At 37.5% G+C, this 72089-nt stretch overlaps 3 protein-coding genes across 6 annotated transcripts; 2 read left to right on the top strand and 1 right to left on the bottom strand.

Annotated features, from left to right (window-relative positions):
• Positions 1 to 33045: 33045 nt before the first annotated feature.
• Positions 33046 to 37923, top strand: LOC113348714 (NAP1-related protein 2-like). Of its 2 annotated transcripts, none has more exons than XM_026592561.1 (10): positions 33046 to 34414; positions 34559 to 34650; positions 34802 to 34966; positions 35107 to 35157; positions 35379 to 35450; positions 35614 to 35727; positions 35814 to 35893; positions 36603 to 36651; positions 37032 to 37088; positions 37607 to 37923. In XM_026592561.1, exons 1-10 carry the CDS (start codon positions 34270 to 34272, stop codon positions 37673 to 37675), a joined length of 894 nt encoding a protein of 297 aa, XP_026448346.1. In that variant the 5' UTR covers positions 33046 to 34269; the 3' UTR covers positions 37676 to 37923. The 2 variants fall into 2 exon arrangements, with proteins under 2 accessions (XP_026448346.1, XP_026448347.1); XM_026592562.1 differs by having other exon boundaries at positions 33052 to 34414; positions 35814 to 35875.
• Positions 37924 to 44960: 7037 nt separating this feature from the next.
• LOC113348713 (mRNA cap guanine-N7 methyltransferase 1-like) lies at positions 44961 to 49855 on the top strand. Its single transcript, XM_026592560.1, has 13 exons — positions 44961 to 45273; positions 45394 to 45536; positions 46091 to 46159; positions 46256 to 46327; positions 46512 to 46613; positions 46737 to 46793; positions 47130 to 47268; positions 47344 to 47408; positions 47503 to 47553; positions 48359 to 48421; positions 48655 to 48778; positions 49051 to 49112; positions 49394 to 49855. The coding sequence occupies exons 1-13, from the start codon at positions 45201 to 45203 to the stop codon at positions 49490 to 49492; spliced, it is 1119 nt and encodes a 372-aa protein (XP_026448345.1). The 5' UTR covers positions 44961 to 45200; the 3' UTR covers positions 49493 to 49855.
• A 117-nt stretch (positions 49856 to 49972) lies between these two features.
• On the bottom strand, positions 49973 to 54817 carry LOC113348712 (BTB/POZ domain-containing protein At3g22104-like). Of its 3 annotated transcripts, none has more exons than XM_026592558.1 (4): positions 54344 to 54817; positions 52339 to 53442; positions 51833 to 52153; positions 49973 to 50654 (listed from the first exon to the last, which is right to left on the bottom strand). In XM_026592558.1, exons 1-4 carry the CDS (start codon positions 54407 to 54409, stop codon positions 50643 to 50645), a joined length of 1503 nt encoding a protein of 500 aa, XP_026448343.1. In that variant the 5' UTR covers positions 54410 to 54817; the 3' UTR covers positions 49973 to 50642. The 3 variants fall into 3 exon arrangements, with proteins under 3 accessions (XP_026448343.1, XP_026448344.1, XP_026448342.1); XM_026592559.1 differs by having other exon boundaries at positions 49973 to 50606; positions 54344 to 54816; XM_026592557.1 differs by lacking the exon at positions 49973 to 50654 and having other exon boundaries at positions 51461 to 52153; positions 54344 to 54816.
• Between the last annotated feature and the right edge of the window lie 17272 nt (positions 54818 to 72089).

Raw genomic sequence — 72089 nt, 5'->3', positions numbered from 1 at the left:
CTGAGTTTGAAAACCAAACCAAACTCAAATCCGGTTACTTAAGTACGCATACCTGTACGTATACTTAAGTATGTTACTTTATAAAATAGGTTTTACGTGAACCTAAACATATATATTAAGGAATGCAATCTTTGCAAACCGTGGCTATAACGTTCATGTACTGATTCGAGTGAATCAAACCGATTTTGCTTCAATTGTTTTCTTATATACTTCTATGAGAATATAGCAATTGAAAAACTCTTTAACTAGTTTCATTTGAGTCATTTGAACTAGTTATAGTTAAGATGAATATGGCTAAATACCACGTGTATGTTTCTTAATTACCTAACCTGATTTGTGATTAAAATTCTTAAATATAATAGGTTAGAAGCAATAATCAAAGCCATTGGATGTTGGTTTTTATTGTCAAAGAAACCTTTTCATATACTTATGGTAACCATTCTTGGTGTAAATCCTTGTGAAAAAGTTATTCTTCCTTCTAAGCATATCAATTCTTGTTTATACAAGTTTGTATCTTAGAAAAGATGATCACAATACTTGATCTTCATGATTACATATTGTGTACTGTTACCATGGGATAGTTTTATTTTTTTAGTAACACGATCTCATGAGAGACATTCAATGATTGGTCCTTAGCTCGCATCTCCTTGTGGGATTTCTAAAATCCAATTTATAAATCCTTCTCCCTGGAGAAAGGTCACTCTTGTTGTTCTTTCGGGAATGACATATTATGAGGGATAGTTCTTAAATGAACTTGTGCTTAATAGATATATCTTTTATGGGAGAAGCGGTTGTGGAACATGTAGGAGTTTTCTTGTATCTTCATTAACTCCTTGATGAATGCATTTAGTTTCGGCTATATGATTGCATCTAAACAAAGTTGATATGTTGTTCTCTTTTGGTCATGAAGTATCTCCATGAGAATTTCATTAGGATCCCACTAGTTTGTGTACCTTTGCCAATTTATATTGACAAAAAGGGGGAGAATTATTTTGTAGTTCACACTACATATACATATGTGTTAAAGCATTGCTCGATCGAACTCGCATGCGTTGCTATCTCAAGCATGTTTGTCAATGTTAGTGATCAAAACTATAAGTATTGATTTCTAGTCTATTATAGCTAAGTCTCGGACTAGGATAGAAAGTGTAGTTGAGCTCAAGGACTTCATGGCGATTCATCATACAAGTAGAAGAACTACTCAGGGAACCGGTTGAACTTCTCGACAAAAAGGCATGTGAAGACTTGAACTTATCTATCACTTAAAAGTCTATCTACTCTATCTCCTACTCTTTGAGACAAGAAGTCGTATGCTATATATATAGACTTGGATTATACACATTTGGTATTTCGAGCCGAGTATACCTCACCTATCTATATCTCGAAATATGTGTTGGTAAGCTTTTCGCTTCGATCAAGTTTATCTTTACCTAGTGACGAAAGTCATGATATGTTTCAATCATCTTGAAAATTGCTTTGACGAGAAATGGTGTAACTATATAACGTCCTCTAAGAATGTTTCAATGAGAGTTTATATTACATAACCAATGGTGGATATAAGCATTGTTGTGGAAACACATTTATGTATAAGTCCTATTCCTTGAACTAAAGTTTGCAAACTTTGTTGATCAAGAGAACCGGAAGAATGGCGTGAGCCAAGTCCGCGAACTCAGTCTGCGAACTGCCGAAGTTCTCAAACCCGAGAATTTCTGCTGGAGTTGACAAACTATTTTCGTGAAGCTAAGTCCGCGAACTCAGTCCGCGAACCCAGTCCGCGGACCGGCGAAGTTCTCATTCCCGAGAATTTCTGCTGGAGTTTGTAAACTCTGCCCGGTAACTTAATTCTGCGAACCTAGTCTGCGAACTTGAGAAGGTTATATATCTGAAGATGATTTATGAACTTAAACTTAAAAAGACTAAGGAATGCAGTTTGCAAACCGTGGCTATAAAAGTTCATGAACCGAGTTCACAGGTTGTGCGTAAGTTCAATCAATTGGGAATCCAACCTTTGGTTATTGATTAAATTGATTGACACTTGGATATTGGTTTTTAATACCGTCCAAGCTATATTCAATCGATCTCGCAAATTCCTATTTGTTTGATTGCAGATTGAATTGAGAAATAGAGATATAACTCCTTGATATACTTTTCTTAAGATTGAGTATGACTGTCTAGTTGATTCTCTATAAAGTATATTCGAGTAAGTCCTCTCAGATTTCCAAACGAATTGTTGGGTGTGGTTGTTGTACCCCCGCATTTTCAATTGGTATCAGAGCAGGCAAACACGCTAAGACCTCATAAGTCTGTGTTTCTAGTTGCATAAACTAGAGTGGATTATCCTTTAACCTTAGGTTTTTCACGAAACCCTGTAGGTTAATGACTTGAAGACTTCATTAGGATTGTGAAGCCAGATTCAACTATTTTCTCTGTAGTTGCGTGATCTGATCTTGCTGTTTCTATCGTGATTGAGTGCATTCGTAAGATTGGATTGAGATTTATATCTCCGATAGGCAAGATAAAAAAGTAGTCTCAAACACCTTCGTCTCATCGTTTGTGATTCCACAATATCTTGTTTCGCTAGTCGATTAACATTATTGTGAGTTGATTGATATTACTAGGATGTTCTTCGGGAATATAAGTCTGGTATATCAATTGGTTCATGTTCACCTTGATTTATCAAAAGACGGAATCAAACTCGTAGGTATTTCTGTGGGAGACAGATTTATCTATTCTTGTAGACTTTTCTGTGTGAGACAAATTTGTTTATTAAATTCTTCGAATTTGGGTAGTAGAAACTCTTAGTTGTGGGTGAGATCAGCTAAGGGAATCAAGTGCTTATTATCCTACTGGGATCAGAGACGTAAGGAGCGCAACTGTACCTTGAACTAGTGTGAGATTGATTGGGGTTCAACTACCGTCCAAACCGAAGTTAGTTAGTAGTAGGCTAGTGTCTGTAGCGACTTAATACAGTGTGGTGTTCAAATCTGGACTAGGTCCCGTGGTTTTTCTGCATTTGCGGTTTCCTCGTTAACAAAACTTCTGGCGTCTGTGTTATTTGTTTTCAGCATTATATTTTGTTATATAATTGAGATATCACAGGTTGTACGTTGAATCGATCAATTGGTAAATCCAACCTTTGGTCGTTGATTGAAATTGATTGATCCTTGAACATTGATCTTTGGTACCCTTCAAGTTATTTCTCTTGTATTCAATCAGGCTCGCAAATTTTTATTTGTTTGAGTGAGTTAAGATCGTGATACTATTTTAATAGTAAGTTCAACTTTCCATAACAACCACAGTCCATTACTTCTCTCCACAAATGCAACTATACAATGATTTTGAAAACCAAACTGAGAAACACGTTGTAATCCCACTGGCTCAGACATTTTTGTTTTTTAAAGGAATAATATCGAAGGATTAGTACCCCTGAGGAATGTTTTCAATGCACTAATTGTTGGGGGATTCCCCAAACCCCATCAATTCCATGCCATCATTAACATTTATCATGCGGCTGTTTAGGGTTTGCCGCCTTAGCATTTGATGAACTAGAGAAGTTCTTCTTAGCATATTTTGATCTTGGAGAATTATTAATAATGTAAGATTCTTCTTGCACTTTTTTTTATGATCTATTATCATAATTTAGATCAAAATCAATAGTCTGCAAGCCTTCTGAAGTTCGAGCCATATTGTTTCATTCATGAGATTCATACCTAAGGGTAATGGCTTTACAACAACCTTTTTGGGTGGGTACTGAGACACTGATGAAATTTGTTTAACCTTTTCAGAAATCATACGATTGGAGTTTTCCCGATGAAGACACAATTCAGAATTCCAAGTACTCCTTTCAGAAACTGCAATGTCTGCCACGTGAATTTCAGATCTAAGAATTTTGTTCATGGCATAATCTGATCTGGTATTCTGAGTAGAACCGTCGCCTAAACCTGAAGAAAATTGAGGACAAATCTGCACACTCCTATAATCATCCACCTTTGCTTTTCCCCTCGAGTTATGGATATTAGAAACAAAAGCAATGTTATTTTGGTTGTTGCTTGTTTGGCCATTTCTTGACTCTGGATTCTTATAATGGGGATCATCCACTACAAAAATATATTTAAATACAGATTTTTCGTGCTCAGCAAGTCTGCCAGAAATACAAATAGTAGGCTTATATGTTGGCTTCAGTCACTCTATTGATTTTTCATGTAGATGTATTGGGAAATTATTGTAGACATGATTTTTGAAATAACTCACTTTCGGGCACATCTTCATCCAGTGGCCAATTAAACCACAGAATAAACAGTATCTAGGAAGTTGTTCATACCTTAGTTCGAGAGCATGGTTAGGTTTTCCCGGGAGTGGAAAAGGAATGGCTTTTGGAAGAGGATGATCAATGGAAATATGTGTTTTGGTTCTAGCAAATTTTCCGCAGGAAGTACATTCATATGTTTCAATCGGCCGAGTAGCCCCAATCTAAGAGGTCAAATCATATATATATAGAGAGAGCGTAGATTTTCAACTGGTAAACCATGAATCTGGATTCCCAACTCGGCAGTTTTGAATTTTTGTTCTTCAGGTAATTTATTTGGAATGCATATCTCTAGAGCATATAAATAATCTTTGGTTATCCATGGGATTCCTCCAAGAATCATAGAAGCATCAGCTTGAGATTCAAATTTGATGATGTACGTATCATCAATAAAGACTATACATAGAAGATTTGATTGGTTTTCCAAATTTTTTGTAAAGTTTCTCGTACCATATTGATAGAAAAAGCTTTGGATTAGAAGATTTTCAATATTATACAATTTTGATGTGTCAGTTTGGTTCCTGGGAAATTGGTTTTGATATTGATGGTAGCGTTGGAAGATTCATGAGAAAGAAGGTTCACAAATTAGTTGAGAAGATCAGAAGAGGATGGGTTTGAAGGCAAGTAGTATTCAGGGTAATCTTTGTTTGACATGATGAAAGTTTCCTTGTAAACGAGAGAAGAGAAAACTTGATGGCTATTAAAAGGTTAACGAAGTAACCAATAAAAAAGGTAGTTATGGGCATTTCAAGAAATTGCTTTTTGAAGAAAAAAACTGAAAACAGACAGTTGATGAATAAAAACAGACGGTTGATGAATAACGAGGGTAGAAATAATATTATAAACAAAATATCTTCATTCAGATTGACTAAAAAAGATTCACATGCTGATTCGATATTGAATCAGGAATGAATCTGGAGGCCAAACGAAGAAGAACTTTAGAAAGTAAAAACTAATTTATGACAATTAAAAGCAAGTAAATGATGCTAGAGGAAATTTTCGGATGAATATAAAATTTGGAGATGATTACATTGAATAATTAAGTAATGATTAGACCATGAGAAGAAAACAAAATGATTGGGCAATGATTGTTAATGATTTTTTTTTTATACGTGAAAGCCGAACCCATGCCCTACCCGAACCCAGTCAGTTGGACTAGCCCCACTGCCAGACCCAACCGCTCAACCCACTATACAACTAATTAATCTACTACAAACCTTTACGACGGCGGGGATTGAACCCTTGACTTCCTCCTTACTGGAGTTGATGGGATACCACTGAGATATGTTCTTGGACCCAAGGAAACAATTGTTAATGATTAAACCATTTAGAATTTGACGAAAAACAAAGGAAACGATGAAGAAATTTTGGAACACTCAAAACTGAGTTGTAGCGGTCATGTAAAATCATTTTGAGGAAGGATAAACATTTTCCATTTTTATCTATGTTGAGCAGGGGGATTGTCTCACCCTAAAATTGGTTGGGAGATATTCCATTTTTATCTCTGTTGAGTGGGTGGGGATTGTCTCACCCTAAAATTGGTTGGATAAACATTTTTCATTTTTATCTCTGTTCAGTTTGGTTCGTGAAAAATTGGTATTGATATTGATGGTAGCATTGGAAGATTCACGAGAAAGAAGGTTCGGAAATTGGTTGAGAAGATCAGAAGAGGATGGGTTTGAAGGCAAGTATTACTCAGGGTAATCTTTGTTTGACATGATGAAAGTTTCCTTGTAAATGAGAGAAGAGAAACCTTGATGGCTATTAAAAGGGTTAACGAAGTAACCAATAAAAGACGTAGTTATGGGCAGTTCAAGAAATTGCTTTTTGAAAAAAAAAAAAAACAAACTCAAAACGGACAATTGATAAATAAAAACAGACGGTTGACGAATAACGAGGATAGAAATAATATTATAAACAAAATATCTTCATTCAGATTGACTAAAACAGATTCACATGCTGATTCGATATTGAATCAGGAGGCCAAACGAAGAAGAACTTTAGAAAGTAAAAACTATTTTCTGAGAATTAAAAGCAAGTAAATGATGCTAGAGGAAATTTTCGGATGAATATAAAATTTGGAGATGATTAAGTAATAATTGAGTAATGATTAGACCATGAGAAGAAAACAAAATGATTGGGCAATGATTGTTAATGATTAAACCATTTAGAATTTGATGAAAAACAAAGGAAACGATGAAGAAATTTTGGAACTCAAAACTTTCAGTGAGTTGTAGCGGTCATGTAAAATCATTTTGAGGAAGGATGAACATTTTTCATTTTTATCTCTGTTGAGTGGGTGGGGATAATCTCACCCTAAAACTCACCTGCAGAAAAATTCATTGACGCAACCATTTATAAGAAGAAATCAGATTTATCCATATTTTTCGAAATTATTTTTTCTTAAGGAGACATGAAATTTAAGGAAACTGCGGAAAAAAAGAAAAACAGGCGATAAAAAGTTGTGGATTTTCTTTATAAACCTTAAAATTTGATATTGTTGTTTGGCTTCTCTTAAATGTAACGCACACATTTATTAACCATAACCCATTTAAAATAAGTGCTTAAGTTAATCAAACATACATTTATAATCATTCGACATAACCCACGAAATTATGTATAATTATTATACATATCCCATAATAACAAGATAATCATTAAATCGTTGATAAACATCAACAACAACAACAACAACAAAAAAGAGTTGATTATCTACAAGTTTATGTAAGATATTTGACATAGTTAATATTTTTTTTTAAGAATAATCAACACCCTCGATCAATTTTATGGTGGGTTTGTTTGCAGAATTTTCCAGGAATTTATAATTCCATAGGATTACAAATTCTGGGATTCATGTAAATCCCTCGTATGTTTGTGTAGATGGGGCAAAACGAGTTGCTGGTTTTTAAGGAATTGAGGAGACGACCGTGCAGAGGAAACTCCTTGAACCGAGCGAACTGTCTAACCCCACACAGATGCACTACAAGAAGGGAGTGCTTGAATTCGAGAGATAAATCTGTAGACTCCGGTCTAAACCAAGACAATGGTCGTTCCAGAGTCAATTCGGTCACAAGAGAGGATGGATCGATCTGTAGGAAGGAAGCTGAGAAATGTGTGAGATCAATGGTGATCGAAATAGTAGGTGTGTTGTGTATTATGCGTAAAGAAATAAGATAAGTTCTGATTGATTGAATTTTCTATGTTGAGAGTAATTGTTCAGACGCTGATTTTTTGTTCTCTTGTTGTCTGTTTTTAAGAAATATTGTATGTCTTTCAATCATGATTCAGAGACTTATTTATATTGCAAGAATTGTAGACACCTTGATCCCATGAAGTGTGACAGTTTCTAGAGTCAAACAGTGGGGAAGTGGGAAATCGTGTCAAAAACAGTTGCTTATCGTGCAGAGACTTGGTTGATTTTCCACCCACTACTTTGATAACTCCTCCAACTGCTTGCACGACTTGCTCACATTCTCATCGTGTGTATGAACACACATGTCGTAGGCGGCCAGACCAAAACCTTAGTTGATATCCCCCATGTGACACGATTGATGTCTCGTGATTGTGGAGTCTGCAAGGAAGACGTGTATTTAGTTAGTTGCTGACTTTATGGAACGATGAGTCCTTGTATTGCTGAGTCGAACGTGATTTGCAAATGTTCAAAGACTCATGAATTGAACGTGTTTGTTGAGACAGAGGTATAATTCTCGATTAAATGTTGATAGTTAAGGTGAGCAAATATTGCTCACTTGATGAATTGTCGAATATCGATAGTTGAACCAATTTCCTTAGTCTGAGCAAATATTGCTCATCTGATGAATTATTGGTAGCAGGACCCAAATAAAATATTAATTTAAATACTGGCAACTGAACCTAGTATAATCAATTAAAATGTTGATCGTGGTATCAACGTAAAATTATTAGCGTTTGAATCTGGAATTATGAACCTTGGATTCGAAAACCCTAATTTCGATCATTTGTTGATCAGTTGATGATCTATTGAAAATAAACCACGGAGTGAAGAAAGGATCGTCTACATGGGATGATGGATAGACCATGTAGCGCCTAGATGCTCGAGAGAGCAAATACCAAAGTCTTTTGAAGACCAGTTGGTGAAAGAATAATTAAATGCTGGTTTAATCATTTATTAAAATAATGCTCGTCTGAGCCTTAGGTGATAAAACCTAACTATGAAGAGATGAGGGACCGACCAAGAGGTCATGAAACCGGCCCTGGTTGGTCATGGGACCGATTTACTATCATTTCATGAAACTCTAAGTTGTTTGGAAGAGTTTGAACCTAATGTGAACAAATTAGGTCAAATGATGAAAATGTGCGGGACCGGCCTCTTGCAAGACAAAGAGCCAACCTTGGTCGGTCAAGCTAGTATGCTCATGTCACCAATGTGTTCATATCTCAGTACTGAGAATTTTGATATTTTCTATGCGCGTTTGAGCAACATTTTGAGAAAATATGAAGAAATCAAGGTTTTTGCTCAAACTGAGGAAACTTCATAAGATGAAGGAAATAATAATAAAATAAGAAATCATGAAGTGTGGGACCGGCTATGGCTAAGGTATGGTCGGCCAGCCAATAAGCCCGGTCCCATGGCCCTTTTCCTAATTTTATATTATTTTCATGATTTTAAGGGAATATCATGAAATCAAGGAATTTGTTGAAACTAAGGAGTTTCCTTGAAGTGAAGGAGTTTCCATGAGATGAAGGAAACAATAATAATAATAATAATAATAATAATAATAATATTAATAATAAAATAAAGGGTGTGTGGGACCGGCCATGGCTAGGGCGTGGTCGGACGGCTAGTGGCCTGGTCCCGTGAACCTTCCCTAATTTTATATTTTTTCCTTGGTGTGGAGGAAATATCATGAAATTGAGGAATTTCATGGGATGAAGGAAATAATAATAATAAAATAAGGAATCATGAAGTGTGGGACCGGCTATGGCTAGGGTATGGCTGGCCGGCCAATAAGCCTGGTCCCATGGAACTTTTCCTAATTTTATATTATTTCCTTGATATAAAGGAAACACCATGAAACTGAGGAGTTTCCTTAAAACGAAGGAGTTATGTTCAAATGAATGAATTTTCATGAGATCAAGGAAAAATAATAAAATATGATAAAATAAGAAATTAGGCATGGGACTGGCCACGGCATGACTGGACGGCCGGTGGGCCCAGTCCCCTAGCGCCTTAGCTAATATTTTATTATTATTATTATTTTTCTTCTTATTTTGCATAGGTTCATCGTTCCTTCGTATTTTGGAATGCTCGTTCGTGCATTCAGGTGCTCGTTAATGCATTATTGATGAATACACTTGTACCATTTTGGTCAAGGCTTACTCGATAGCGGCTCAGATGCACGTTCGTTAAATATTTATCATTAACTCATGGAATTCTGCTGGGAAGAACCACGAATTGAAGTAATGAAATATTATGAAGAACGTAGAATATTTCCGAATATTCAGATAATGAATGTAAGGATTAGAAATAATTAATTGATGGCTTTATACTAGCAGGCATGCTGTCTAGGAGCATTAATTATTTGAGAATTGAGTGATATGAGCTTGTTGAAGCGTCATATTTCTTTTATATAGTCAGGGAAAACATTGTTACATCCTGAAGACGTTATTGCTCTATTCTAGCAGGAAGGATGTCTAGGATCCGTCCAATCGTTCGATTCTATATAGAAGTAATTACTGAAATTGCTCGGTATTCATGAGATATGTTGTTGCCTCATTTGAGAGACTGCACATATACATATGGTCTGAGAGACATGAGCCTCAATACTCATATGATTGCAGGATCAGGAGTATGTATAATTATGGTTTTACGATTTTAGCCCTTGTCAAAAATCCACCATCTACATTAAGTCATCTGCTTAGTGAGGGACAGTGATGTTCCTCAGTCAGCACTGAGTGGTGATTTTCTAGTTCCTCAGTCAGGACAGTGATGTTACCAGATTTTCGATTGTACGAGTGAACCATGGCTTGAACGATAATCCCATTGGCATGATAGAGTGTCATCTAACGAGTGTAAAGTGGTGTAGCACCGTTGATTTGGTGATGGAACCTTGGTCGATTTAGGATTCACTGGTCCGGGCCCAAGAAAGGAAATCCTTGTGAAATTAGGTTTTGGAAATAAAATTTGATATAAAAGGGATTAATTCCCTTTTTTTTTCTTCCACAGACCATCACCTTCATCTCTTCATCACCTTCACGTCAGCATCAGGGAGGAAATTTTTTGCCGGAGCTTAACACCGCCACCGTCCGTCCATATTCCGGCCTGCACCGACCAAGTAAAAATTTTTTTTTTTGCTATTTCATGAGTTGTTCATGCTTTGTTCATGTTAAAGTTATATATATATGTGTGTGTGTGCATATATAAGTGTGAGTTTTGTAGAAAACCCTTGTTTGAAAAACGTACGTTCATTCGATCGTTAATTTAAGGAACTAGTAATAATCCCTGACTTAGGAGAGATTTTTTTTTTTTACATAGACATGTGTCTAGTGATAAAATTTTGTTTATGACCTTTCATGGAAACCAAAACTTTATCTTAAAAGGTTTGAATTTTCACAAAATCGAAATAAACCCTCGTTTCAAAGACGGGCGACCGTATGAAGGAATTTTTTTTTTTTGATAAAACCGTGAAATATCCACGACTTTTCTTTTTTGTATTTACGTCAGTTTTGCTCACGTCAAAAAAAAATTTAAGTGAGTAATTCACGTTTTATATATATATATACAAATATATATTATTTTCTTTGAAAATCAAAATTTGATTTTTGAGTAGCCATTAAAAGTAGACAATTATTTATGATAAAATATTGTCTTGGTGTGAACTTTTCATAACTCAACGGTGAATGTTCACACAGTAGGAATTATGTTCATGATTTCATAAAAATCAAGTTTCGAAAACTAAAGTTTTGCTCACTTTGTAGGTTTGAAGAAACGAGTGAGTTTTTTGAAGTGTTAACTCTTGTATCACAATCGCTATTGTTAGTGGAATCGTAAACAGGTAAGAGTTAAGAATTACCATTTTGGTAGTTGAGCATTTCTTTCCATCCAGTTGCATGATTCCATTTTTTTGTTGAAGTTCGCATCTTGTATGGATGATATACTAAAGTAGAATGTTGTGTGAATGTTACAGCTACTTCGCAAGGATGTCTGACTCCCAAGCTAATGATGCCTCCAGAGATGATACATGCATGGATGAAGGAGAAGAAGAAACACCAGGGATCAAGAATATCCGAATATAGATGATGAATTCTTCGTGGCTCAGCATAGGCCTGAAAAACGTCTCAAGACTTCAGCGTTTCGTCTTCTGATAAATCCTAGAAATGTTACTCGGAAGAAATTGGTGACTCCTCGGGTGGCTATTCGATTCTGTCTCGAACGAGGAATTTTTTCTGCTTCAATCATAAAATTTAATCTTTCTCGACGACCTTTGGAAAAATTCTCTGGATGGTCAAGGCATATGCTGGGTTTTCCTCGTGTTCGAGCCATGCTGGATCGCGAGAGGTATAGTGGCTTTGCTTGCCCGTTGGTGTGTTCCAACTCATACTTTCATTTGCAGCTGGGGAGATTTTACTATCACCTTAGAGGATGTAGTTGCTTTGTTGCATCTTCCAGTAACAGGAAATCTTCCTGAAAGTCTTTTAGCGGAGGAGAAAGCAATTTCCAATATTCCGACATCCAAAATGGAGGAAATTAATAAAGTATGCAGTAAATGTTGTTATGCTCACTGGTTAACACACTGGTGGACAAGAGATGAGGCTCCTAAAAGTCCCGTTGATGGTATGTTATCTATTGCTGCTTTCTTGTGTTTATGGTTGTACAGAGATGTTTGAAGATAGTGGAAATTTTTTGAAGCCGTTTGTGATTCCCTTTGCTATCAAGATGGCCCAAGGTGAGCAACTTCCAATTGGCAGTCTATTCTCGGGTTATTTGTACTCCAACTTAGACTCCTTGGTTATAGATTCCAGCATTTCTAATAGCTTTATGAAGATTGAATGATATGCCAATACGATGTTTCTCCAAGATTTGGTGTGGAAACATTTCAAGAATTATGCACCCATTCCTCGTACTATTTTACAAGGACCAAATGCTGATGCTCGGCACGTTTTCTCTGAGAAGGATAATGCCAGGATTATGCGTTGGTCTACAAAGCAGCCTCGAGTTAAACCGCATCTTGTTAATGTGTTAGACAAGGAGTCTGAGTTTAACTTCCGTCCATTCCTCCTTATATTTCTCAGTTAAAAACCTTCGACACTGAGGAAAGTGTTACCTTGAAATCTGGTGCAGATCGAAGTGATGGTGAGTGATCTTTTATGCTGAGTTGCACTCCTGGTCACTTAGTATCAGCAACATATGGAGATTTTTCAGTGGAAGAATACAACATCAATAGAGCATCTCGACAAATGGGCATGGATCATCGTGTTTCGACTCTTCGAAGGAGAAATCCATCAGTTGAACAACTTATGACCCGTTTAGACTATACTCATGTGGAAGGAAGCGATTATTGGTTCCCCTGTTCTGAACGAATTACGTATGTAACTCCTGGTTACATAAAATTTTGGAACCAGCAATTTGAACACTTACATGATTACGTGATGGTTGGTCAGCCTTTGGTGAAATTCCTCATTCCGCTGAGATGATTTCTACTCGACCAAGACTGAAGTATTTATCAGGCGATAAACGGAAGACATCTCCAGGATGTCCACAAGTATGTATCCTTCTTATAATCTTCATAAGAACATGAGAATTGTATCTTGATTATCTCATCAATTTTTACAGGACGGTCGTATCGTGAGACCTCGAATTGATGTAGACTTCTCGAAGACATAAGAAATTGTTCACGGTGGAGAAGGCAGGAGCAAGAATTATAAGATGTTCTAACACCATAAAGTCCCCAGTGATTTCCTTGGTGAGTTGTCAATATTTGTTTCACCATGACTTCTTCTCATCCGTGTAATTAGGATTACAAAACCAATGTTTGTTACTCTGTTATATAATTTTACCCCATCAAGTATCGATGTTCTTTAATTCTCTGTTGGGAAAACAATTTCAGAATCAAATGCTGAAGAAGAAGTCGATGTAAGTATTTCTTCGCATGTTTAGATACAATCTTTGTAAATAAGATTCTAATTGTCATGAATATATCCAGGAGGATGCCGCCATGGAAGTGGAGATTACTGGTGACGCTCGTTCATATTTGGAGAATGGTGATGAAGAAAAGTTCCAGAACTCAAGACCGAATGAAAGTAATGATGCTCCTAATGTTGATACAGGCAATTCTGGTTCTTTGAACACTTCAGAGGCCACCCAAGTAAGTACTTCTCTTGTATTTTATTCATAAGAGCATAAACTTTTTGAATTGTGAATGAATGAATGAAAAACCATGTGAATATACGAAAATTTTTGCCGAAATACGTCACCATAAAATCCAGAATTCAGCCTTTTAGTTGAAATGTTGTAGAATACCCGTTTGATGTCAGATTTTTACGGTCTACCCCAGTTTTCTTATTCCCAGGAAATTTCCAAGCTTTAGCAGAGAAGATTTTTAAGTTTTGAGCATGTTTAGAGGTCTAAATCGACAAAACGGTAAACTTCCAGAAGGTTTTCAGCTGTCATGTAGTCCCATGTTTTGGCCATATATCTTTACTCGTTCATCCAATTGCTATGAAATTTTGATATGTTGTATATAACATCCATATAAAGAGAAAGGTATATAGCTCAACCCTAGATTCTTTACCAACTTCTCCCAGTTTGTAGTGTTATGCAAGGCAGTGTAAAATCTCTTCAGATTTTATTTTTTTGACTCAAAAGGCAATGTATTAAGAAAAAGTAACTAGACCACCAAGGTGGTGGAAAGCTACAAGAAACAAAGAGTTCTCAAAAATGAGAAACACATAAACAAATCTTGACAAGAAAAAGCAATAAAAGAAAAAAAGAAAAATCACTAGAAAGGACCTAGGACACCCTCCCAATTGTTAATCACTTGCTTCAAAGAAATACCCTCAAAAATCTCTTCAGATGAGCTTGTTGTAAAACGTGTTTTTATGACTTTCACGCTATTTGCTCATGTCTTGCATGTATAATAAAGAAATTAAATAGTATTAGTTCACTTACATGCTAGATTTTATGACTTCTCTTGGTTTCATGCTTGGATGGCTCTAATCTCATGTAATCTTCGTATTAGGTGCCAAATGCCGAAGTTGAGAATGAAGGAACCAATAATGATGACTCGAGCAACTCTGGGGTTATTAATGAGGAAACAACCATCTATGCATTTCAAAGTCGTGAGGAAGTTGTTGCTGAAGTTGTTAAAGAGACCGAGACTTTAATTGTTGTTGCTTCAGTGACGGAAAAAACCGAATTGCGAGTAGAGGAGACTGAAAAACTGTTTCCTTGACTGTAGAAGTTACTCTGATAATTGAAAATCGTATTGTGGTGCATGGTATCCAAGTGTAGGAGTTACTTTTAATCATCCATTTGGCGCATCACTCCAATATCACGAACTAGTTGACGGATTCAACGTTCCTATTGGATATGCAGGCTTGTACGAGAAGATATGGAGGAAGTTTGGTCACATCATCCTTGACAGAGACCCCAAGAGTGCTTATTCTCTAACAATGCAAGTAGGAGTTATCTTGCGTGTTATAAATGATATATGCACCAGAGCAAGAAATATTGTTACTCCAGATGTACTCTTTGATTGGGAGTTCAACTTGGAGAATTCTCAGAGACTTGGCTTCAACGTGAAGTGGCTTCGTAAGAAGATAAATGCTATCAAGGACTCATGCGAGAATAACATACCCTTTCCCAATGATGCTGTGATGGAGAAGGAAGACAAGATTGCTAGATTGACTGAAGAGCTTAACATGGAGAAGACGACTTTACAAGTCTTAAAGGATGCAGAGGAGCGAAAATCTTACTTTGCTGATTTTCTTTGATTTTCTTTCCACAATCTCTTGAACTTCTGAACTTATGAAATATGTGAGGTTTAATTTTTGGTTTTGATTGTTTTTGGATAAGTAGATTATTGAGAATTTTCTTTTGGATTTGACAGAGATTTTCTTTAAGTAAACTGAATTTTGATAAATTACTGAATGCAAGTATTGCAAACATTTTGGAGGAAATTGAAATACAGTGAAAGAAAATCTTAAATGCCTAATTCGGGTATTTCAGGCGTTCATGCCTTGAACTCAAATACCTCAAATATCCAATCTCTTAGGCATCGAATGCTTTGAGCCAAGTTTCGTGTATTACCGCCACATTCCCTTTGCCGTCCATGTTGATCAATCTGTAGTATCCTCCAGCAACAGACTTATAGATCATAAAAGGTCCTTCCCAGTTGGAGTTCTTTGTAGAACGAGAGTTACGCTTAGCTTCTTTGAGAACTAAATCTCCTTCCTGGAACTTGTTAGACTTGATTGTCTGCGCCCTGAATATCTTCTGTTGGTTTGGAATTATTCGTGCAGTGGAATTCCATGTTGTCGAAGCCTTCCAATCTTGCGGCACATATGGACATTTACGGAGGGGCGAGTATCTAGGATACTGCTTGTCTTGTTCATCCATTATTTCAGCAATGATTGTATTAGTGAGGTACTCGATTCAGAGAGGTTCCGCGTCCAACCACTTGGTGCAATATTGCTGAGGTGAGGTTATCCATTCATAGAATTTTGGAATAGCTAAGTTGTTGGTGGAGTAAAGCCCTCGAACCAAAACAGCATGTTTGAAAACAGATAATATGGACACATGAGGAGGAATAAGACTTGCCTGAGCACGAAACCTTTGATGAAAGCATTTGCATTTTCTTCAGGCTTTTGTGTCAGCTCCGTCAAGGTTTTGACTTCCTTCAGGTATTCAAACGGTAGAGTATCTTCTATTTCTTCTTCCGAATCAGAGGTTTTCCCAACAGAGAAATGTGCAATTGAAGGTGTTGGAGTTACCTTTCCAGCATGAATCCACGTACGTCCAAGGATCACATCATATTCTGGATCTTCTCGGATTATGTAAAATTTGGTTTCTATCCAGGTTGAGTTTATGTTCACCTTGATATTAATGTGTCCGGATACATTTATGGGGGTCCCTTCGTGATTCATGATTGATACTGGAGAATGAATAGCTTCTTGACGTGTGATACTAGCAGCTCTAGGAGTTTTCAGATGGATAACACTGACAGTAGTGCCGACATCTATCAATGCTCGTTTGAACTCGTTTCCTTTTAGATGGACCGTGGTGAGAAGTCCCCAGTCGTACATTTCCGTGTCTGTTGCTGAAGGCTCATGAAGTGTCTCCCGGATCAATAAACGCTTCCCTGAAATGATGTGATTCAATGCAGCAAACATGTCTTTCCTTTCATCCTTTCATAAGTATAGCAATTCGCAGACATGCTCGATTAAGGATTGAACTGCTTCCTTGACGGGTGGTTCAGAGAGAGTGAAGGTTCTGACCGGGAGAGGGTCTCTGTGTACTCCTCCAGTCCCTAATTTAAGTTCTCCTTATTCGACTTTCTTTTAGAATATGCGCTTCAAGATTTTGCAGTCCTTTGTGGGATGATTGACAAATCTATGAAAGCGACAGTAACGAGGATTTTCCATGTCTTTTTCAGTTGGTTCTTTCTTGACATATAGTAACTTGATTGCACCTTCTTGAACCCAGACATCTAATAATTCAATTACCTCTTCAATGGGAAAAGGGAAATCAGGTGCTTCTTGACCAGCTCCTGCGTGTTGGGTAGGAGCTTGTGCATCTCGAGTTTGATTATCCTTCCTTTGTGCTTTCGAAGGGGTCGGAGAAGTATGCTTGCGCTGTGGCTCGGCTTTTTGTTTGATCCCTTCTGCAACAACATTTGTGGAAGGTTGGAGGTTGTACTGTTTGTTGATTAAACGTCTGCTACCTCGAGTTTCTCGTGGTTCTTAAGCTTTTCTAGTTTTAGGTCTTTCCAATAAAGCAGGTGCAATATTTGCTGATCTCTTATCCGCTTCATGAAGTTCTGAGAAAGTCTGGAACCTGAGATTTTCCAATAAATCCCTATAGACTGGAATCATTCCGTTGATGCAAAAGTCCACGAGTTCATGTTATGTGACATTTGGGTCATGACAGTCCAGAGCTTGAAATCTGAACCTTTTCACATAATCATTAGGATATTCATTGTTCCTTTGAAACATCCTTCCAAGATAAGAGAGGGTGATTTGCTCTGAAACAAAGAAATATTTTCTGTAGAATGCCATTTCTCCCCAACTTGCGATACTTCCTAGTGCGATTTTTTTCTACCAGGTATATGCCCTGCCTTTCAGAGACTTTGAAAATTCTTTCATACGGAAAACATGGTTGTGCTCGTGTTCACCCAATGCTTCCAGAAATCGAAAAACATGTTCTCGAACATTGCCTGTTCCATCATAAAGGGTGAATGTTGGAGAGGTATAACCTTTTGGCAGAGGAATACTTTGCGTAGCAGCAGGGTATGGAGGTTGGTGACGGTGGATAGAGGGCGTATTGTCCTTTCCAAGATCCTCCAAAAGGCATTTCAGGTCTTCACGAGTAATGAAGCTGGACGGTTCTTTCGCCGGTTGATTGTTTGCAGCCTTAGGAACTTCCTCATCATCTACTACATGGATTGGAGTGACTTCAGGATCAGTGTCTGAAGATGTTTCTTTAGCTTTTCCTTTCTCCTAATTTTTCTCTAACATCTTGTCTGTAAGAGTCTTGAGATAATTGCATAATTCATTCTGAGTGGCATCCATGTCAACCTGATTCTTGGCAAGAGTCTCTTGCACCTTCATGAGATCACTTATGGTAGGCTGATTTTCTCTGATTTCTTCAGGAGACTGAACGAAGGGAGGATTGTTGATAGCGCCAGTACCATTGCTTGCAGGAGTGATCACTGGAGCACTAGTATTTTGAAGAGTAGTATTGGCAGATTGCGTCGGAGGAGTGGTATTAGCAGTACCACTAGAGCTTGCGATATTAGTGTCGGGTGTTGAACCCGGGTTGGTAACTAAACCATACCTAAGACCGGACATCTTTTGTGATAATTGGATTGCAAACCGAGAGAATGATCTCCCACTGTGGTCTCCAATATGTAGATGGGGCAAAACGAGTTGTTGGTTTTTAAGGAATTGAGGAGACGACCGTGCGGAGAAAACTCCTTGAACCGAGTGAATTGTCTAACCTCACACAGATGCACTGCAAGAAGGGAGTGCTTGAATTCGAGAAATCAATTTGTAAGACTCCGGCCTAAACCAAGACAATGGCCGTTCCAGAGTCAATTCGGTCACAAGAGAGGATGGGTCGATCTGTAGGAGGGAAGCTGAGAAATGTGTGAGATCAATGGTGATCGAAATAGTAAGTGTGTTGTGTATTCTACATGAAGAAATAAGATAAGCTCTGATTGATTGAATATGCTCTGTTGAGAATAATTGTTCAGATGCTGAGTTTTTGCTCTCTAGTTGTCTGTTTTTACGAAAGATTGTCTGTCTTTCAATCATGATTCAGAGACTTATTTATATTGCAAGAATTGTAGACACCTTGATCCCATGAAGTGTGACAGTTGCCGGAGTCAAAGAGTGGGGAAGTGGGAAATCGTGTCAAAACCAGTTGCTTATCGTGCAGAGACTTGGTTGATTTTCCACCCACTACTTAGATAACTCCTCCAACTGCTTGCACGACTTGCTCACATTCTCATCGTGTGTACGAACACACATGTTGTAGTCCGTCAGACCAAAACCCTAGTTGATATCCTTCATGTAACACGATTGATGTCTCGTGATTGTGGAGTCTACAAGGCAGACGTGTATTTAGTCAGTTGCTGACTTTATGAGAATATGAGTCCTTGTATTGCTGAGTCGAACTTGATTTCCAAATGTTCTAAGACTCATGAATTGAATGTGTCTGTTGAGACAAAGGTATAATTCTCGAGTAAATGTTGATAGTTAAGGTGGGCAAATATTGCTCACTTGATGAATTGTCAAATATCGATAGTTGAACCAATTTCCTTAGTCTGAGCAAATATTGCTCATCTGAGCAAATGTTTCTCATTTGATGAATTATTGGTAGCAGGGTCAAATAAAATATTAATTTAAAATACTGGCAACTGAACCTAGTATAATCAATTAAAATGTTGATCGTGGGATCAACATAAAATTATTATCGTTTGAATCTGGAATTATGAACCTTGGATTCAAAAACCCTAATTTCGATCATTTGTTGATCTGTTGAAAATCAACCACGGAGTGAAGGAGGGATCGGCTACATGGGATGATGGATCGACCATGTAGCGCCCAGATACTCGAGTGAGCAAATACCAAAGTCTCTTGAAGACCAGTTGGTGAAAGGATGATTAAATGCCATTTATTAAAATAATGCTCGTCTGAGCCTTAGGTGATAAAACCTAATTATGAAGAGATGATGGACCGACCAAGAGGTCATGAAACCGGACCGGGTTGCTCATGGGACCGATTGACGATCATTTCATGAAACTCCAAGTTGTTTGGAAGAGTTTGAACCTAATGTGAACAAATTAGGTCAAATGATGAAAATGTATGGGACCGGCCTCTTTCAAGCCAAAGAGCCAACCTTGGTCGGTCAAGGTAATATGCTCATGTCACCAATGTGTTCGTATCTAAGTCATGAGAATTTTGATATTTTCTATGCGCGTTTGAACAATATTTTGAGAAAATATGAAGAAATCAAGGTTTTTGCTCAAACTGAGAAAGTTTCATAAGATGAAGGAAATAATAATAATAATAATAATAATAATATAAGGAATCATGAAGTGTGGGACCGGCTATGGCTAAGGTATGGCCGTCCGTCCAACAAAAACGGTCTCATGACACTTTTCCTAATTTTATATTATTTTCATGATTTTAAGGGAATATCATGAAATCAAGGAATTTGTTGAAACTAAGGAGTTTACTTGAAGTGAAGGAGTTTCCATGAGATGAAGGAAACAAAATAAAAATAAAAAAATAAAATAAGGGGCGTGTGGGACCGGCCATGGCTAGGGCATGGTCGGCCGGCTAGTGTCCCGGTCACGTAAACCTTCCCTAATTTTATGTCTTTTCCTTGGTGTGAAGGAAATATCATGAAATTGAGGAATTTCATGGGATGAAGGAAATAATAATAATAAAATAAGGATTCATGAAGTGTGGGACCGGCTATGGCTAAGGTATGGCCGGACGCCCAATAAGCCCGGTCCCATGGCACTTTTTCTAATTTTATATTATTTCCTTGATATAAAGGAAACGAATGAGTTTTGTTCAAATAAAGGAATTTTCAGGAGATCAAGGAAAAATAATAAAATATGATATAATAAAGAATTAGGCGTGGGACTGGCCACGACATGACTGGTCGTCCGGTGGGCCCAGTCCCATAGTGTCTTAGCTAATATTTTATTATTATATTTTTCTTCATATTTTGCATAGGTTCATCGTTCCTTCGTATTTTGGAATGCTCGTTTGTGCATTCAGGTGCTCGTTAATGCATTATTGCTGAATACACTTGCACCATCTTGGTCGGGGCTTATTCGATATCGGCTCAGATGCCCGTTCGTTGAATACTTATCACTAACTCATGGAATTCTGCTGGGAAGGACCACCAATTGAAGTACGTATAATATTTCTGAATATTCAGTTAATGAATTTAAGAATTAGAAATAATTAATTGGTGGCTCTATACTAGCAGGCATGCTGTCTAGAAGCATTAATTATTTGAGAATTGAGTGATATGAGCTTTTTGAAGCGTCGTATTTCTTTATATAGTCAGGGAAAACATTGTTACATCCTGAAGACGTTATTGCTCTATACTAGCAGGCAAGCTGTCTAGGAGTCGTCTAATCGTTCGATTCTATATAGAAGTAATTACTGAAATTGCTCAGTATTCATGAGATATGTCGTTGCCTCAGTTGAGAGACCGCACATCTACATATTCTCTAAGAGATAGTATTCTCAGTCAGAGATTTCAATGAGAGACATGAGCCTCAATATTCATCTGATTGCTGAATCAGGAGTATGTATAATTATGGTTTTACGATTTTAGCCCTTGTCGAAAATCCACCATCTACAGTTTGGTAACTCAATTGAGATTTCTAGGATTCATAAAATTTTGTTGTGAGGATTCATAAAATTTTGTTGTGATAAAGTCCATGTATTGTTTGGAAAATCCCTAAGAATCTTAAAATTGTATATACTCCATATGGATTTGGAGTAAAAAAAGTGGGTCCATAAATCCTTTGATAAGTTTCCCAACAAATCTTATTATGGGTGTTAAAGCATTGCTCGGTCGAACTCGCATGCGTTGATATCTCAAGCATGTTTGTCAATGTTAGTGATCAAAACTATAAGTCTTGATTTCTAGCCTATTTATAGATTTCTCAGACTAGGACATAGATTGTGTAGTTGAGCTTAGTTTTCACGGCGTTCATCATTTGAATACGAAGAAATACTAAGGGGACCTTGTGGAACTTCATCGACAAAAGGTATGTGGAGACTTAAACTAATATATCACTTGGAAAGTCTATTTCTACTATATCTCCTATATTGAGACATAAGTCGTATTAAGATATAGTTTTCTATATACACATTTCAGATTTCGAGATGAGTTTATCTCGCTTACATATTTCTCGAAATATGTGTTGGCAAGCTTTCACTTCGACCAAGTTCATCTTATATCATGAGAAAATTGCCGAGTAACATCTTACACGGTTTGTGTGATACAATCATTTGGTGTAGACTTGGAATGTTTCGATAATAATTATTTCAATATCTTGAAAATTGCTTTGATGCTAATAGTGTGTGAAAGCTTCTATTATCATCCTCTAAGAATGTTTCAATGATTGAAATATAGAGCTTAGAATCATGTAACCATCTTTTTATATAAGCATACAGCGTGTTCGTACATTTGTGTATAAGTCCAAAACCGGGAACCAAATGTATACATACTTGTGCGTGTACTAAATGGTTGATGGAGATTGGCTAAGTATGCGTACCCGTACGCATACTGGCGGAAGTTCACGTTCATGAATTTTTGTTGAGTTTGAAAACCAAAACAAATTCAAATCCGGTTACTTATGTACGCATACTTAAGTGGTTATTTTCTAAAATCGGTTGTGTACATGAACCTAAACATTTATAAAATAAGGAATGCAATCTTTGCAAACCGTGGCTATAATGTTCATGTATTGATTCGAGTGAATCAAACCGATTTTGCTTCAATTATGTTCTTGTATACTTCTATGAGAATATAACAATTGAACGACTCTTTAACTAGTTTTCATTTGAGTCATTTGAACTAGTTATTGTTAAGATGAATAAGGTTGATATGAGAGTAATCATATGTCTAACCTCGATTAACTATTTGTGAACCAACATGATGTATACGTTTAGGCACGGTTACATAAACCTAAATGAGGGTACATTTCATTTGTGTATACCAAGATAAGTTCGATCTAACGATTGAAAGATATTAGCTTGGTTGAATCAGGTTTTTCATCTAACGGTGAATATTGAATGCTTTGTTACCAAGGTAACTTGGATTGCAAACCCCGATTTGAAAACTATATAATGGAGAAATCTAGAAACTGAGAAACCTAATCCCCACACCTCCTGTGTATTACTAGTTGCATAACTAGAGTCGATTCTCCTTTAACCTTAGGTTTCTATCGAGACCCTACAGGTTAACAACTTCAAAGACTTCATTGGGATTTTGAAGCCAGACCCAACTATTCTCTTGCAGTTGTGTGTTCTGATCTTGTCCGATTCTATCGTATTGAGTACAATTGAAATAATTGACTCGAGATTAATTTATCTGATAGGCAAGATAAAAGTAATCACAAACATCTTCGTCTCATCGTTTGTGATTCCACAATATCTAGTTTCTCCATCATACAATTTAGATTATTGTGAGGTGATTGATAATTAATACTAGGATGTTCTTCAGGAATATAAGTCTGGTTTATCAATTGGTTCCTGTTCACCTTGATTTATCAAAATACGGAACAAAAACTCTTGGGTATTTATGTGGGAGACAGATTTATTCAATCATATAGATTTTACCATGTGAGACAGATTTGTTTATCAAGTATTCGAATTTGGGTCGTAGCAACTCTGGGTTAGGGAATCAAGTGCGTAGTATCTTGCTGGGATCAGAGACGTAAGGAGCGCAACTGTACCTTGAATCAGTGTGAGATTGATTAGGGTTCAACTACAGTCCATTCCGAAGTTAATTGGCAGTAGGCTAGAGTCTGTAGCGGCTTAATACAGTGTGGTGTTCAAACTGGACTAGGTCTCGGGGTTTTTATGCATTTGCGGTTTCCTCGTTAACAAAATTCTGGTGTCTGTGTTATTTATTTTCCGCGTTATATTTTGTTATATAATTTCAATATCACAGGTTGTGCGTTAAGATCAATCAATTAGAAAATCCAACCTATGGTTGTTGATTTACATTGATTGACACTTGAACATTGGTCTTTGGTACCGTTCAAGTTGTTCCACATAATAATCAGGCTCGCGGATTTCTATCTGTTTGATTTGCTGATTACATTTTGAAACAAAGATATTAAACTCTTTGATATACTTTACTCTAGATTGAGTGTGACTGTCTAGTTAATTTTCTAGACAGTGTATTGGAGTAAGTCCTCTCAGATTTCCAAACGAATTGTTGGGTGTGGTTGTTAGACCCCCACACTTTCAATTGGTATCAGAGCACGCAAACACATTAAAAACCTCATAATTCTGTGTTTGTAGCAATCTGATATGGACAGAAGTGCTATCTCTATAAACGTCCCACCAGTCTTTGATGGCTCAAATTACTTGTGGTGGAAAATTGATATGCGTGCCTTTTTTCAAGCGCGTGATTTTCAATCATGGGTTTATGTAGTTAATGGCTATGATTCTCCCGTTGTGGCAGTAGGGAATGCGACCGTTTCTAAGGATATTGGTGCATATGACGCTGCTGAGATACTTACTGCAAAGCAAAACTCTGACGGTTTGAATGCCGTCATACATGCCATTACCCCAGATCTTCAACACCATGTGACTACGTGCACTCGGTCTAAGATGCTTGGGATATCTTAGAAACCGTATTCAAAGGGAATACCCGTGAAAAGGAAGCTAGGCTTCAAAACCTAAATTTTGATTGGGAAAACCTTCATATGGCAGATGAAGATTCATTTGATGAGTTTAATCACAAAGTGTCTGAAATTTTTAATGCAACTTTTGCATTGGGTAAGATTATTCCTGAAAAGGATATTGTGATTAAAATTCTCAAATCGTTGCCATCTAGATACGATTCTAAGAAGCATGCCATCGTTGAAGGAAATAACCTTGATGCTCTCTCCAGAAATAAGCTGGTTGGAAAGCTAAAGATTTTTTTATCATGAGCATAAATCCAAAATTCAAATCACAAAATAACACTAAATTACTTGACAAAAGTAAAAGTGTTTATGTTTCTGGGGATGATCTTTCTGAGGCTGATTCATCAGATGGAGATCTTGACAAGTCAGTCTCTTTGATCACAAGACAGTTTAGGGATCTTCTATTGAAGAGAAGTAAACGGTTTTCCAGAGACAAACCTAAGTCTTCAGTTAAACCTCGCAATCACATTCTTCTCAAAAACAGGGATGCTGACGAGGCTGGTGACGAGGATATGCCACAGTGCTTTAAGTGTAAAGTTTTTGGTCATTTTGCAAATGAGTGTCCAAACCGTAGAAAATACACTGGGAATAAAGGTCTTGTTGCAACTCTTGATGAGATGTCTGATCACTATGATTCTAATGAAGACGAAAAATCAAGTGTTGCACTTCTTTGTGAAGATATTGATTTTGATATTTGTAGCAATACATACATCAAATCTTGATATTCTTCCAAAACAAGACTCAACCAATCTAGTAGAAGAAATTAACCTTTCTGTTGGAAACTCCCTGTATGATTTTTCAGGTTCCACTCTGTGCCTAGCAAATTGCGCGTCTGAATCATCTTATCCATTGATATGCTCTTATTGTTCACTCAAGGGTCATGAACTTTCAAAAAATTTCAAGTATAAACACAAGATGAGACATGTCAAGAAACTTCAACGAAGAGCAAATCGCCTAGCAAACAAGCTCAAACTTGTTCAAAAAACCGCTGAGGTATGTAAGATTTTATCCTCTTCAAAGAAATTGGTTTCCAAAGAAGTTGGTTTCCAAAGATAGGTCAAGACCACTGGAGAAAAGAGTATGGTCTAAAAAATTTGATAGACATGGGTCTATGAATTCCTTTCAAAAAGGTTACGGTGGACAAATTGTTGTTCACCACAGCACAACTTAATTGTGCTTTTTTGGGTGCATCTTGTCTCATGCGTCTGTTTAAAAGAGACAAGATTGTGCACACCTCGGGCTTAGAAGAAAAAAACTTTTTGTTTTCATAGATTTGATGTTGATATGGAATTCTTTCATATCTAATTGATATTGAAGGGACTTCCCTGTGTGTTCAATAAAACAGGGTTATTCTCGACAATTCTACTCTCTTTAGGGTCGTGAATTATGCGTGTGTGAACCTGTGTGGTTAAAAGGTTCTGTAACCCTACATTGCTTTTCCTTCTCCGAAACTCTTTTCATCTTAAGACTGCCTGTTGAGTTTAAATTGTGATTTCCTCTCACAAACACATCCACGTATGGATACTCCAAGCATCATGTGTTCAGATGGAAAAAATGTTAATATGATTGATAAGCCACCAATCATGAAGGGAAAAGAGAAATCTCCGCTACCTCCAACTTTGAAAAAAAAAAGAATGAATGTGAGGAAGCCAAGAGATGTTTCAAATTCTCATAAATTTTCTGGTGTTCTTGAAGAGTTGAAGGAAACAAGGAAGGAGATTCAGCAAATAAAGGCTGTTGTTATGAGAACTCTAGAAATTCAGAAGGCCCTAGTTCGACATCATCAGCCTAGAAGGTTTGTTGGAATTAACTCCTTTCTTCATGAACCTTACAAAGAGTTCGGGGACGATACAAAATTCTTCAGAGGTCTCAATTAATGTCTAGTAAATCTTCTTATGAGAATTTATTTCTTGTATTTTTATAAGAATAACTAGGGTTTGGAATAGCCATTATTGTGAGTTACATAGCTATGTCCAACGTATTCATCTTCATGTTTTTAGATTTATTTATTTAAATTCTAATTTTTTTGGAAGATGATTCTTTGCAATTTTAATCTTTATGATTTTATATATTGTAAATTATAATGAGATATGTTGTTTACGTCCATGAACTTGTGACTGTCCCATACTTGTTCAAAAGTTATCTCTATTATGTCGGTATGAAAGTATTGATAAAAGATAGGATGAAATTTTGACATTACAAAAGTTAAAACCCTTTTATGTCATTATTTGATGGAAGAAAGGATAAAACTTTTGTTTACAAGGATCATGTCTATTGTATATCATTTTGCAAATATTGATGGAAAATAGAATGAATCCTTGTGTATTCCACAGTATTGGTCGATCTCCGATCCACATTTTTTGTGCATATACTGTATTGCTCCGTAAGTTCTCTTATGCCGAGCATGGCCAGTTGAATTGATCACTTTTTGTGGTTAATTTAGTTGTGTATTCCAATTGAACTAACCATGGGTTCTCTTTAGGTTATTTCAATTGAATTTTGGATACAAATTCATGTTTTTCATGTGATTTGGTTATATCCAAAGAAATCATTCTTTTCTTGTAAAAGCAAGGTCGTGTTTGTTGTTCTTTCGGGAATGACATATCATAGGGGAGAGTTCTTTTTGAACTTGTGCTTTATTGCCAAATCTTTGTGGGGAGTGCGGCTGTGGAATTTTATAGGGGTTATCTTGTATCTTTATAAACTCCTTGATACATGCATTTAGCTTCGGCTTTATGATGGCATATAAATAAGTTGGTATGGTATTCTCTTTTGGTCATGCAGTATCTCTATGAAAATTTCACGAGGATCCCACTAATTTTCGTACCTTTGCCAATTTATATTGACAAAAAGGGGGAGAATTAATGTGTAGTTTCATACTACAAATACATCTGGTTTACAGATCATTATGTAAGGGGGAGTGGTTTTCATGTTGAGATGAAGTATTGATTAAGGAAGGGTGATACATATCACCATAGTATTGTTGTCAAAGTTGTGATACAATTGAACTTTGATGTTGTGTAATAATACTGTGACATTGTATAACAATGATCGAGAGCATTTGTTTTCTTATTGTTATCGCTACGGATCTTCAACAACTATGATGCTGAGTTGAACAAGTTTAGAATCATGGAGTACTTGGAAGTGACGGAATCTTCGAGTCGTGTTGAAGATGCCAAGGAGATCAAGCATTTGGATGAGAAGCTACAAATTTTGTTTATTTTGTAATCCATATGTATTGATAGTTTTGTCACTAAAATTGAAAAAGGAGGAGATTCTTAGAGCACTGCTCGGTCGAACTCGCATGCATTGCTATCTCAAGCATGTTTGTCAATGTTTGTGATCAAAACTATAAGTCTTGATTTCTAGCCTATTTATAGATGTGTCGGACTAGGACATAGATTGTGTAGTTGAGCTTAGTTTTCACGGCGTTCATAATTTGAAGACGAAGAACTACTAAGGGGAGCTTGTGGAACTTCATCGACAAAAGGTATGTGGATACTTAAACTTATATATCAATTAGAAAGTATATTTCTACTCTATCTCCTATATTGATACATAAGTCGTATTATGATATAGTTTTCTATATACACATTTGAGATTTCGAGCTGAGTTTATCTCGCTTACATATCTCGAAATATGTGTTGGCAAGCTTTCGCTTCGACCAAGTTCATCTTATATCATGAGAAAATTTCCGAGTAACATCTTACATGGTTTCTGTGATACAATCATTTGGTGTAGACTTGGAATGTTTCGATAATGATTATTTCAATATCTTGAAAATTTCTTTGATGCTAATAGTGTGTGAAAACGGCTATTGTCATCCTCTAAGAATGTTTCAATGAATGAAATATAGAGCTTAGAATCATGTAACCATCTTTGGACATAAGCACATAGTGTGTTCGTACATTTGTGTATAAGTCCAAAACCGGGAACCAAATGTATACATACTTGTGTGTGTACTAAATGGTTGATGGAGACTGGCTAAGTATGCATACCCGTATGCAGCCATATTTTGGTTTATGCATCGGCTAATTTTTCGTTTCAGGAAAAGTAATACTTTCACCCCGTGTTAGGAAAAATGATACTTTCACGTCGTGTCAGGAAAAATGATACTTTTCCCCGTGTCAGGAAAAGTAATACTTTCACCCCGTGTTAGGAAAAATGATACTTTCACGCCGGGTCATGAAAAATGATATTTTCACGTGATTTCTTCGGTCGGCCGTCCCACCGTGACAGCGGTCATGTAGTAGGTTTCATAGGCGTATATGACATCCAGATGGTAATGTGGCAATCTATAAACGAAAATGAAAGAATCAACAAGAGTTTTGGAATGGGTTTTGTCCAAATATTTTTAAAACATGGTTCAAATGAACGAGTAAAAATTCGTATGGGTGAAATGGACACCAAAAAAATAACAAGGATGAAACTGGATTCATCCTGACTTAAACTTAAAAAATAGCAAGGATGAAACTGGATGCATCTTGATGTAAATTAAAAATAAAAAAAAGTATTTGAAAATGGGTAGGATGAAACTGTTACATCTTGGCTATTTTTACATTTTTGTCCATTTAAACAGTATCAAAATCTAAATGTCCTTTTCACCCAGGAATTCTTGATTTTGGTCTTTTTAACCAATTTTGTGCAAGATTTTTTACCGAGTGAAATAGAGAATGGGAGTATATAACCCACTCTACCCATTCCTAATGCAAGTGACGAAGGACATTCATGTCGTTCATTGATTTTCTTCTCGGTAGCTTTCAAAAAAGAAAAATACCAGGCCACAGTTCTTCTCGTTCATCAATGTCGTCTATGTGTTCGGATCTGACGCTCAGTGATCATTGTTAGATCTTGTCTATGGAATGCTGTCAATGGATCCTTCCTTATATTAGAATAATAATGATTTATATTATAAGGGACAATGGTGTTTTTCCCTTTGGACAGAGATCTACAATTTGAACACATAAAGGATGACCCAGATTGAGATACATATTTAAATTATTCAATTACATTTCTGGCATATAAAGAATGGTCCAGATTCAGCTACATATTAATCCACATTATAGGCATATAAACAAGGGTCCAGATTAATTCACGTATTAATTTTACTTAAGACAATGAATTTAGATTTTTAATGTCATTTATTTGGGAGTTATTCCTTCCATTTAATGTCAATCCGTTTCTTTTATTCTAAATTAAAAACTCTATTCATCCTTTGCACAACTATATTCTCAAGGTAAGATTATCTGTTGTTTTCTTTGATTGAGATAATTTATGTTACCATTTTTCTTTAATTTTCATTCCAATTAGACTTTGACTTCTTCAGACCAAAATCAGAGGATTTACATGGAGTGAAAATAAATGACGACGAAAACGATGGTTCCATTGTTATGCACTTAACTTGGGTCGGTAAATAACATTTTTTAACTGTATTGCCACTGCTGTTAGAGAGTTCATACTCTTTGTTAGATTAGAGTCGTGTACATGTTCGTATCAAATGGATTAAAGTTTCTTGATTATGTATGTATGTTATTATTCAAACTTTTTGTATCATGTGAAACTTGAAATTACATTTCTTCATATTTATAACCTTTTGATGGTTTACAAAGTGAGTATTTGTTTATCTTAAATTCTTCATGCATAAGACAATGAGTTTAGATTTTTAATGTCATTTATTTGGGAGTTATTCCTCCCATTTAATGTCAAATCTTTTCTTTTATTCTAAATTAATTTTACTTAAGACAATGAATTTATATTTTTAATGTCATTTATTTGGGAGTTATTCCTCACATTTAACGTCAACGTGTTTCTTTTATTCTAATTTAACAATTGTATTCACCCTTTGCACAACTCTATTCTCAAGGTATGATTCTCTGTTGTTTTGGTTGATTGAGATAATTTATATTAGCTTTTATCTTTAATTTTTTTTAAATTTTTGTTAGCTTTTCATCCTTTGCACAACTCTATTCTCAAGGTATGATTCTCTGTAGCTTTGCTTGATTGAGATGATTTTTGTTAGCTTTTCTCTTTAATTTTTTGTTTAACATCAATGGATTCATGGTGCCTCGCGCCTAATATTTGTGTCATTTATGCAGTTTAATTTCTCTTTGTTACTTTTCATTAATATTGTATTTTGTTATCTCGATTTTGTTTTTTCATTTGCAGTCAAAAGATACTGATAAAATATGATTGCTATCTATTCATTTTATTCTTATGTTAGCTTTTCTCTTTAATTTTTGTTAATTTTTGTTAGCTTTTCATCCTTTGCACAACTCTATTCTCAATGTATGATTTTCTGTAGCTTTGCTTGATTGAGATAATTTTCGTTAGCTTTTCTCTTTAGTTTTTTGTTTAACATCAACGGATTCATGGTGCCTCGCGCCTAATATTTGTGTCATTTATGCAGTTTAATTTCTCTTTGTTACTTTTCATTAATATTGTATTTTGCTATCTCGATTTATCTCGATTTTGTTTTTTCATTTGTTATCTCGATTTATCTCAATTTTGTTTTTTCATTTGCAGTCAAAAGATACTGATCAGATATGATTCCTATCTATCCATTCTGTTCTTATTTTAGGTTCTTTTTAATACCATACCATTTAATTTATATTTTTTTACACTAAATTTTTATTTTTCTCTGGACAGGGAATTTTTCAATTAGACTTTAACTTCTTCGGGCGAAAATCAGAGAATTTACATGAAATGAAAATAAATGACGAAAAAAATGATGGTTCCATCGTTATGCACTTAATTTGGGTCAGTAAATAACATTTTTTAACTGTATTGCTACTGTTGTTAGAGAGTTCATACTTTTAGTTGGATTAGGGTCGTGTACATAAGAATAAAATGGATTAAAGTTTCTTGATTATGTATGTATGTTATTCTTCAATTTTTTTTATCATGTGAAACTTGAAATTACATTTCTTCATATTTATAACCTTTTGATGGTTTACAAAGTGAGTATTTGTTTATCTTAAATTATTCACACATGGTCAAATAATGGTTATCTTGCTAATACTGAAATTTAAGAAGCCTCAAAACAAGCAACACAGAACTGGCTTATTGAAACTCACCTATAATCTTTCATTTTCTGATTTCAGGAGATTGTTTTTAAGCAATGAAGAAAGCGGTTTAGGGAGCAATACAATAATACAATTTTTTTTTCTGTGGGATGCGTCACTATATCTATATGTGTCGAGACTATACAAATTTTCATTGCATGCATTTTATCATTGATTCAAGTGAAGAAGTTTTGGTATTCCAGAAAGGTACAAGTCTAATTTTTGCTAGAATATGTGGTTCATATGCACATATGTGATTGCGATGACTAAATTATCGATTTTTTTTAAGATTATCTTGGTTTAATAGAGCTTAGTGCATAGGAACCCATCTACATTTTGCATCTAAAGGTACCATGACTAATACTTGATCCATTACCTATCTTTTACTATGTGGATATCATCTAATTCTAGAGCTTCTTTTATTTCATTGAAGATACCAACTAACCAAAATCGGTACAAATATCTTACACTTTATAGAAGTTGATATAAAAAATATTTTAATATTCAATTGTATTGTCATGTTCATTTTATGCTAGCAAATTATAAAATTATGGATGTTTTAGGTCAATGTGTAATATCAGTTCCATTTGAAAGTTTTCACACCATTGATATTGGGTCTCTTATTTACTTCTAGGTCTCAAACGCATATGCTGATAAAGAGCAACTCTCTTATACATGTATCGTATTAGAGGGGGAAATTTCTTTTGTTTGGATATGCAATTTTATTTAATGCGAGTCTTTCACTATTTGGTTAAGACAATAAGATTGTATTATTAATTTGCAAGGAAAAGCATATTTAGCATATGATATATGCAATATCATTATGCGCGTCATTTTTCACTGCTAAGAAAGATTCAAGGACGCTTCGTATCACTAATATCCAAGGGAATACTATAGGATTTAATGTTTTACATTTTATTTTTATTTTTTTGTGACGCTGTAAGATGGGTGTTTTTCATATGTTAGTTTAAACCATAAATGTATAGTTATCATTCTTTATCCAGAGGTTTCATATTATGATATAACGTCTCTCAAACCTAGAATATTGTAGGGAATGATGACGTTTAATGGTCGTAAAATGACTGACTGTAAATTATATTAACCCAATCGATTAAACTCTTTTACCATGGGTTCGAGTATCACTAATGTATAACCATGCCAATTATTCATCGATACAAGCACAAAGTCAATGCCCGTATTTTAAAACTGTGAGCGGTTCCAAAGATTAACGTAGATATAACACTTTTTAAGGATATGAAAGAAGGCTTCCCAACTCAGATTCAACTTTTTGAATTTCGAAAAAAAATGTACTAATTTTTTTTCAACACAAAAGGACAATCTATTTAAATGATGACTGAACTGCATTTATAATTTGGAATGCAATCGACAAGTTACTTTTATTCAAACTTGGAATTTCTACGTGTTCCCTCTTGGGACATTAGGTTTTCAAGTTTGTTGGTATTATTTGCAACAACTATGAATGGACGCTTATCTCAATTACCATAAATGAAAACGGGTGCAGAGCCCACTGTACATACTTACATTGGATATCTTAATCACCAAAAAAATACTTTTTGTTGTATATATGTTAGTGTACATCATGTGGACATCCTAATCACCATTTAACAAGAAACTGATCCAGTTGATGTTAGTAATATCGATCAAAGCTTCGAATTCAGTTTGAGAAAGATTACAGTTCCCCCAAATTTCCCACGCTCAGCTCTTGGTAGTCTTACAAGAAAAAAATATCTTACCAACACAAAAATAACTCATAGCCCCGTGTCGGAAGTAGAAATATATGTCGCGAAGCTTCTTTAGGCCCTTATAAAAGGATCTGGCAAGACCCAAACCAGACATAAAATATGTCCAACTGAAGCCATGGATATCTCTCCAGCGTCTCAACTTCTTCCTTTCATACACATGATAACTGGAGCAGCCAATATATGAAGATTACCCTTTGTTCCCTTAATGCTCATCGGGTTGGGTGGTTTTGGGGGAGAGCTAATCCGCACCGTTTAGACAGTGAGTGTTGCAGATATTTGATGTCACGCCGGCATGGCCAGACCGTCTCAGCGCCCTTGTTGCCAAGGGAAACACTCTTCGTTCAACCAACTATACTGACATTTCGGCTTTCCATCTCGTTTTTAATCTCCGCGCTAATCCGCTTCACAATGCATCCCCACCATGTACATCCCACCCGACCGATGTTGTCCGATCCGGAACAGCTGCCCAAACTAAATTCATCGAGCGGCTGTTCTGACCCAGCCACCATCGGTACCCAACCAGTACTTTTCGTTTTTGGAGACTAACTGAACTTGCCAGCATAGATCTATCCCGATGAATTCAATTTGCTTTTCTTTGGGGACTAATATATCAGAGAGAATAGACGAAGCCATGGGTATCTATCCACCGCCTCAACCACTTCCTTTCATACAGATGATAACTGAAGCAATTTCTTGTTTGAAAGAAAAATCTGGATCATGTCAACGTGCAATTGCAAAGTTTATTGAAGAAAAGTATTATGTATTTGGGCTTCCGAAGAATTTTAAAAGAATGTTGTCGACTCAGTTAAACGAATTGACAAAATCTGGAAAGTTGGTGAAAGTTGAGATCATTTAAGCTACCTGTGACAGAGAAGTCGGAAAAAAATTCCGTTGAAATCAAAGAGAAAAAGGTGACGGAGAAGTCGAAAAAATCTTCTGTTCAAATCAAAGAGAAAAAGAAAGAGAAAAAAATTAAAGAAGCGGTAATGGTAATAAAAAATAACATAGAGGCTGGAAAGAGGCTGGAATTTCTGAAGTATGAAGAGAAAATTAAGAGTTTGAGTCAAGTGAGGATGCCAAGAATTTCGAAGAAGAAAGAACTGATTCAGAAAGAGAAAGCTAACCTAGCGGGTAAGGAAGTTAGGGTTTGATGATATAATAGGGTTTTATTTTAATTTTTGATTTCTATGCATTTTTATGTAATGTTGTATCCTGAAATTTTTACATATGAATCTGTTTTTTTTTTCTGATGTAAATAAAAAAAAATATTCACAGAGTGGAAGAAGGTCGCAGGGATAAGCAGCGTCGACCTTACCCTTGTTGGATCCTTAGAGGAGTTGATGCAAGTACAACAGGAACTTGTCGGGGTGAGATTTGAAAATCCTGGCTATTGGTTCCTTCTGTTGTTTTACTTGATTATTTGATGGTGTTTTTAGATGTTTTCTCTTTACACTGTCTTCTCCTATTTGTTGTTTATGATTTTGATTGATTGATACTATTTGTGGATCACTCATACAGGTTCAGGAACAAACAGTTGCCAAGATACAGTGTATGGAGGATAAATATGAAAAGAAGCTATGGGAATGGGAGAGGTGGCAGAAGCAGAATGATCAAGTACAAATGAGTCTTTATAAGCAAAGGAGTGAGATTATCAAATCAATTCCTAAGTTCTGGTCAACTGCTGTGCGTAATCTCTCTCTTTCTCTCTTATTACTAATTTTCAGTTTGGGAATCGGATCCTTGGTCCCCAGTTGATATCATAATTGTAGTATCTTGTTGAGATGTATGATGCCCGTTTGACTTGGGAATCTCATTGGTTGCAGTTTATGAGTGACTATTCGCTTCAAAGACTCTTGAATGAAGTAGACAAGAAGGTTAAGCTTCTCAAATACATGAAACTTGAATTAGTCCTATGTAGAATTGTGTTCCAGGATATGCCTTTGACGGTTCTGTTTATTTAATTGCTATTCATTTGTGTATTTCCGATTATTTAAATGCTATTCATTTGTGTATTTCCGGGGATTGGTTGGCGAAACCTAACATCCTAGTTCTTGAACGCTTGAGATTCACATCTGCTGCTCTTTATTATATGCAGATAATTAATTATCTGGACTCTGTGGTTGTTGAAGGTAGTCTAGATGCGACATCTGAGTGTACTGTAACTTTAGTAAGTTAAATCTATACCCCCAGCTCTAATATTGGGTTTGAACAGTTGTAACTTTTTATTTTTCAGATTCTGCATCGGTTAGTCTTAGAGATTATGTGATGTTGCTCTTTAGCCTGTCCGTGATCTTCATCACATTAAGGTACATGTTCTCTATTGATTGCAGAACTTTGAGGAGAATCCTTACTTTAAAAATTCAAGTCTCACAAAAGAATTCAAGTTGTCCCACGAAGGAATCATTGAGGCAAAGGGCACCACAATCACATGGAAGACTGGCAAGGTAAGGGAAGTATTTGTATTACGGTACTTATTGCCCGCATATTGTGCCACATAGATTTTTACACTTGTCATTTTCTGGATGTGTAGGGCATTACAGCCGGACTTGAAGAAAAGGGGAGTGAGCAGTCTAATACTGATATGAATAAAAGGTTCGTTATCATGTCATGGTAGGCTCCAGATTTTGATATGAAAATAATCATGGTGTTGTTCACGATATTGGTTTGTTCATAATGACTGGTTGACGTTTTATTACGACTTTGTTGAGAGTTCTAAGATAATCCTTCTTGGGATTTCAGCTGGAGCAGGTTAATCATTAGAGTACAACACTTGTCTGTTACTCGTGTCAGAGTCAACGTATGATATGCTAGTCAAGGTTGAGATTCGAGGAGTTATAAAGTAATGCAAACTTGTCAGTCATAGTTATATTTTGTACTCGCTTGTGGTTTTTGCTTCTTTTTTGCGTATGTGGTATTAGTTGCTCGGAGTAGTATGATAAGGCTGTCGATGCTTTCTCTTACATATTAGGGGTACTAGTGATCGTCAAGCCGCTCCTGCTTAGGCCTGCTCAAGTTGGTTGATCAGTCCCTTTCCGAAGCCTAATTTATGCTCATGAAGAGTTACTCCAGGCTGTCGGCATTTGTCATTCCCTCCTGCAAGTCTGCAGGAAATCAAAACAATTAGATCAGATTAATTTTAAGTTCCTATAGTGTACTCGGTCAAATTCTTAGTTTTAGGTCCACTTAACTGTCTACAATTTAATGTCGGTGCCACTAAACTGGTGTCTGTTTTTGTTCAATATAACTTTTCTCTTGTCTATATTTTTGATAGTATGAAGTACGCAGGATACTCATTGTCTGTATGCTTTTGTGATTGCAGCTTCTTTACATGGTTCTGTGAAGATCCTAAGAAAAAGCTCCGTGACGAGGTAGTTTTTTCTTACTTCCCTAAGTCTGGAGTCATGAAAGATGCAATATGCTTCATTATTATTCTATAATCCCAGCGAAGGCATTGCATTAAAATGGTCGTAGTCTTCCATTTTTCAATTCTTCCTTCACTACTAATGTGTTCTATTTGTATTGTGTTACTTGCTCACTTCAATTGCAACATAAGTTGCAAAGCTGCATCATTATTCTTTTGCAAGCTGGAAGACTTGCACATCCTTTGCATTGTTCTGGTTACCACCGATACGATTTCCTATTCTGTTAATCGTTTTGACGAAGCAAGTTCACAGTTCTTGTGGAGCTCTTTTGTCCTTGTTTATTGTATGTCATGTCATGTTGATTTAGCTGGCTCCTACTTTTGCAGGTGGCTAATTTAATAGCATGTGATTTATGGTGTTACGCTCCAGAATATTTTGTCAATGTGAGTTGTTACTTCGCGTACACCCCTTGTGTCTGTAGACTGTAGTTCATCATATGTATATTTGCCTGTAAGCAGGTAGGTTAATAGGAGTCTTATGTTTCATGATGCTCATTTCAAAATACTACATATCACGGTGTGCCCTAAATACACGTAGGTTCATGTTGACTCAAGTACATTTAGGTGAAATTCAATATCTGGTAACGAAGGGTGGTTAGTTGTGTATTATTAGGTGGAATTCGAAAACTTCAACTTACTTGGACCTTACAATATCTACATCATAACGAAGTGTGGTTGAGATTTTTTGTGTATTTATTTAGTAACAACTGTACCAAATAGACATCGTTTCAATTTTCCAAATAGACATCGTATCAATTATCCAGACAGTGTTATCCAAGTCAACTAACTCACTTGGTTAGATTTCTCACTGGTGTCCTATTAGTGCTTTAAATAAAATACCTTGTATTTTTTTTTAATTATTATTTTTAAATGAAATACCTTGTATTCACTACCTTCATCAGGCAAAGTCGAATGGTAAACAAAGTATGGCCACGACAACAAGTACAATGGTAGACAAAGCTAAATTATGACCATGGCGAAAAGTAGAATGGTAAACAAAGCTGAATTATGGCCACGACGACGAGTGGATGGGGAATGATGTGATGTGGACAGTTTCTTTCAAGTTGCTTTTGCTTCTGTGCTTGTGCAAATGAAGTTCCTTCTCAGACTTCTAAAGTACTTGCATCTTTTTTTCTTACTGTAATATAAATGGTTCCTAAATGAGATGGCTGCAGCCTACTGCCTACATGTATAATATAAATGGTTCCATGTAAAGTTCTATCTATCTTCTCTACTAAATAACTTTTGATGGCCTATAGGTCGAGAGTCCAACCCTGGCCAATTGGGCTAATGGCAGTTGGTTAGCACCTGCATGTTCAACTGAGATAGACGTGTGATTTAGATTAAGCGGGTGATAATTTGGCATAAAGCTCTAGATGATAATTAAGCAAATAACCTGGGATTGCATTAGAGCAAGGGGCTATGGGGTTGAGAGTCTCAATATGAAAGAGTAACCGAGAAGACCTAATTTGGTGTTTGCTGTGGGTTGAGAGGAACACTCTTTCCCACCCAAACTCAAATCATAGACTCGTTCACTAGAAAGAAGGTATGAAAGTCTGCGCTATACTACTAATGAAATGCAGGTGTCAGGTGTGAAAGAAAAGAGAAAGGAGAGAGAAAAAAAGAGAAGAGTAATTCTAAAGAGACGGAGAAAAAGAAACCACGACAAAACCGCCTCTCACACAATTTTTTTTTCCTTTTGTGTGAGTCTCAATGGGTCCGCGCCCTCGGAAGACGTGCAGAGGCGTTTTGTGAGAGCCGGTTTTCTTTTAGTTTTTCTTTTCTCGGTCTGTCGAGAATTTTTGAAAAGAAAAATGACAAATTAATCCTAGCATTTTTAAGGATCACTAAAATGAATTAGGGACCACTAATAAGACAGAATAAGGACACTCATCAGAATTATCATAACCTTGATAATTAATGGGTATAGGGCGCAGGAGAACATGATACAAATCTTGAAATGCTTGTTGTTGGTATGCTGGTGGAGTTAGCTGAAATGGTTGAAATGCTGATGAGCTTGAGGAAAAAGTGGGTGGAGGCAACTGGGGTAAACAAACTCGATTTCCTAATTGCTTCCATGTTCACACCACCACCAGTAGTCATAATGTCAGTTGGCATTTGCCTAAACGAACGTGGAGGAGTTGTATCCATCCAACGTTTTCATCTCTTTCACGTACTACTTGAGTATCTAACTCTTGGTTTGGAGTAGAACTTTTGGTACCCCATGCATAGAACGAAGTCTCAAACTTTTTTCGCTTCCACGACTTCGCTGATTTGATTGACTGGGACTCATGCCTGTACCATTGGGACTCAACTGAGTCATTCCTCTACCAAGTGGAATATCTGAAATCCCTGTAAAAGACCATGATAATCGTTCAACTGGGTCTGATACTGCTCCGGTGTAGCATTGACCCCCCAGTATGGATAGGTCCGATCAACTGCACTGGAAGCAATTGGATAAGTAACAATCTCTCCAGATGAGGTGGATATATTTTGTACATCCCAAGAAAATGGTGGCATAGTTGTCGATGAACCCGCTTGAGAAGGATATGCAAATGCGTCGCCCGTCTCTGGTGGAGGTTGAGAAGGAAGAAACACATCACCAAGTGGCATCCTACCTAAAGTTGGGAAATCCATCAGACCCAAACTTTGCGGTTGCATAGCAATATTGGGCTTCAAAATAGTGTTAAACCAAAATAGGTAGTCATTTATGTCAATCGGCTCCTGGATCAATTCATCAGCTTCTTGCCAATGATGACCTTCCCTTATCAATTTCAAGTAGTCGTCTTCAAAAACCTCTGAACTTGACGGCTATCACTGATCTTTTCTGCAAAGTTGTCTTTCACCATAATACCAAACACCCTTTTCAGAAACAGGGTTGTATAACACGATTCTTTTAAGGCTTAGTTGTACCATTCTCTGAGCTTGTTCTTTTTCGAACTCAGGAATTACTTCATACGGTTGGGAGACAAGGTTAAGGCTTGTTCTACACAACTGTTGAATCTTATGAAAAATAACAGTATGTTGACCATCTTCAATCTGTTCTGCTTTCCAATTCTCGAAATCGTACTTCAGTATGACCAGAAAAACATTGGTGTGACTCTTAAGAGAAGGTTCTGAAACATGGACATATGTATACCACAATTACTGAAAATAATAACATTATTGGTTAGTAAATTTGTCATATGAAAATAACAAACAAATAGTGTGAAAAATATTGGTTCTTACCTCCAACACTCCCCAAAAAGTATTAAAACTATCTTTGACACACGTCGAGCAATTACCGAGTGATTTGTAAAGCTCTAACAAAATTGGAGACCCCGATCATATGTAGGTGTTTTCTCTAAATCTTCTAATGCTTCGAGAAAACCAATTAACACCACCGAGCTAGCATTTGGAAATAGACATTGGTCTAGTGTCCACAACACAAACAAACGTTCGAGCTCCTCATAATGATCAGGGAACAAATTTTCATTATTTTCTAGCCTGTTCTCATTCATTTTCTTAGCATAATGTTGCAAAAAACTTTTCAACCCATCCACTTTTAATCCATTTGCTTTTATTAGTCTATATGAAGCATTTCCTTCTACATCATTTGAGTATAAAGGAAGTCTTTGTTTCCATCTATCTTATGATAACCAATTTAGTATGTGTTGATGGTGGTATTAGCTTAGGGTTAAAATCGTAAAACCTTAGTCAAACAATGACGTCGCACTTGAGTAATAATGTCGCCACTAGCACATTTATTGAACCATTCAACATGCCTGCGTAAAATTACGGGGGTACCTTTTTTATGTATATGCCATGCTCCACGGCAGAGCCCTCGATACTGACTGGCATCATCTCTGCACATGCCAGCCGCGCATGCTATCCAAACGTGCAAATCACGCATGCCACATATTTTTCGACACGCTAAACCCTAATAGCATATCTCCGCGCCAAAGGCATGCAACCATGCCAGCCGTACCATCGTGCCAATGGCATGCCATGCCAGCCATATCTCCGCGGCAAAGGCATGCCAACCATGCCAGCTGCACCACCGTGCCAATGGCATGCTATGCCAGCCAAAACTCCGCGCCAAAGGCATGCCGACCATGCCAGCCGCACCACCGTGTCAATGGCATGCCATGCCAGCCACATCTCCGCGCCAAAGGCATGCCAACCATGCCAGCCGCACCACCGTGCCAATGGCATGCCATGCCAGCCAAATCTCCGCGCCAAAGGCATGCCAGCCGCACCACCGTGCCAATGGTATGCCACGTCAGCCACATCTCCGCGCCAAAGGCATGCCAACCATGCCAGCCGCCCATCGTGCCAATAGCATGCCATGCCATCCACATCTCCGCGCCAAAGGCATGCCAACCATGCCAGCTGCACCACCGTGCCAATGGCATGTCATGTCATGCCATCCACATCTCCGCGCCAAAGGCATGCCAACCATGCCAGCCGCACCACCGTGCCAATGGCATGCCATGTCATCCACATCTCTGCGCCAAAGGCATGCCAACCATGCTAGCCGCACCACTGTGCCAATGGCTTGCCATGCCAGCCATATCTCCGCGCCAAAGGCATACTAACCATGTCAGCCGCACCATAGTGCCAATGGCATGCCATGCCAGCCACACCTCCGCACCAAAGCCATGCCGGCCATGCCTCCATGCCGCTGGCTACCAAACGAAGGGTTGCAACAATCAACGACCACCCTTCCTTCTGAGATGTAAATCTTAGCCGTCCAAGTTCGCCACCAAATGCGTGGCAAATTTTGGCCCAATGCCAAGCCCTAATTTTGGCCGCGCCTAAACTATGCCAAAATCCTAATTTTGTCCGCGCCTAAAACTATGCCAAAATCTTAGCTTGGCCGCGCCTAAACCATGCCAAAGCCATGCAGGATATGCCTCCATGCCGCTGACTTCCAAACGAAGGGTTGCAACAATCAACGACCACCCTTCCTTCTGAGATGCAAATCTCAGCCGTCCAAGTTCGCCACCAAACGCGTGGCAACTTTCGGCCCAATGCCAAGCCCTAATTTTGGCCACGCCTAAACTATGCCAAAACCCTAATTTTGGCCGCGCCTAAAACTATGCCAAAATCCTAGCTTGGCCGCGCCTAAACCATGCCAAAGCCATGCCAGACATGCCTCCATGCCACTGGCTGCCAAACGGAGGGTTGCAATCTCCTTCTGAGACGCAAATCTCAGCCGTACAAGCTTGCCACCAAACCAAACGATTTGTGGCAACCTCTTGGCTGCGACGTCAAAGTTCCACGGTTTGTGCCAAACCCTAATTTGGGTCGTGCCAAGAGCATGCACGAGTCGTGCTGGCCATGCCTCTATGCCGCTGGCCGCCAAACGGAGGGTTGAAATAATCTATGACTACCCCTCCTTCTGAGACGCAAATCTCAGCCGTACAAGCTTGCCACCAAACTAAACGATTTTGTGGCGACCTCTTGGCTGCGACGCCAAAGTTCCACGGTTTTTGCCAAACCCTAATTTGGGCCGCGCCAAGAGCATGCACGAGCCATGCTGGCCATGCCTCCATGCCTCTTGCCACCAAACGGAGGGTTGCAACAATCAAAGACCACCCCTCCTTCTGAGATACAAATCTCAGCCGTACAAGCTTGCCACCAAACGACTTGTGGAAATCTCTTGGCTACGCTTCCAACTCTTTGGCCACGACACACACTTTGCTATGCCAATTCTTTGGTCACGACACCAAACCCTAATCAGCCACGCCAAGACCATGCGCAAGCCATGACAACACCATGGCCACACCACTGGCTACCAAACGGAAGGTAACCACACTCAACGGCTAACCTTTCTCTCAAGATGCAAAATCTCGGCCGTCGAAGGTCACCGCCGAACTAGCAAGCCTCTCAATTTTAACTTTCCAAACAATAGCAACACGTTACACATTTTCTACGAAAACACTCGAGACATCAATACATGTCACAAAACTGGGGATGCTTATCAAGGTATTGGTCTGGCGGTTTACAGCGTACGGCGTACACTACACCCGTTACAAGAAAGTGTCATAAGAGTGAGGCGGTTAGTAAATACAGAAAGTAATGGTGAAACGTTTCCTTCATTACGGAAACATCAATTCCAGGCGTTACCCATTACCGCTTTCTTCCATTTACTCAACCGTTTCCACTTCTTACGAGACCAGGGTACGTTTTGTTGCGACTTGTATAAATAGGTCTCACCTATTTCCACCAAAGGACAAGTTTTGGTCAGGAGAATACAACACTCAGAAATCACTTGTTAGCTTTCCCATCTGATAGCTTTCCACTTTCTGATACAAGTCGTCAAACAACTACTCTTCCCGAATCAACTATTATGGTCTCAACACTCTCTTCGCTTCCCTCCTTAGACCAACCCTTCTCCTTCACTTTGTGACTGAATCAAGTATGGAACGCCCATTTATTGGTTTAGGCCGGATTTGTACATATTGATCTCTTGAATCAAAGTACTCCCTTGCAGTACATTGTTTAGGGTTTAGACTCGTTTCTCACCCACACACTCGAAATTACAAAAATCAGCAGAAACTGTTTTCACCCTCAAACAATATGTTAAATGGAAGTAAGTTTCCAGCACATGGAATTCCCATTAACATGTACAAATCTATCGTTGTAACTCCTATTATCAACATTTATTCATAATTAGAGTTTGTTGAATTTTATAAAACAAAAAACATAATCTAAAAATTTAATTACTAGAAAAAACTGACTTACCACATTCAAAGTCTTTGAAAAAGAATGTGTTTGTAGTCTTCCACCATCGTTTTAATATAACTTGAAGTCCTTGAGTCCTGTGGTTTCTAGGTTGTATATGATATAAATGTCGCCAAGAATATCTTTGGACTCTCCCGTGAACAACATGGGGAAGTAACTGAAACATCGTACACCACCTCTTAGAAATACTGAATTAACTCGCTCCGGATGGTCAGATATGTGATTAGGGAACACACCATCATCGCCCACTTGTCTAACATTTTGAAACTCATATTCTTTATCCACAATATAACTTAATCCACTGGCTGGGGTACTAGTAGATCCATTTAGTTTTCTGTTTCTTTTTCTTTCCTCACTCGCCATATTTGTTTGGAAGTAAAACGAAAGATAATTTTCTTAGCGAAGAGAACAGAAGGGCTGAGAAAAGTTGAGAAGGGAAGATGAGGTAACGTGTGAGGAATATATGAGACAGCGCGGTATTTATTGGCGTTAGAAAGTCGAACATTGGCGACATTAATTATAACGCTAGCGCTAGAATCAATATCGTGCGATATTCATGGCAGCACCGGCCATAAAGTCAAGATCGTTCGCCAGAAACTCTGTCGCTCCGTAATTTTCCCATAGTGGCGCAACTCGTTTGCGATGCCATCTAGTATGCCAAACAACTTTTTTTTTGGCATGTGCGTATGAATAGGCCTAACTATTACATATTTAACAACTTCAAGTACCAATCCGGAAAAATCAAAGTTGGGATTTAAAATCGTGCCACTTAATTTTTTTTTTGAGAATTTTATGTAAAGATTTTGGCGTAAAAATTGAGTTAGGGAAGTGACGTGTGCACTACAAGACACACAAGTAGCGCAACTTACTGGGGCCAATCACAACCCAAGTAAACAACTTGGCCCGAAAACTTTATATCATACTACCTCCGTCTCTAAAAGATAGGTAGGTTTGTGTGTAAGGCTAACCCCTATGGGCTAGATTGAACTGCTAGATTGGCCAAAAACTGTTGCAAATAAAAAAAAGTGTTGGAAAAAAGTTAACACTACTTCTCTCTCCTAGCAAGTGCTCGCAGTTCAACTTGCAGCGAGGTTGAAATGCTGAATGATTCAGCGCTCACAAAAATCACACAGATCACAAAAATCACAAAATTCAATCTGACGGCTGAAACTTAAAGCGCTGAACCAAACAGTGCTGAAAAAGTGACTTTAGCGCTGAACGGTTCGGCGCTCACAAAAATTCAAAAATCACACGGATCACAAAAATCACAAAATTTGATCCGACAGTTGAAATTTTAATCGCTGAACCAAACAGCGCTGGACAATGGTCCCAACTGACGTGGATTGCTAATCTAGCTGTTAGATTAGCACTCCCATAAAATTTAGGAGGTTCTCGTAGCTGACGTGGACTGCTAATCTAGCTGCTAGATTAGAAGACCATAAGACTTAGCCTAAAACTGCGTATCTTTTAGAGAGGAAGGGAGTATGGGCAATGAGCATATATATACTACTCGGCAACGTAGCCGATAAACACACTGTAAATTTTTCTGTCAGGTCAATTGCTTTGCTTTCCGAAGTAGAAAGCTAGAAAATATTCATAACACCACCAAACTCGTTTCCCCCTCTCTATCTCTCTGTCAATTATAGATTTTGCTTGGGATTTGCTTTCTTCACAAACTTCTCTTCAGTAACTTCTCAAACTAATTTATTGAATTCCGTTTAAAAACCCTAACTTCCGATTCCATCAAAAAAGCTCAATAACTGAATAATGAAAAGAGGATATGAATCTGCTTCAACCTCTATTGCTCCACCTCAAACAAGGCAAAGAATAGATCCTAATGGTAATCCATTTCAGTGAAATACTCTAACTAATTTTTTCAAATTACGAATATTTATTTTTATTAGGTCAAATTCTACTTCATTTAGGTTTAAACTTTTTGTTTTATCTTTTTGATTCGCAGGTGCTTCACAGTATCAAGAAGAAGATGAAAACACCAGGAATTTGGCACGAAGAGTTGCTGACCATTACAGCGCAAGGTCCAATCAGACGCTGGAAGAACGAGAAGCCAGTCCAATTATCCATTTGAAAAAGCTCAATAATTGGGTACTTTTTGTTTTCTTCAAATGTTCTTGCAGAAAGTTTCAATCTTGTTAGTATAGAACAGTCGGTTATATAAGCATTGTATGACACCTTAGAGAACGGAAAAGTAGCATACATGTTTAGCATCTCTCGTCTTTGGTACTGGAAAGGTTAACAATTTATAGGATGCAACACCACTATATCCCCGGGAGAATCTGCATTGTGAATTATATCCAACTTTCGGTATTGCTAGGGGTATGGTAACTGGACCTTCAACACCTTAGAGCTTGAACAGAACAGGAAATCTTGCTAATTACAAGGCATTAATGATGGGTGATGCAGCCTGTTGCTCAGAAGCTTGTCATCTCTCATCTTCCTTTGATTTTTTTGACAAGGCATTTTGTCGGCTTTTTGTTATGTGTTTGTTTATTTGTTTCAATCGATTGTCTTGATTGCTGAATACAAATATGATTGAGAAAATGTCTCTCCGAACTCTCTATATTTGTTGCTGATTGTGGTATAGCTCTCTGTTTATTTCCACCATAGTAATGCACTCTTTCCTGTTTTCATCTTTGCAGATAAAGAGTGTTCTAATTCAGCTATATGCTCGCCGTGGAGATGTTGTTCTAGATCTTGCTTGCGGCAAGGTATGTTTTCCACTCTCTTGTTGGCTATTGTTAATCCCAGGTACAGTTGACCTATTTCTATTCTAATAGAACCAGTGTTCTTTTCTATTCGTCTAGGGTGGTGATTTGATAAAGTGGGACAAGGCAAGGGTTGGATATTATGTTGGTATTGATATAGCCGAAGGCTCGGTAATTTTTAAATTTCTTTTGGGTATACTTTTCTTTTTATCTGTTTTCGTTTTGGATTGTGGACGTTTCTGTATCATGTCACTTCAAATTCACTCTGTTCCCAAATCATCCTGTCAACATTTGTGTTCACATGTATAACTTTTTTTCTTTCTTTTCTTGTTTTGTCTTTGTATCCAATAAACAGATAGAAGATTGTAGAACACGTTACAACGGGGATGCAGACCATCATCAACGTCGCAATAGGTTAACATTTCCAGCACGCCTCTTATGTGGTGATTGCTTCGAGGTAGATGTTTTTGTTTTTTGTCTCTCAGTATGGAAATGAAGTCATAGCCCTACCCAAATTATTGTACAACTCGTGGAAATTGTCAGCTGATCTAATTTATGTTGTATGTGTGATTGCTCCCAGGTTCGATTGGATGAAGTTTTGAGGGATGATGGACCATTTGATATTTGTAGTTGCCAGGTGAATTATTTTCTGACTCAGAAGGCTACTAATGTTCCATATTGAAGTGTAAGAAAAAATGGAATCAAAGACCTGATAATATATGGCCCCTTTGGGAGGTCTAAGTGGAAAATAATCTTCTCAAGTATGTAACAGAAATTTACTGTTTTCCCTGTCAACCTTTAGTAAATCTTAACACAAGTCCACCTTTTCTTATTACATAAAGGAAGAAAATAACTAAGGTATTGCACAAAGGAATCTGTTGGTTGTGACAATCCGCTTTAGTTTCTTGATCACATTGTTAAGGGGATTCACTTTTTCGTGGTATTGAACCGAGTGACACATAATGTTTTGCAGTTTGCCATGCACTACTCTTGGTCTACCGAGGCACGTGCACGACGAGCCTTGGCAAATGTATCTGCCTTGCTTCGTCCAGGCGGGACCTTCATTGGTACAATGCCTGATGCGAATGTTATTATAAAAAAGCTCAGAGAAGGTATTCGTCTGGAATCTAATTTATGGCTGTTTATAGTTTCATTTGAATAAAAAAGCTTTGATTGTGATTATGCAGCTGAGGGACTGACTTTTGGGAATAGCGTGTACTGGATTCTTTTTGATGAAGAATATGATCATAAGGTGGATTACTGTTATACTGCCATTTGCATGAATATACATAGATTTTTATCTATCTAGATTAGCTTGCCGCTAATGGTTCCTCTTTCATGTGCAGACGTTCAAATCATCTACTCCCTTTGGTATCAAGTACAAGTTCCATTTAGAGGTACAGTCATGAATTACTTCTCTACATTATTCAATTTCCTTAGAGAGATCTATGTAGAGACCAATATTTTCCCACATTTGTTCTTCGTTGAAAGTTGACTAATCCAGAAGATAGACATCTGGTGCTGGTGGTACTATGTGTGTGGCTGCAACCAGCTCCAGCTAGATTGATGATTGGTTAAAGTCTTTATATGCACAAGTTTCATTCAGCTTCACTATCTGGATGAATAGTTAAGCACACGTGACATAGAATCCATACTATTTCAGCATTGTTCTTTTATTGTGTATCAAGAAATTAACCCGTGATATTTATATGTCGAGAACTAACATGTTAAAACCATTCAGTTTAGTCAAATTGAGATGATCATCCAGACATGGTTGTGACACTCGTTTTTCCTTTACTTTTTTTAGGAGTCTAGCCAACTGTAAATACTGAAAGAAATGTAAATTTTGTAATTTTGATTTCCTTTTAGTTGGCCTGTAGTAGAACTTTTTAGATTTCTAATGACAAATTTTACCGGTGCGACCCTAAGTGAGATGTACATCTAGCAAAAAGAATAGAAAATCAAGCTTGACAGGTTAAAAAAAAAAGCAAGGTAATATTGAATTATAGAATAGAATTTATTAAGTCACATTTTGTTGCTCGAAATGTTACAAGATTGGACATCCACTAAATTGTTTGGATATTCTTAGAAGCCTCTTTCATAATCATCACATTTGCTATACTAGGTTTTGCGCCTTTTAGTTTTTTACTTCCATCTCATGATGCAAAGTGCTGTTTCTTAAAATGTGATCTTATCTTGCAGGATGCCGTCGATTGTCCTGAATGGATTGTTCCTTTTCCAGTTTTCAAATCATTGGCAGAAGAGGTTTGAGTTAATTGCTTGGTCATTTCTTACTTGGCTGTGCTATTTCATGAAGATACGTACTTAGCCTGTTCCCGGGCTTCAGTTTTCATGCTCATTAGGGCGATTGTTAGGTAGTGGATTAGGGTTTGTATTTATGGAAAGAGGCTAGCTGTTTTTTTTTTTTTTTTTCCTTTTGTAAATTGTGTTACACAGAAGTGTAGATATTGGAGATTTATCCTTTTCTACTTTGGCAGTACGACTTAGAGCTTGTATTCGTGAAGAATTCCCATGAGTTTGTAGACCAGTACTTGAAAAGGCCAGAATTTGCTGAGCTTATGCGGCGGCTTGGTGCCTTGGGTGATGGAAATCAGGACACAAGTAAGTCGTTTCCAAATTTTATTTTCTTGTCCCTCTTTTCCTTCGCTTGCGGTGAGCAGAAACCTAACCACTACCCAAATTTCGAAACTAAGAAAGTCATAGTATTGTTAGGAGGAGTTCCTCTTGATATGGGTTTTGCTTATCTTGATCAAGTAGCGATACATCTAAATTGTTTCACCTTAAATAGCTCATTACCTCATTCGTGTATAACCTCTTCTTCTTTCTGTTTTCCTTTTATCCTTCGCTGTTCTCTCATGCTTTGTATCTTGTAGGCACTCTATCACCAGATGAATGGGAAGTAGCCTACCTGTATTCGGCATTTGTCTTGAAGAAGGTACATATGTTTTTTTGCTATTGTTTATTTTCATCACGTGAAATGTGGCATCTGTCTAACTTCTGTGTCCAGAATTATGGTCATCCCTTCCGAAACAATCTTTTGAACATTGAGACCCCTAGTTACAGCTATTGGTTTGGGACGTCCTTAACTATGTATAAGCTACAGTAGTTCATGACAAGGCTAATGAACCATAAGTCCATCACTTTTTGGAATGGTACTTTAAAAGCCATTTGGGTTCTTTCTTATGTTTGAGCTGAAAACATGACTTCCATTGTCAGCGAGGTGAACCAGATCCTAACCGAAAGAGAGCTAATAGAACAAACAACGGACCGACTCAGATATCAAAAGACGACATTATGTACATCAATGATGAATGAGTAGAGAATAATTGGTGAGTTTTTTAGTCCATTCGGATTGTTTGTCCATATGCAAAAGCATGTTTGGAGGCGAAGCTGCCGCCGCCAACATGGGGGCATGGGAGGGACACTCACTGGCGGAAGAAAGATTTGAGAGACGCATTGCACTCTGGCACCAGCTCTCCTTTATTGTACACTGGAGAATGGATACAAATGACCAAGGGTCACATATATTATCAAATTCTGCATATTCCTGATTAAAGTTGTATCCATTCATTAGAAAAGTAATACACTACCAATAAAAAAGTAAGAAATTTTGACACTGTAATATTACGACCAGGAAATAAGAGTTGCATTAGCTCTCACACCTATCTAAAATTTTCTTCTTATGTTTGTAATTGGCCGGCCTAACTATAAGCTCTACCGGAGAAGAGCCAGATTTGAGGTTTGGAATGCTTCTTAGCAGTCTTGGAAACTATTTCCTTTTTTTGGTAACTTCAGTGGATTCAAAGATTTAAACGTTGCTTAACGTTGTGTTCGACCACACCAGTTTTGACAAGTAGGGAAAAAGACAAACGTAAGTTACGTATCTAAAACACCCAAGGCGTTGAAGTTTAGATCAAACTTTCCCTACCACCACGTTAAGATCTTCTTCATCTTTCTTCTCACCAGGATCCTGCACTGTACGTGAGATCATGGGTGTTCTTGTATTCGCACTAAATGAGAAGCGGGGCCCAAACGCGCGGAAGGCTGTACATGATCCCTAGAAATTCATGGACAAGGAAAGACTTGTTCCTTTGGTCGGACGGACCTGGTGAAAGCCTAAGAGAGTCGCGATTTACAATGGCTGATACCAATATTACTAGGGGCTGATACCATCTCAAGATCTTAAGCGATCCTGATCATTGGATCGGCTAAATGGTATCAGCCCCGTAATGCCGGTATCAGCCCTATAAATCATGAAAAGAGTGGAGCATGTTTTAAAGCTAAAGAGGAATTACTGATCCGAACTGTTACCTCATGAGCTGTATATACCACAGTTCCCCAGGCATAACGTCATCTGCCACTTATGGGAGTCTTTTTATTTCCTTGACTTTTGTATAGGTGTGCCGATGTTGTAACCGGACCATTAACCCTGGGGTGGTAAAACGAGAGCTGTCAGTGTTTAGTTCTAACTTGAAATCTGCAATTCCATTTTTGAGCACTCGTTAGAAAATGTACACAAAATCAGACTTATTTAGCTAGAATATAATTGTGTCTTAGCTTAGGTTCCAGTATGTTCCCGTACACTTTGACTTAAACTTAAGTAAGAACAGCTGAACTCACACTCAAGATCACAAAATTAAAAATCTTCATTTTAGTATTCTCATCTCAAGAGTGCAGTGCCTGAAGTCCATAGTTGGATTATACAGTACGAGTACTGGGGGAGTTCCCAAGAAAGAACCTAACGTGCCACTAAAAATAGGTTGGGTGTCTGGCATTTGGTTAACAAATTATACCATTTTGTATTTCATAAGCTATGGGACTGGACTCTGGAGGAAGATGAGTAGCGTTCAAGGGAAAGTTTCTTGCTTTTTCTGATCCCCCGCATCTTTCTCCCATCTACTTCTATTAAACTAATCTCTCTTAACCTTCAAAGTCCAAAACCAGTCAACTTTTCCTTTGACCGTTATCCACTCCAACAGAATCTTTGTTGAAACCCAAGAGAATAAATTTTCACACTCAACTGACTTTCATTTCATAATCCCAACAACTAATCATAATTTCTAAAACAGAGGAAGTACAATATTTACGGGTACTCAAAAACAACGATCCACATTTACATGAGTGTGTTCATGTCGATCTAAGATGCAGTGAACTTTTGGCACCCACTAGTTTTGGTTCCACTCAAAAATGTTTTACTTTTGCATACATAGCAAAATAGCAACTAACATCTTGAGAGTGACATAGAAAGAGACTAAACCTTAAGAAAAGACATCTCCTCCCCCATGCATGAACATGATCGATCCATAACAATAATAATGAAATGAACAGACAGTCAAAGTGTATGCAATACAGCTCTAAAGGAAGGATTCATGCAAAAAGGAAAAACTCTTCAATCATTTTTTTTTTACCTTTTGATAAAATAAGAAAAAGAGCAAAAAAATAACTGTCCAATTGCAGCAGCAGCAGTTGTAACCCCCATTATTATATACACGAATTATACTCTACACAAGATGAAACCAAGTAATGCCTAAATGCAGGATGTGCCTATCATGAACATAACCAGGGTAAGGATTTAGTAGTACTACTAGTACTGCTACTACTAGTGACTTTAGTTTTAATGACTTTAGCCATTTGAGTTTGCATTTTCCTACAAACCTTTTCCAATTCCAGCACTCTCCATTGCATTCCTTGCAAATGTTCTCTGAGGTCCTCACTCTCTGCTGGGAAATTCAGATTTTTCGTGTACAACACGACTTGCTCTTTCTCCTTTTCTATAAGCTTGCCTTTGTTTTCCTTGTCTGTATTACATTGCAACTTCATATGCTTCCCTTGTTGAGAAACAAGAGCTTGAATTGTTGTTTTGCACGGGAATTTCGAGTTTTGAGAAAGGTGCTTGCAGGCTTCCGATGAGAGCTTCTCATAGTTCAACGCACAACATATCTTCAGTTTTTCCTCTTCGGACAGTCTTGGATGGATCTAATACAAGGAATACAGGTTCAGTTTAAACATCCTAATCGTAATATAAATCACAGAATAACATAAATCGGAAGCAACAAGTCGACTCATTTCCCCAAAGTTAATAACAAGTTTAGTCAAATTCTATTGTGCAAATTTCAGAAAAATAATTTTCTAACAAAAGTTCTTTAAATGTTGAAACATACCTCAAGATACATATCCATGGCTCGATATATCCCGTCATAAGAGTCTCTCCCAGAATCAGGCACAGCAATGGCTAGTGCAACAAACTTTGAAGGTCTTAAAGAAGGATCAGGAGCTACTTCTGACATATACAAGTCTATTAAGTTTGCCACTTTCCTCATTCGGGTTACCGACACCCAAGAGTCACCGCCAAGAAGAAATAACTTCAAGAACCTTAGAACTAAGTTTACATCGTAAAGAGAATTGATTCCTGGTGGGGATGGAATAAGCAGATTATCCAGATTTGCTTGATCTAGCTGCACACCAATCATACTCTCTAACTTATCCCTGCTACATTTGCTTATCTTCAGACCCGAAGCCACCCGGAGAATGCCAAATAAGCTCTTACAAGAAACAAAGTTCCAATCAAGTAAGAAGAGAAGATCAATAACTGTCTCCATGATTTTAAGCTTCTTAAAAAGATCAACGCCCGAGGATCTAGTTTTTTGGTAGTAAAAAAGAAATCTACTGATGGTCAATTGGTCGAATTTCCGGGACAACATTACCTTAATCAATTTCTCCAACAAACACTGGTTCAGAAACGTAAGATCCTCAAACCACCAATTCGGCCGACAGCTATTGTGCTTCCCACTTTCGGTGCTTTTTGTGTCACAGGAATACCGGAAACCAGAGCTGTCAGGCGAAGAAATTGATGAACTCTCATCACAGACTGAAACCAACTTTGCTACTGTGAACTCTAAGCATTTATCAAGCAAAACTGAAGAAATCGCGCTTGGGATCAAAATTTGACACTGCTTTAAGGCTACCACAAGTTCAGACCAGCTCCAATACCCAATTTCTTCTATGCAATTATCAGTTTGCTCAACCAAAGTTCCATTTCCAGATGAATCTCTAGTCATTTCCATGAAATGAGCAACAGAATGCAAAACACAGATATTAAATGGCGTTATCTGAATTTTACCATTGTTATAACAAAACCTTGCCATGAGCTCAAAGCCCTCTGCCCCCCCTGGAAAGTCATAGAATATCACCTTAAGCTTCGAATCTAATTCCGTCGATTTGCCAAATAATTTGCTTATTCTACCTGAGAAAGATGCAAGAATACTCTGCAAGTAGACAATATGGGATTGTAAGAAACTACACAAACAATGAAAATCTAAAAATTCTCCACTTCATTAACAAAATAAAATAAAATCATAGGTTTACTTTAGAGATCTAGGGGTAAAAGGGTTTTGGTATTTTAGTGTCGACTATTGTACATTAATTCTTGCAAAGAATGGTGAGAGGTCGTTGTAGGACATTAAATTTTTCATGGTAGAATTGAGGAAATAATGTGTGTCTATAATCTATCTAACACAAAAATGTAATAAAGCAATTCTTCAGAGTCACTATCAAAACAAGTAAAGAAAGGAAACTTAGAAAGGTGTAAAAATTAGTTCAACATTGAAAATAGCAATAAATGAGTGAAGTGAAAAAAAAAAAAAAGGCAATCAATCAACAGCTCTAATCCCAGCTCATCAATGGCTTTTATGCCAAACTAGTATCTAATGATAATGATTCATAAGTACTAATTATTAGATAGAATGCAAAAATTAGTAATAAATTCATTTCAAAATAAGTGAAACTAATGAAGGTTGAGAGTATTAAATATCAATGGTGAGATGATGACAAAAGAAGAACTCATAAGTGAAGGTTGGTAGAGAATATAACTCATATAACTAAATATCATTCAATTTCAACCAGCAATATGAACTTTTACCCTTCCCTTTAGAAAAAAAAATGAAGATTAGCTGTTTATCAAATTGACCCCATGGATTTTGAAGATTGAAATATCAAAATCAACTACAGGAATTCATCATACTGAAGAAAATAGAATTGTATCAGAGAAGACCTTTTTTCCATTTGCCAGAGTGAATATGAGAAACAAAAACTTAGAACAATGAAAAACCCATGTCTCTTAAGAACACAAAATACCTTCAAAAGCAACAGAGAAGAAAGTAGAATTACCTTATTTACCAAGAAAGTTGCTTCGCCATTAACATCCACTTCTACAGCACAACTAACCTCTTCCATGATATTTCTCAAATAAAACTGAATCCCGAGAAACCCACACACCTAATATCAAACGTCTTATAGATGAACAAGAAGTCGATTACAAACACCCAAACAGAAGAAATAAAAAAACTGATTTCTGAAAGGATCTCTAACCCATTGCCTATTTAAGGAGATATTCCTAGACGTAGAAACAAACAAATGAAAGAAAACAGTTTAGTTTTCTGCATTTCAAGAGAAGAAGCAAAAAAGTGTGTTGCCCCAACTGAGATACAGAAAGAAGACTAAAGCTAAAAAACAGAGTAATAAGACTTATATAAATAGTAGGATACCAATAACAAGACTGAAGAATGCTTTGCCGTATCGGCTTATACGTGTATCAGTATCAGTTGCCACTAATATTAATCAAAACTTAGTCTAAATAATTGTATCTTTTTTGCTTAATGGTTTGTCTACAAATACTCCTCAATCTTCATTATATGGAGCTTGACGAATGAATTGATGGAGAGAAAATCAAATTAACAGTCAACAATATTTTTTCCGAGTCGATTATTACCACTGGGTAATGGTATGACCGATAGAGTGGTCGTATCATATCGTTATCATTGGGGTGGTGATAATATCGATACATACGGCAAACAATGTTCTTTCACACAAAGGAACAGTTGTAGGTGGACCCAATAACCTAACCCTTCTCTGGCATTCCTGTAAAAGTATTCTACTGTTTGGATTAAAATATATTTTATAAGTAGTAAATGTTGGAAAGAGTAATCAGATAACCAGACCAGATATAGTACTGGACTCGGTCTCCACCGTGAAACCGGCAGATCTGAAAGTGTGACTTAGAATTGAAGCTTCTTTTATGTGTGTGCATAGTATTGTCTATCCTTGCTTTTGCTTGCAATCTTCGTGTCACAATTTTATGTTCTTTTGTCAGTATTTTATTTTACTAGTTGATCTTCCTTTCTCAGTTTCTCTCACTACATATGCTTTTACATGTGAATATATGAGACCTTGTTTACTAAAATGTCCCTAATCATCCTTTTTTGTTTGTTGTTGACCCTTTCTTTTCTTTTCTTGATCCCCTCCTTTCTGTGTTTGTTTGTGTTTGCAACTGTCAATCAAATGCCAAGCAAGTGGGTAAGGCTGGTTCTTAGGGCAATTCCTACGGGATTTTTTTTTTTTTTTTTTTGCTGAAATTTAGTTAGCCTTGTAGATAGGTAAAAGTGTTTTTTCACCATTGTAAAATGTATTTGGTGACACAAGAAGAAGTGCTCGGTTGAAGCTAGAGACTAGTCTGTGAACCTGATTATACTGTGAGTGTACTTGAACAATTCTAAAAATCAATATCCAAGAATCAATCATGTCATATCCAAAAATTACGATGGAATTATCTACTTGAATTGATTTTAACGTACAATATGTGATATTTCAATTATAAAGATAAACGACAAAATGCGGAAAAGAAATAACACATACACCAAAAAATTTGTTAACAAGAAAATCAAAAATGCAGAAAAATCTTAGGACCTAGTCCAGACTTAAACACCAAACTGTATTAAGCCGCTAGAGACACTAGCCTACTATCAGAACTTCGGACTGGAATGTAGTTGAGACCGAATTAAACCGTTACAGCAATTCAATTACAGTCGCGTCTTACGCCTCTTGAACCCAGTAGGACTCCACACAATTGATTCCCTTAGCTGGCCTCTTTTACAACCTAAGAGTTGCTTCAACTTAATTGAAGACTTTAAATAAATCTGCCTCCCACAGATAAGCCTATATGTGATTTCCGTTCTGATCAAAGATCAAGCTGAGGTAGGAAATCGATTGCAGTAGACAAAGTCTAGCAAACCTCAAAATCCGGTCTTATGACTCCCGAAGAGCAGGCTAGTTTATTATTCACCTGACAAGTATAAACTTGTGGAATCACAAAGTTTGAGACGAATAAATTTGTGATTTCTATCTATCTTGTTTGTTGGAGCAAGGCTCAACAATCAAACAAGATCATGATACACGGACTATCAAGATAAAGATAGTTGGACATGGCTTCACGAATCCCTAGGTGAAGTCTTTTTAGTCGCTAAACCTTAGAAGGGATTGAATGAGAGGACGACTCTAATTTACAACTAGGACACACAAGAATAGTGTCAGGGAGTCAAAAATCCCAGTTGTTTGAGGTTCTCCTTATATAGATATAGACTTCCGAGATCAAGTTGCTTTATATTTAAGGTAAGGTAGCTTTGTAATCAAGCAGTCAATAATCACCATTAGATGAAAAACTTGACTTGAGATTAACACAATAAAATATACACCCTGATTAGGATGGATTATAATCGAACCGTGTATAATGTCTGATTCATAAAAGGTTAGCCGAAACTAGCCAATTGAATGATAAGCTTAACCATTTTATATAACACTTTTAAGACTTTAATCTTGAGTTACAATGTGATCAATCATGTTTAGATAGTTTTTTTTAGAGAGTTATTTAAATGCCGATTATCTCATAGAAATAATTATGATGCATCTGAAAATATTCGACAGCGTAAGTAAGTGTACTGTACATGTTCGTGAATATTTTTTTCATGGTATGTGTACCGGATATGTGTACCCTTAAGAAAAAAACAAGTTCAGGAACTCACAGATCTTTTATGGTTGCATACTTGGTATGCGTACCTTATCGGTTTTGAAACTAACAGATTTTTTTTTGGTTTTCATACTAGGTATGTGTACCTTCCTGGTTCACGAGTCCACGGAATTTTTATGGTTGGATACCGGGTATGCTGGTGTGGAAATGGGGTTGCACACAAAACTTGCAAGTATACAAGGCCAAGTTTTATAGTATAGGGATGAGTAGGGGTTTGTCCACAGGGAGTGGGAGCATACAAGAAGTTTTCCTAAGCTATCAATGAGTGCAAAGCACTATGGCAGTGAGCAGTGATGGATGAAGGCAGTGAATAACACTAAAAAAGTTAGCAAAGCAAAGCAAATGACAAAACAGCAAGGAACCAAGGCTGTGAGCCAAGGGCAGAGGTGAGTTTGTGCACTGATTTCAGTGCACAACAACTACAGATTGCAAGAAATTCAACAAGTAAAACAGGCAAGGAGATAAAACAGGTAAGGAGATTAAACAGGCAAAGATTAAACAGGTAAGGACTAAACAAGTAAGTGACAGTAATAGGGATTGTGGCTAAGCTAAGGCTTAGTATCCACCTTGTGTCCTAATCAAACAACATATTTATAGGTTGAGTTAAAAATCCTATGCATACATCTAGAATGGGAGGAAAACTAACTTGCTCACTAGTTTGCCCCTAGCATTGACTGTCTTTTGACAGAACAATCAATCACAGGCACTAAGAGCATTAGTCTCTTCCCATTGCTCAAGCAAAACAGGGCAAGGAGTTAACTATCTAGCAACATGTCAATTGACAGTGCATAAGGCTTCAACTGAGCCTCAGCCTAAAGCAGTTTAGCTCATGCTAAACATGTGAACAACAATCAATATCATACAGGATAATTCAAACAACACACACATAACATTCAAAATAATTGAAAACAACATGCACACATTCACTGTTAACTGCATAAGAAGAACTGAAATTGGAATTGCAATGAAAACAGAACAAAATGTTTTTCTGGCTAGTCCAGAGATACCTCTTGATCCCCCCCCCCCCTCACACAAAACATTACAAATTTATACTTCCCATATCAGAATTAGGGTTCCAACCCCTTTTCCCCAAAAACAAAAAATTAGGTAAAATTGATTTACCTAATGTGTTGAGATACTCACTCCATCTCGTCGACCCACTCTCCAATTACTTCTCCTCGTTCATCTCATGCTCCAATTGTTGCTTTAACATCACTTATATCCCCAATTTCTCACCTAGGGTTTCAGTGAGAAGAAAGATGAGAAATTGGAGAAATTAGTGGTTGATAAAGAGATAGGACGTGATGGTAATGATGGGTTTAGGTTTAGGGTTGGTTTGGTGGCGTAGGGAGTGGTGGTGGCGAGGTCAGAGCAGGTGGAGAAGGTGGTGGTGGTTCTGCACAGGGTATGGAGGAGGAGATGTCGATGGAAGAAGGGGAAGGGGATGTTTGGTATGGGTATAGGTATCGGGTGCTCGGGTGTTGGGCGGTTGTAGCAAATTGGATGAACAGCGAGGATGAGCCGTGGGATGTGGAGATGATGGATCGATCTAACGGCTAAAAGTGAAGAGGCTGGCAGCGACCGTTGGATGCAGATATACAACGAAACTAACGGTGCCAGATGGAGTTAGGTGCTGTAGTGTTAGACATGAGCTTCTGATTTCGATGAACAACGATGAAGCGACCATTGGATGATGAGATGGATCCAATCCGACGGCTGAAGATGGAGGCGGGTTTGGATATTGGAAATGGGTTTGGGTGAGGGTTTTGGGCCTTGGGTATGCCAAGCCCATATCTTCTTTAAGAACAATTCTTCCTTCTTGAGCCCATTCCTAGCTTTTTGGACTTGCGCTCCATTCTTTGCGGCTTCCTTGCGTAATTCTTCCCGGCTTTTCACTACTTTTCTGCTCCGCAAATCATCCAGACTTTATTTGATACCTAAAAATGCAAAATTAAGTAAGAAAAATATTTATTCTTGAAAACAATGAAAATACAGAATATGGGATAAAATGTAGAATTAATGCACAAAAGATGAGTTAAATGCCAACAAAAAGGGATAAATATATACAATATTTGGCACTCATCAAATACCCCCAAACCTGAATTTTACTTGTCCTCAAGTAAAACAAAACTAAGGAAATCCTAACTATACCACTGTCGCTGGTCTCTCGAATGCATTTAGCGTATGCACTAAGCCTTTTAAACCACTAAGTGTCCCTAGTGGACGAGTTGAAGTCTCGTGAAGGTTTGCTTAGAACGTACCTACAAAGTTCTAAGTCAAAATATAAGCTCATATTCCATCAAATGTGACATGTGCAAGTCAGTTTAAGCTCACAGCAAAATGGAGATGTCAATCTAGCTATCAAAGGCACAATCCTAGCACTGATAATAAATAAAGACATGTGATAAGAGTGTAAAGTGTATCTACACATGTGTAAAGAAAGATCTGAAGTTATGACTACTAATCACCAAGAGATAGTTTCTCAGGCTAAGAACCAAGGTCGAAATCTAGCTAGCTGTCCGGACTTTACGAGAATTGTGAATGAGTTGGAGGTTTTTCACAATTACTCGCGTTGTACATCAATGGCATACACCCTCCTTGCTTATTATAATGAAACAACAAAATGACTATTTACATGACTCTTATTTACATTGACTATTCTCTTTTATTTTTGGAACAAGAGAGAATGGAATTGATAAATACTTGATTTTTTTGTATTTTTCTGATATTTTTTTCTGAATATATACATCGTTTTTTTTTTTTTTTTTTTTTTTTTTTTTTTTTTTTTTTTTTTTTTTTTTTTTTTTTTTTTTTTTTTTGCATAACTTGAAATTGATTTTTACATAAGGTAGCTCTTTTGATACATAACAAAAAGAAACAAAAAATTACATGACACTTTGCAAGAGGTAGCCCTTTTTGATGCACCCAGTTAAATTCGATGGTTGTTTTTCTTAATGTAACCTCCACCTTCTATCCCAACCAACCAAAGAACAAGCTAGTCAAGTTTCGTTCAGTATTCTAAAGTGATTGGCAATCGTGACTTCCTATCAAACACCTTGAAGATCGAGGCTATACATGTATTGGTAGATCGTGCGCGTGCAAATTTCTTATCACTATGTGAATTGTGCTAGAATCGGGGTGCCTAAATATCTAGACTAAGACTCCTAATAATTACATATTTGCACAAGAGTCAACATTTCAAGGTAAATGAGCTCCATTTTTATGATTTTTTTTTTTAATTTTTTAATTTTTTTATTTTGATTTTTCAATTTTTTCAAAAAGATGGAGTTTTGTTTTCAATTAAGGCATATTATCGTGGTATCTACTCTATACCCCCAAACCTAAACTAAACATTGTCCTCAATGTTTCAAAATATGGAAAGAATTATAAAACAATATATGAAGAGGAACATGCTGAGTAGAGTAAAAGGAGAGAGAATACCCGATTGTACGGCGAAAGCTCGATTAAAACTCCGTTATTCAAGGCAAAAATCCATCATATTAGGAGTCACAATGGATGAGCACAAAATATATACACAAGGAAATAAAATATTCGACTAACATATTATCTACAAGAAAATTTGGTGTTTAATGGGATTGGACTTTTTGGGAAAAATTTGGTTTTGTCGGGAGACATTTGGTCTTGATGGGAAAGAAAAAAAAAATTGGTTTTTAGGGAAAGATTTGGAAAACTTTTTGGTTATTTAGGGAAAGAGTGGACTAGTTTAGTCCACATAGACCGGGTCCTCCAGGTTGGTTGTTTCAATGTCGGGTGGGAATGGTTCAAGGAATGGTTTTAATCTCTGCCCGTTGACTTTGAAAACGTTCTTGTTGGAAACATCCTCCATCTCTACAGCTCCATGAGGGTAAACTGTGCGTACTAGGAACGGACCCTTCCATCTGGAACGCAGTTTTCCTGGAAAGAGATGTAATCGGGAGTCATACAACAAGACTTTCTGACCAGGAGTGAAGGATTTGCGTAGAATACGCTTGTCATGAAACAACTTCATCTTCTGCTTATATAACCTGGCACTGTCATAAGCCTCATTTCTCAATTCTTCCAACTCGTTGAGTTGAAGTTTCCTTTGAATTCCAGCTTCGTCCAGAGAGAAGTTCAGCTCTTTGATTGCCCAGTAGGCACGATGTTCTAATTCCACAGGTAGATGGCACGGCTTTCCATACACTAGACGATAGGGGGACATGCCAATTGGTGTCTTATAAGCTGTTCTATAGGCCCACAAAGCATCATTCAATCTTAATGACCAATCTTTCCTAGACGGGTTAACTGTCTTCTCGAGAATGTGCTTAATTTCCCTATTAGAAACTTCTACTTGTCCACTCGTCTGAGGGTGGTACGAAGTAGCAACCTTGTGAGTTATGCCATACTTGCGTACTAAAGACTCAAAGTACTTGTTACGAAAATGTGAACCGCCGTCACTGATGATAGCTCTAGGGGTACCAAAACGTGCAAATATGTTTTCCTTTAGAAATGAAAGTACCACCTTGTGGTCGTTTGTTCTGGTTGCTATGGCTTCTACCCACTTAGAAACGTAATCAACTGCGACTAGGATGTACAATCTACCGTCAGAAATAGGGAATGGACCCATGAAGTCGATCCCCCAAACATCAAAAATCTCCACAATCAAAATGGGGTTCAATGGCATCATGTTTCTCCTCGAAATGCTTCCTAGCTTTTGACAGCGTTCACAAGCAACACAATAATCATGGCAATCCTTGAACAATGATGGCCAATAGAATCCACACTGCAAGATCTTTGCAGCGGTTTTCTTGGCACTGAAATGGCCTCCACATGCTTGGTCATGACAGAAAGATATCACATCTTTCTGTTAAGTATTGGGGACACATCTCCTAATGATTTGGTCCGGGCAGTACTTAAACAAATATGGGTCATCCCAAAGGAAATGTTTAACTTCAGCCAAGAACTTATAGCGGTCTTGTCTCGACCAACGTGAGGGCATCCTACCTGCAGCGAGGTAGTTAACAATATCAGCAAACCAAGGAAGGTCTGAGATAGACATCAGCTGTTCATCTGGGAATGATTCTCTAATCAGCTCAAATTCATCAATAGACTCTAAAGTTAATCTAGACAAATGATCAGCAACCACATTCTCACAACCTTTCTTATCACGGATTTCGAGATCGAATCCCTGTAATAATAGTATCCATCGAATAAGGCGAGCTTTAGCATCCTTCTTGGAAAGAAGATACTTCAAAGCCGCATGGTCTGTGTATATGATGATCTTAGACCCTATCAGATAAGATCTAAACTTGTCTAATGCGAAAACGACGGCAAGCAATTCCTTCTCGGTAGTTGAATAATTGAGTTGGGCATCATTAAGGGTTTTTCTAGCATAGTATATCACGTATGGTCGTCTATCAACACGCTGTCCTAAGACAGCACCAACAGCGTAATCAGAGGCATCACACATGAGTTCAAACGGTAGTTCCCAGTTTGGTGGTCGGACTATAGGAGCGGCGGTGAGAAGAGTTTTTAATTCCTCCCAAGATTTCACACAAGCATCATCGAAATTGAAGGTAACATCTTTGGCGAGTAGACTACACAGAGGTCTTGAGATTTTGCTAAAGTCTTTGATGAATCGCCGGTAAAAACCAGCATGACCTAAAAATGATCGGATTTCCCTTACAGAGTGGGGTTTTGGTAAATGTCGGATGAGGTCTACTTTAGCTTTATCTACTTCAATGCCTTTTTCCGAGATGATGCGTCCTAGAACTATTCCTGAATTCACCATAAAATGGCACTTTTCCCAATTTAGAACAAGGTTCCTTTTCTTACATCTGGACAGCACAAGGGTAAGATGTCTTAAACATTTATCAAACGGAGAACCGAACACAGAGAAATCATCCATAAAGATCTCGAGAAAACTATCTATCATGTCAGAAAAAATGCTCATCATGCAACGCTGAAAAGTAGCAGGTGCATTACACAACCCGAAGGGCATACGTCTATAAGCAAACATCCCAAATGGACACGTGAATGTAGTTTTTTCCTGATCTTCCGGAGCAATGTGAATTTGGTTATAACCGGAAAAGCCATCTAGAAAACAGTAGTGACTGTGTCCAGACACACGTTCTAGCATTTGGTCAATGAAAGGGAGCGGGAAGTGATCCTTCCTTGTTACTGTGTTCAACTTCATGTAGTCGATGCATACTCGCCATCCTGTGGTTGTACGAGTAGGGACTAATTCATTCTTGTCGTTCTGAACTACAGTAATGCCTGACTTCTTAGGTACAACCTGAATGGGACTGACCCATTTGCTATCAGGTATTGGGTATATGATACCCGCATCAAGTAGTTTCAGGATTTCTCCTTTGACTACATCTCTCATGTTAGGATTAAGTCTCCTTTGCATTTCCCTAGATGGTTTGGCATTCTCTTCGAGATTAATGTGGTGCATGCAAATGGTGGGGCTAATTCCTTTGAGGTCTGAGATGGTCCATCCTAAGGCCTCTTTGTGTTCCTTAAGTACTTCTAAGAGCTTAATTTCTTGTTCCGTGTCTAAACATGATGAAATAATGACAGGTAAAGTATCAGAAGAACCTAGGAATGCGTACTTCAACGTACTAGGCAATGTTTTCAATTCAAGCTTGGGTGGCTCAACAATGGATGGAATAAGCTTGGAATCAGAGAGTAAGGGTGGTTCCACTTCATATTTCCTTTCAGTGATGTCCATTTGAGGTACAAATTCGAGCAGAGATAGGACGTCACTACAGTATGCATCATCATAGGAATCTGAGTTAAAGTTCTCCATACATGCTTGAAAGGGGTCGACGGATACAATGTTAGTCAACGAATCTTGTATTAATCCTTCAATCATATTAACTTCATGCACATCATCATCATCAAGATTCACAGGTTGTTGACTAATATCGAACACATTCAATTTTACCGTCATGTTGCCAAAAGACAGTTTCAACACTTCATTACGACAATTAATGATTGCGTTGGACGTAGCCAAGAAAGGACGTCCTAAGATGACAGGAATGTGACAGTCTGGGTTTTGTACAGGTTGAGTGTCTAAGACAATGAAGTCTACGGGAAAATAGAATTTGTCAACCTTGATCAAAACGTCTTCGACCACTCCACGAGGAATCTTGACAGATCGGTCTGCCAGTTGTAGAGTGATAGATGTTGGCTTCAACTCCCCAAGACCTAACTGCTCATAAACAGAATATGGCAGTAGGTTAACACTTGCACCTAGGTCTAATAACGCTTTATTGACCGTGTGTTCTCCTATAGTGCAAGAAATTGTTGGACATCCTGGATCCCTAAACTTGGGTGGAGTTTTGTTCAGAATGATGGAACTCACCTGTTCAGCTAAGAAAGCACGTTTGTGCACATTGAGCTTGCGCTTTTGAGTACACAAGTCTTTGAGGAATTTGGCATAAGCAGGGATTTGCCTAATTGCCTCAAGAAAAGGAATGTTGATATTGACTCTTTTGAACAGATCTAACATCTCATTGTAGTAGGTGCTTTTCTGTTGATAAACTAACCTCTGAGGAAATGGGGCGACAGGAGCATGAGTTGGTAAAGGGACATTCACAGCAGTAGAATTGTCAGATTTTCCAACTTGCTCAGGATCATTGGTTTTCTGGGGTGGTGTAGGCAATGATATGTTTGGCTCAGATTCATTTGATTGTGGTATGCCTACATTGTTCTCAACAATCTTACCACTTCGAAGAGTGGTGATGGAGTGGATTTGATCGGGTGAGGTTTCATTGCAAGATGATGTGCCTGCTTGAAATATCCTCTTTGGATTTTGTTGGGTTTGGCTAGGAAGTGTACCCTTTTCTCTCTCGCTCCTGGAGTCGCAGAGTTGACTCATCTTTTGATCAAGATTTTTCTGACCTTGCACCAGACTCTGGACCATCTCCTCTAGGGTGGATAATCTCTTGTCGGTATGGTGTTGAGGATATGATTGTTGTTGAGAGTTTGATTGTTGTTGAGGGTTCCTAGGATATTGATAACCTTGATTGTTCTGAGATCCCTGATTGTTTTGATAGCTCTGATTGGGTTGAGATGGTCCTCCCTGAGTGGGTCCTTTGGACCATGAAAAGTTAGGGTGGTTTCTCCATCCTGGATTGTAGGTCTGTGAATAAGGGTTATGCTCTGGTTTTTGAAACATGGCATGTGCCTGTTCAAGCCTAGATTCCTGGACTGCAAGCAAATCGGGACAATTTTGGAATTGATGGTTGGGATCGTTACAAGCGGCACATACAGACGAAGCGACATGTTCTCGGAGAGTAGTGGTGGAAGGTTTTGAATTTTTATGTAGTTCTAACTCTTCTAATCTCCTAACTATTGATGCCATGTTTTCTCTCCCCTCGAAATCTGCTTCAATCCTAAAAGCCTTAGCTTCGGATGTAGTCTTTCTGGGTTCACGGATGGATTCCCACTGTTGCGTCTTTTCAGCTACTTCAATCAAGAAGTCCCAAGACGCATCAGCAGTTTTGTCTACGAATAGACCATTACACATCGACTCAACCGTTGTTCGGGTGGACACATCTAGACCCTCATACAAAATTTGCACAAGTCTCCATTTTTCAAAACCATGATGGGGACATTGGAGCAATAATTCGTTGAATCTCTCCAGGTATCTAGCTAAGGTCTCACCCTCTAATTGCACAAAGCTATTTAGACTTTGACGAATTGTCGCAGTCTTGTGATTTGGGAAAAACTTTTTGAAAAACTCCTTTATGAGGTCATCACATGTCATGATGGATTGAGGCTGTAAAGCATAGAGCCAGGCCTTTGCCTTATCTTTCAGGGAGAAAGGAAAGAGCCTTAACTTTAGGGTTTCGTCGGACATTTGAGTGAAACGCAGAGTTCCACAAATTTCCTCGAATTCTCTCACGTGGTGGTACGGGTTTTCATTCTCAACACCTCTAAAAATAGGAAGCATCTGTATTGTGCTCGATTTCAGCTCATAATGGCCATTATCCTCGGGTAGCACAATACAAGAAGGTTGACTGGCTCTAGTTGGGTACATATAATCCTTGAGGGTACGGGGTTCTCCCATTGTTTCGGATTGATCTGGGCTGTCTACCTTAGAACTCAGAATTTCGATAGGTTCTTCTTGATTAATTCTAACAAGTCTGTTTGTTTGGTCTCTATAGGTCACAATCATGTCCTTGTAGGTACCTCAACTAACATGTTGGTCAGACAGAGCAATCGGAAACAATTTGGCCCACAAGGGTTACGAAGATTTGGTTTTTGAGTGGGTTTTGGTTTTAATAAGGGATTTTGTTTTTGGTTTAAAATTGGGCTTTGGAAAAGTTTTTGAACTAAACCTAGCATAAATTAGCACAACCCATAAAAGAAAATAAAAACAATAATAATAATTACAAGCCCATAAAAGAAAAATAAAAGAAAATTAAAGAAAAATAAAAATAAAAATAATTATTACAAGCCCAAATTAAAAATAAATTAATTATTACATACCCAAATTGAATATTTAATGGGGCCCAAGTGGGTTACTCATGGTTTAGGCTTACTTGGTTAAGGAGGGAAGCCCAGTTAGGCTTTTGTTCCCTTTAGTTGCACAGGCCAATTGGGCTTTAGGATCGTCCTTAGCAGCTCACGCTCAAGCCCAGCAACAATAGGTGGAACAGAGCCCAGCAGCAGCAACGAAGCCCAGCTCACAGAAGACCACGAGCACAGCAACAGAAGAATGCAGAGCCCAGCAGCACTTAGCAAGCCCAGTTCAGTTGAAGTTGGTGAAGCCCAGTTCAGAGAAGTACAAGCCCACCAGTAGAAGGCAGAGCCCAACAGCTTCAGTTGGCAGCCCAGTTGCTTTGGCTTGGCAGCAGCAGGCTTGGTTCACCAGCTCCAGCAACAGCAGCAACAACTCAGAAATTAGATACAAGTGCAATGATTGCAGGGCAGGAATGAATGGCATGCAATGATCTTGACAGAGATGCAATGGTAGATGAAAGACATCAAAGGAAATCAGCAGATGGCAGCACTACTCCCCGGCAGCGGCGCCAAAAACTTGGTGTGGAAATGGGGTTGCACACAAAACTTGCAAGTATACAAGGCCAAGTTTTATAGTATAGGGATGAGTAGGGGTTTGTCCACAGGGAGTGGGAGCATACAAGAAGTTTTCCTAAGCTATCAATGAGTGCAAAGCACTATGGCAGTGAGCAGTGATGGATGAAGGCAGTGAATAACACTAAAACAGTTAGCAAAGCAAAGCAAATGACAAAACAACAAGGAACCAAGGCTGTGAGCCAAGGGCAGAGGTGAGTTTGTGCACTGATTTCAGTGCACAACAGCTACAGATTGCAAGAAATTCAACAAGTAAAACAGGCAAGGAGATAAAACAGGTAAGGAGATTAAACAGGCAAAGATTAAACAGGTAAGGACTAAACAAGTAAGTGACAGTAATAGGGATTGTGGCTAAGCTAAGGCTTAGTATCCACCTTGTGTCCTAATCAAACAACATATTTATAGGTTGAGTTAAAAATCCTATGCATACATCTAGAATGGGAGGAAAACTAACTTGCTCACTAGTTTGCCCCTAGCATTGACTGTCTTTTGACAGAACAATCAATCACAGGCACTAAGAGCATTAGTCTCTTCCCATTGCTCAAGCAAAACAGGGCAAGGAGTTAACTATCTAGCAACATGTCAATTGACAGTGCATAAGGCTTCAACTGAGCCTCAGCCTAAAGCAGTTTAGCTCATGCTAAACATGTGAACAACAATCAATATCATACAGGATAATTCAAACAACACACACATAACATTCAAAATAATTGAAAACAACATGCACACATTCACTGTTAACTGCATAAGAAGAACTGAAATTGGAATTGCAATGAAAACAGAACAAAATGTTTTTCTGGCTAGTCCAGAGATACCTCTTGATGCCCCCCCCCCCTCACACAAAACATTACAAATTTATACTCCCCATATCAGAATTAGGGTTCCAACCCCTTTTCCCCAAAAACAGAAAATTAGGTAAAATTGATTTACCTAATGTGTTGAGATACTCACTCCATCTCGTTGACCCACTCTCCAATTACTTCTCCTCGTTCGTCTCATGCTCCAATTGTTGCTTTAACATCACTTATATCCCCAATTTCTCACCTAGGGTTTCAGTGAGAAGAAAGATGAGAAATTGGAGAAATTAGTGGTTGATAAAGAGATAGGACGTGATGGTAATGATGGGTTTAGGTTTAGGGTTGGTTTGGTGGCGTAGGGAGTGGTGGTGGCGAGGTCAGAGCAGGTGGAGAAGGTGGTGGTGGTTCTGCACAGGGTATGGAGGAGGAGATGTCGATGGAAGAAGGGGAAGGGGATGTTTGGTATGGGTATAGGTATCGGGTGCTCGGGTGTTGGGCGGTTGTAGCAAATTGGATGAACAGCGAGGATGAGCCGTGGGATGTGGAGATGATGGATCGATCTAACGGCTAAAAGTGAAGAGGCTGGCAGCGACCGTTGGATGCAGATATACAAAGAAACTAACGGTGCCAGATGGAGTTAGGTGCTGTAGTGTTAGACAGGAGCTTCCGATTTCGATGAACAACGATGAAGCGACCATTGGATGATGAGATGGATCCAATCCGACGGCTGAAGATGGAGGCGGGTTTGGATATTGGAAATGGGTTTGGGTGAGGGTTTTGGTCCTTGGGTATGCCAAGCCCATATCTTCTTTAAGAACAATTCTTCCTTCTTGAGCCCATTCCTAGCTTTTTGGACTTGCGCTCCATTCTTTGCGGCTTCCTTGCGTAATTCTTCCCGGCTTTTCACTACTTTTCTGCTCCGCAAATCATCCAGACTTTATTTGATACCTAAAAATGCAAAATTAAGTAAGAAAAATATTTATTCTTGAAAACAATGAAAATACAGAATATGGGATAAAATGTAGAATTAATGCACAAAAGATGAGTTAAATGCCAACAAAAAGGGATAAATATATACAATATTTGGCACTCATCATATGCGTACCAAAAATTTGTTGCCGAACTATAGCTACGTTGGTATGTGTACTGGATACATGTACTGCGGCTCTGGACTTATAACAGTTCTCCCAGTATGTGAACTGGTATGCATACTGTCCTGAATATACCCAGATTTATAGTATTTCTATACCTTTCTAATAATAAATATGAAACAATCCCGAATAACATCGATGATACATATCACTGTTTCAGGCTATTTTCAAGTGATTAAATCATGAATCATAATTAGGTCATAAATAATAAATTGTTCTTAACCAAATATATCAAGTATGAACAAATGTTCTTAAGCTTAGCATATTTCGAGAATGATATTCAAGATAAACTTGACTCGAAATTTATGTTATGCATGTACTGTCTAATTTAGTCATGCAACAATGTATTATAGATATAAAGATGAAAACTTGAGAAGGAGGTGGTTCAGTCTTCACTTACATTTTGTTAAAGAAGTTGTCCAGAGCTCCTGTTGGTCTCCGTCTTTAAATGGTATAACGCAGTGATATCCGATACTCAACTACACACTTGTATCCTAATCCGAGACTTGACTAAATGTAGACTAGAAATCAAGATATAGTTTTGACAACTAAATTTGACAACAAGCTTGAGATAGCAACACTTGTGAGTTCGACCGAGCAATGCTCTAACAAGGTGGTAGCATACGATACAAACACTCCATTTCCTGGAATTTAAAATTGGTAAGTCGATTAAACCAAAATTAATATTTATTTTTAAATATCGATTAAACCAATATAATTAATTAAATGATATCATTGTTGTTATAAGAATTACTCCCTTGATTTGTATTTCATTTTGGAATACCAAGTGGTGTGAATCCCCGATACCATTCAACCAAAACAAATGAGTGTCAAATCAAAAATGAAAGACGCTTCTTCCATTTTTTTTGGCATCTGATCTACTAGAAGATCATAAACATTTGAAAGGAGGTAGAATACATTTTTCAGCGTTGAAGCTTTTCCTACTATCCAAGAAAGGCTCAAATAATAAAGCTGAATACGGCGAAATCGAAAGAGTATTTATGTTATGGTTATTGGGCCAAACGCTCTTTCCTAAATCAACCAGTGTTTCTCATGTTGGTTGGCCCGGAGCATTATAAGATCTTCATGGTACACCACATCAAGATCAGGGGTCTAGAATTTTAGTAGAAATGTAGTATGACCTCGACACAACATCTATATATGATACAAACTTCACTGGTTTCAGGGCATCATAGAGGTAAGTATACAAATTCCTCTTTTTAAATTGAGTATTTTTTCTGAAAAAGAAATGGTCAAAATAATAAATTATGATTTAATTTCTACTATTAGTGGTATACCTACTTTTGTGTTGGTAAATCAGTTTTTAAAGACAAAACCCATAGAATTCCAACATTGAACATGTACCACAAGAGGAACTTAGATAAGGACACTAGTGATGATGAAATGCTTTCCTTTTTTTCTCAAAGATATCAATATATGAAAACCAACTCCCATTGTTATTGTTCATCCTTACTACAGTTTGTTGAGTTTGGAGAACCTGAGGTACAAGGTTGTGATAGACCAAAAAATTACCCCTTCGGGGCGAAGCCACGCAAGCCGAAGCTCCTCGATGAGCCACTCGTAATGATGTGACCGCGCCATAAAGCTTAACTTATCACCATGGGAATGCACATTAATTTTCATTTCCAAGCTTGCATTCCAAGCATGATGCCCTAAACTTAGCTTCCACACTGTTGATGATGCATCATGCATGCATCACCAACTCCTGAGTCATTTCCAGGCATATGACATGCGTTGTGAAAAGGATATGGTACCAAGTAAACCATTAAATTTTTCGTTCGACAACCTATATGGACAAAACTTAATACAGTTGCAAATAGATATAATTATAGATCCTTGAACAATATGTATATATTTATTTTCTCTTATCTCTTCCATAATAATATGTCTAGACAACAAATTCCCTGAACCTGGTTGTGTAGAAGAGTTCCTGGACGATCTCACAAATAAATATCCAAGATCATTCTAGTAGTATCCAAATTAAGAGGATCTGAATTCTACCAAATATGAAACTTGGTATCTATCTTTCAAGATACGAGTTCTACAAAAATAAATCTCGTAATTTATCATTATTAATAAGGAACTAAACTACCTAGATTGAATATGTACCACCTATGTTGTTCCTATTATATATATAAAAAAATATAATGCGAAAAATAAAAATAATACAAGATACCATAGGTTTTATTAATGAGGAAAACTGCATCTGCAGAAAAATCTCGGGATCTTGTCCAGTTTTGAATACCAAACTGTATTAAGCCTCTACAGACACTAGCATACTACAGTAGAACCTCTATATAAGAATACTCCATATAAAGATAACCTCCATATAAGAATAAAAAATTTGGGCCAATTATATTTAAGAATAAACTCCATATTGGAATAAGTCATATTTTTTGACAGTCACGTCCTAAGGAATTTGCCTCCATATAAGAATAATTGCCATCATTATATAAATAATATATGTTTTATTATACGCCAGCGTTTAAGACGAAGTGGCCCTTTTAACCATTTTCCCGGACCCTTTTAGTTTTTACTTTCTACCGGTTATGGGGTTTTTTTTTTTGCATGACTCGTAGAAATATCCTTTATCATATGATTTTGTTTTTTATTTTTCTTCGCATCATGGTCGAGTTATGTGTGGATTGTGTTACATAGCATACTTCATATATCCATAGAAGTAACAATAAACAAAATTTAACTAGAATTTGCATTGCCTAAGTACATTTTGATGTTTGTTGTGAATAATTACGTATTTTTCCTAGTTATATGTATAAAAATGTTCATATCCTTTTCAAGGTGAACCTCCAAATAAGAATATTTTCTTGTGATCCCTAGGCTATTCTTATATATATGTTACACTATGTCAGACTTCAGACTTGAATGTAGTTGACCGAATTAACCCTCCAAGAAATTCAACTGCAGTCGCGCTCGTTACGTCTCTTTAACCTTGCAAGGATCTGCGCAATTGATTCCCCTATCTGATGTCCTTTATAGCC

Source organism: Papaver somniferum, chromosome 2, assembly GCF_003573695.1.
Source record: "Papaver somniferum cultivar HN1 chromosome 2, ASM357369v1, whole genome shotgun sequence".
Lineage (NCBI taxonomy): Eukaryota > Viridiplantae > Streptophyta > Magnoliopsida > Ranunculales > Papaveraceae > Papaver > Papaver somniferum.
This window is presented reverse-complemented; position numbering and strand designations above follow the sequence as displayed.

Excerpts from the sequence above, each read along its gene's own strand:
- LOC113348714 (XM_026592561.1), top strand. The coding sequence starts at position 34,270 with ATGGTAATAAAAAATAACATAGAGGCTGGAAAGAGGCTGGAATTTCTG. Across the intron at positions 34,415-34,558 it reads AGAGAAAGCTAACCTAGCGG|AGTGGAAGAAGGTCGCAGGG; the intron begins GTAAGGAAGTTA and ends AAATATTCACAG. Across the intron at positions 35,728-35,813 it reads TCACATGGAAGACTGGCAAG|GGCATTACAGCCGGACTTGA; the intron begins GTAAGGGAAGTA and ends CTGGATGTGTAG.
- LOC113348713 (XM_026592560.1), top strand. The coding sequence starts at position 45,201 with ATGAAAAGAGGATATGAATCTGCTTCAACCTCTATTGCTCCACCTCAA. Across the intron at positions 47,269-47,343 it reads TATAAAAAAGCTCAGAGAAG|CTGAGGGACTGACTTTTGGG; the intron begins GTATTCGTCTGG and ends GTGATTATGCAG. Across the intron at positions 48,422-48,654 it reads TCAAATCATTGGCAGAAGAG|TACGACTTAGAGCTTGTATT; the intron begins GTTTGAGTTAAT and ends CTACTTTGGCAG.
- LOC113348712 (XM_026592557.1), bottom strand. The coding sequence starts at position 54,409 with ATGGAAGAGGTTAGTTGTGCTGTAGAAGTGGATGTTAATGGCGAAGCA. Across the intron at positions 53,443-54,343 it reads CAACTTTCTTGGTAAATAAG|AGTATTCTTGCATCTTTCTC; the intron begins GTAATTCTACTT and ends GTCTACTTGCAG. Across the intron at positions 52,154-52,338 it reads CCATGGATATGTATCTTGAG|ATCCATCCAAGACTGTCCGA; the intron begins GTATGTTTCAAC and ends TCCTTGTATTAG.